General features: G+C 36.9%; 4 protein-coding genes across 4 annotated transcripts; 1 reads left to right on the top strand and 3 right to left on the bottom strand.

Moving 5' to 3' along the window:
- Window positions 1-10,488: 10,488 nt before the first annotated feature.
- On the bottom strand, window positions 10,489-12,063 carry LOC128871724 (abasic site processing protein HMCES). The gene is made up of 3 exons (XM_054113709.1): window positions 11,905-12,063; window positions 11,113-11,839; window positions 10,489-11,049 (listed from the first exon to the last, which is right to left on the bottom strand). Exons 1-3 carry the CDS (start codon window positions 11,922-11,924, stop codon window positions 10,603-10,605), a joined length of 1,194 nt encoding a protein of 397 aa, XP_053969684.1. The 5' UTR covers window positions 11,925-12,063; the 3' UTR covers window positions 10,489-10,602.
- Window positions 12,064-14,937: 2,874 nt separating this feature from the next.
- LOC128871723 (splicing factor 3B subunit 5) lies at window positions 14,938-15,595 on the top strand. The gene is made up of 2 exons (XM_054113708.1): window positions 14,938-15,307; window positions 15,388-15,595. The coding sequence occupies exon 1, from the start codon at window positions 15,050-15,052 to the stop codon at window positions 15,305-15,307; it is 258 nt and encodes an 85-aa protein (XP_053969683.1). The 5' UTR covers window positions 14,938-15,049; the 3' UTR covers window positions 15,388-15,595.
- A 602-nt stretch (window positions 15,596-16,197) lies between these two features.
- LOC128871722 (aryl hydrocarbon receptor nuclear translocator homolog) lies at window positions 16,198-20,565 on the bottom strand. Its single transcript, XM_054113707.1, has 2 exons — window positions 17,919-20,565; window positions 16,198-17,836 (listed from the first exon to the last, which is right to left on the bottom strand). The coding sequence occupies exon 1, from the start codon at window positions 19,989-19,991 to the stop codon at window positions 18,033-18,035; it is 1,959 nt and encodes a 652-aa protein (XP_053969682.1). The 5' UTR covers window positions 19,992-20,565; the 3' UTR covers window positions 16,198-17,836; window positions 17,919-18,032.
- Window positions 20,566-29,827: 9,262 nt separating this feature from the next.
- Window positions 29,828-38,889, bottom strand: LOC128857925 (phenoloxidase-activating factor 1-like). The gene is made up of 4 exons (XM_054093776.1): window positions 38,674-38,889; window positions 30,990-31,187; window positions 30,719-30,920; window positions 29,828-30,580 (listed from the first exon to the last, which is right to left on the bottom strand). Exons 1-4 carry the CDS (start codon window positions 38,741-38,743, stop codon window positions 29,986-29,988), a joined length of 1,065 nt encoding a protein of 354 aa, XP_053949751.1. The 5' UTR covers window positions 38,744-38,889; the 3' UTR covers window positions 29,828-29,985.
- Between the last annotated feature and the right edge of the window lie 27,458 nt (window positions 38,890-66,347).

The raw sequence follows: 66,347 nt of genomic DNA, 5'->3' as shown, positions 1-66,347 counted from the left end.
CAAATATCCTTTATAAATACTAATTTAAATGTATAGAAAACAAATTTATAAATTAAATCACCCATATGTAAGTCATAATTTTATTTTTCAAGTAGATCAAGAAATTAATTTTTTTTTAAATCCTTATGCACTGAAAGAGTGCATTTTTTTAATATTCCCCCCAAGATGTAGAGCAATGTATAACATTTACATTTCAAGAAAACTTTTTCTAAGAAGTTTGCAACTGTAGGTAGGAAAATATGTAATTTATTCAACTAGATTCATTTATTTTTTTGCAAATCAGAAAAACATTTGGGTGATTCTCTTAGATTTGCAGAGCCCTTGTACGGTGCAAGGATTGCACTGATTGTGAATTTTTGTACCCCATGTAGACACAAAATGCAAGCGAAAAATTATTTGCAATATCCGGAAAATATTCTACAGAGGAGTCCATGTACATTTTTAAGCCGTTTAGCATCACTAGTTCAACACTATGGCAGTTGTTATTTTTGATTTTTAAGGCGGCGTACAATGTGAATATTTTCACACCTTTGCATTCGTCAGTATAGATGTTTTGTATTTCATGTTAATCCAAAACCGTGGCAGACGTTGTGCTCTCATCATCATCACTTAAGGGGGGGGTAGGGTTTAGCGCTAAAAAAAAAACACTTTTTTTTTTAATTTTTTACAGAAATATGGCTTAAGATACTTTAATAAAATCAGTTGCATGTTATTGTACATCTTTTCAATAAGTTTTTAAAAAATATTAATAATAAAATATTGACAAATAAGCCCATGACAGAGTTTTTTTGGAGATATGTTTTTCGAGAGGTGCTCTGCGGTGCCAATCGGCATTCGTCGTAGAATCATCTGAAACTAAAAAAGTCGAATTTTTCAGTTAAAGTATGACGTAATGCTACCCCCTACATTAATAAAATTTTTTTTTTTTCATTTTTGTAGTTTTGGAGGCAAAAAAACGTAAAACGAGCATTTTTGGCGAAAAATTTCGCCATATTTGTAAGTGAAAAACAACCTTAAAAAAAAAAGAATAAAAAAAAACAGTGTAGGGGGGAGGTATTTTTGATTTAGAAAACGTGTGCCAAATTTGAAAAGAATCGGTTGAATAGTTTCGGAGTTGTGATTGGCACCGACTTTTAAGAAGTCGTTTCGGGAAAAACGCGTTTGAAAAAATGACTCTGAGAAATTATCGATGCTTCGCATTCGAGGTAGAGTGCCTACAAAGGCTATAACTTTGAGAGTTCTGCTCCGATCCACTTAAAATTTTGACACAACATTCTTGAAATGATTTACTATAAGATGAGTGAAGAAAAAAAATTTCGATTTTGTGACCCTACCCCCCCCCCTTAATTGTTTTGCTTTCTCTTCGCGACGCTTCCATGTATTCAGCCAACCCATGACATAGATGACTAAATGTGAAACCCATTCATTTTGAGAGAGAGCGCGTCCATGAGCTCGTTTCAAAACTTGGCAGCATTCACACATTATGGGATTTTGAACTGCTAATAGGCGAAATGGCGTTTTTGCTTAATGGAAAAATGACGCGATTAAATATTTGTAATTATGTGCCTTAAAATTAATTCGATTGAAACGTAATAATTTAAATTCAAGGGAGTTTTAAAATTTTCCAAAGCCTCTTATATCCTTTTCGACTTCTACTTTTAATTAGTCTTATGTGCATAATGTAATTTTATTGAAAACTGTGTTGGTTTATGTAAATTTGTATGTAAATATTCTATGGTTGAAAAGCGTAGGCAAGGGAATTGAATTTGAGTTTGAGATATTTTACAAAGATTAAAGGTAATCTGCTTTAACTTATTCTGTTCTTTGTTTGATAATTTTTTTTTTTTTTTGTTACCCACTTTCTGTGTTATATTAAAAAATCGCAATATGTCATGTATTAAGTTATAACTTATGTTTTTCGTGTTCATTACTTTATTTACATATACATTTTTAAATTTGTTGCTTATTTATGTACATATTTAATACGAATTGTGCCTAGTACATGTAGGTGTATACGAGTCATATAAGGCTATTGGGCTACCGCACACTAAATACTAACCTCAATGGTGGTGTGGAAACTAAAAATTCCCAATTTTTGTTTAAAAAATACCCAATTCATGTTTCTACCGGTGTGGCAATATTGGAGAATGTTATAAAAAATGCACATTTTTCAGCGCTCTCACGAGAAAAAGAGTTTCACATCTATGGTCCCGTTACTTTGCGCTCAGCAAATTTGACAATGAGTTAAATGGTTTTAGCACAAGTATGACCAGATTACCACTTTCGTAACTTGATTTAGGTTTTTTTTGGTATTTAGTCTCGGAGTTTTAGTTTTTTCTTCATGACATTTTTCTAGATTGTTCTAATTAAAATGTAATGTTTATAATTTTGTAAAATATACATTTTTTAATAATTAGTTAAATAATTCAATGTTTTATTTAGCTTTACTTTTTTTAACATCTGGTGGCATTGCCCGCGATTGCAATTGTTGTTCTTCTGCTTTCGGCAGTCAAATCTCTCTCTCGCTATTGCAGTGCTGCCTAGCTTTGGATATAAAAACGCACTAAAATGCCCATTTAAAGAAAATAAAACACCAAATTTTTATTGAATTACTTAAAGAACTTTATATGCTTAACAAATTGCTTTCAAAATATGCGCTTTTTTAAATAAATGTGTTATGCTTATGTACAATTTAATTTATGAGTTTTTTTTATTAAGCGAAACTCTTTTGATAAGGGAACAACTGTTTTGCTATATTTGAGGTTATGTAACTAGATAAGGTACTCTTTTTGCATCCTTATGACATTTTATTTTGGTTTCTTTAGTATTTTCTGGTATTTTATTGCTTATTTTTGCAATGAATACACCTTTTGATGCCCTATGTCCCACTAAGAATTGATGACCGGAAGAAAAGATTACACCTCTATGGTTTTCATCCGCACTCAGTAAGTTCAAACGCTTTTTAAAATGTGTAAAAAAGTTTCCAATCTTAAGAGTTGAGAGAAGAAGATTTAATATTCTTGCATAGCCTTAAAAGAAAAAAAATTAAATTTGCAAGTTTTATAAGAATCAACAAATTTTCATTAACACTAAAATCTTCTCAGAGTGACGTTTTTTAACCTTCTTTTGTTTAATAATATAGTTTTTTTTTTAACTTACAGTTTCGGTAGCTTTGAATTAAAAAAAGAAACAAACTCGAAACTTAAAAATTTACGCATTTTGGGTATAAAAAGCACGAAATTTATTGCGAAAAGCAAATGGTTGGCAGCACTCTTGATGGGCGCAATCTTGTTTCTATCATTGCAGCCAACCCATTAATGTTTTATTTTTATGCTGAAAACAGTGAACACCGTACGCAGTCCCTTACCGTGCACAAAAACTCACCCCCGAGAACAACTGCGTTCTTTTAATTACATATTTACACAATACATCGGTTTGTGTGTATGTGTCTGTGGTTGTATCTACTCAATGTTGCCATTGATATTTTTGCTTACACACTTTTTCACACATCCGCGTTATCAGTTACAATTTTTCATTGTTTAATAAACCAAAGCCAAAAACCAACAAATGCAAATAGTTCATTTATCTATAATTAACATTATTGAACAGTATTTTTAAGCTATTTTAACAAAAATTACCATTTTTCTAACTTTTCTTGGTAAATGATTTCGAAATGTACTGCTTGGCAACACTGTGTGGCGAGAGAGAAATCAACTGGGTCGGTATTACGGGATTTTTTAAAAACCGTGAAATAAAATCTACGGTACTACGATACGGAAGGAAGGACCTTTTCATTTACATGGGGTTATCATTAGTTTGATCGAAACAGCTGAGAGGGGATTGCGTTTACGGTGTTCACTGTTTTCAGCATTAGCAATGAGAACCCCATGTAAATGAAAAATTCCTTCCTTCCGTACCGTAGTATCGTAGATTTTATTTCACGATTTTTAAAAATTCCCGTAAATCCTTTTAGCTGATTGCTCTCTCACCACACAGTGTTGCCAAGCAGTACATTTCGAAATCATTTACAAAATAAAGTTAGAAAAATTATAATTTTTGTTAAAATAGCTTAAAAATACTGTTGAATAATGTTAATTATAGATGAACGAACTATTTGCATTTGTTGGTTTTTGGCTTTGGTTTATTAAACAATGAAAAATTGTAACTGATAACGCGGATGTGTGAAAAAGTGTGTAAGCAAAAATATCAATGGCAACATTGAGTAGATACAACCACAGACACACACACACAAACCGATGTATTGTGTAAATATGTAATTAAAAGAACGCAGTTGTTCTCTACGGGATGAGTTTTTGTGCTCGTTAGGGGCTGCGTTAAGGGCCTGCGTACGGTTGTCACTGTTTTCAGCATTAATATTGTTTTCTTTCGACGCTGTAGTTTTTTGTGTCAACTCTATTGGCCTCTGGTGACGGTCAAGCATTGTTTGACAAGAACTTTATATGTCTGCGTGTCGGGTGCTTGACGCTAATATCTAAAATTTTTGATTTTTACCGGCAACAAGTATGTGTGACACGACGCCACCCGACTGCACTAACCCATACAAAGCTCAGTCAAGCATGCTGTATCGTCACCAGAGGCCATATAGGCTGATGGCACTGTTCAGATTTATTATGTGAGGGGTTACCAAACTTTGAAAAAAGAGAACAATATAATTTGCTGACGGGACGCAGCATCGCTAAGGCTTCATCGTCGGTGATACGCCAGTCCTTAAATAGAAAATTATTAAAGTAGGGAATATGTTCACATACATATGTAAAATTAATACATTCACTTGCTGCTCTGTTTCTAGTATTGCAGGTATCCGATCGCGTAGCAATGACATTAACGTCAAAACCTCAACCGTTATGATACTGTAACTCAGGGCCGTAGAGAGCATATCCGGGCCCGGGGGAAAATCCGGGCCCCGGGGGAAAATTGCAAATGCGGGCCCTTTCAAATGATGTCTAATTCATATAAACACGTATAATCTCGAGTCCGGGCCCCTCTGAAAACTCCGGGCCCGGGGGGAAAAGTACCCGATCCCGCCCCCTCTCGTCGGGCCTGCTGTAACTAAACATTTTGTCTCCATTCTCATTATCTCACATGTCAAAAAGTCCTGCCATTTTCAGAAGTTGAATGTTTGCCATCCATGTAGTCTATGTGGTTTTATCATACATCTTGCGCCGCACGTTCTGAAGGTTTAGCTGATTTTGTTGTCTGCCACTCATAAAAACCTTCACAGCACTACGCATCGCAGATCTCATCGAAATGGGCCTCGATATAACTTAGTCGCGTTTGTGCCAAAATGGAATCATTCCCCACATTATAGGTACAACCACTTTCGATTGCGGGTTATATCTCTCGCTATCACCATTGGCACAGAAATTATCAGTTGATATAATCACAGGTGTAATATCAGTGGGAGTTATATTATACGACGGCTGGTATTTACGGCCGCAATTCAACTCATCACGCCACTTAGGTATTTGAAAGGTACTATCCAGAGTTGAGGTGGTTTCTTTTTGGTCTCCATTTCTAGAAGCATGGCGGCTTGCCTTTTCAAACTTATTAAGTTTTCTGATGAAGTAGATTTTATTGGCTTATATCTACACCCATAAAGAACTTCTGGAGGCTCCAATGTGCTAGAGGAGCACGAAAAGGAAAACTTTAGAGGACAGCAAAAATTTCAATATTATTTTTACACTTATAGCCGGAGAACTCGTTATAGATTAATACAGTTGGAACTAACCAACAGCTACATATATTATTCTCATTCTGTTGAAATTTTCCAATAAGCCGAAACAGCCGTTAAGTTGTTAAAGAAGGGTAACGAACAAGAACAATAATGATAGAATACATGGTCGCCTTCCAAATTCGCTGTGACGTCAGAGGGGCATAGAGGGGTGTATCCCCCTCTTAAATCTTGAAACTGCACCCTCCGGAGGTTTGTAGTTTTTAAGTAATTTATTGTTACGGATTTATATCCAGCCAAGGACTGTTACTCAAAGCAGCATTCCCCGTATGTAAGCATGGGGAATGTTTATGATGCTACAACAACAACAACGGTTTATAAGTACATTTTATTGCTTCGATCAGCTTTACAAAGGGGTCCTCGTGGTTTTTTCATAGAACTACTATCCGCGTGGGTTTAAAAAAAATAACCGTCATTAGTTTAGCTCCGGCTACGCAATCCACAGTATTTTTGTAAAGAACTCTTTTCCGCTTCATAAAAATAACCTTCATCAGTCTAGCTCCGGCTACGCAATCCACAGTATTCTTGCGTAGAACTCCTTTCCACGTTAAAACCATTGAACCCAAAATTAAAACGTAATATGCGTCATCATCACCACTGAACTGAAATACTTCATTTTTGTTCATATTATTATTCTCATTTGCAGGCAATAAGCATAAGCTATATAACTATACTGATGTCAATTCCAATGAATTGTTATTCTGGTTTAAAATTGGAAAGTGATGATACAGGTTAATTCTCGTTGAAATATTTCAAATACAAGTATAAAAAAAAGTAAAAAAACGCATGTGAGTGTATATTTAGTGAATTTTAGTGAAGTGTAGAAAAATATATATGTACATATATATTATAATGTGCCAAACTATAGTCCGCCGTAGCCGAATGGGTTGGTGCGTGACTACCATTCGGAATGCACAGAGAGAACGTAGGTTCGAATCTCGCTGAAACACCAAAATTAAGAAAAATATTTTCCTAATAGCAATCGCCCCCGGCAGGCAATGGTACACCTCCGATTGTATTTCTGCCATGAAAAAGCTCCTCAGAAAAATATCTGCCGTTCGGAGTCGGCTTGAAACTGTAGGTCCCTCCATTTGTGGCACAACATCAAGACGCACACCACAAATAGGAGGAGGAGCTCGGCCAAACACCCAAAAAGGGTGTATGCGCCAAATATATATATATATATATATAAACTATAGTGAAGTTCCCGAGGGTACTTTGAAGGCAAATAATTACAAGGTTGTTCCTGAACCACACCCTAATATCTCCACCAATTTTCTAAAAATGCCAATGGTATCCGACCCCAAACTGCCTCATCAAACCTACTCACCTAGCACGCCTTTCGTTCTGGACGCAACCTGACGAAACAGCAGTTTCCTGAGCCTACCTTTTCCAGACGAAGACGACCGATAGCTAATAACCAAACACCAAGAATGATAGAGAAATAAAGGGTTTTTCAATAAGGGCGGGTAGATGTTGAAATGGAATAAAATGGCGTTTGCTGTGTGGCACGTACCGCCGTCCTGCTGGAACCACATGTCGTCTAGGTCCATATGGTTCAATATGGGCCATAAGAAATTGGAAGGGCCACTACGTCTACCGAAAAATGGGCGCAATGCGCGCAACGTTTGCGTTAATGAACACTCATTTTGATAATAAAGTTTTATCATTTGAACGTGCTGTTCAATCGTGTAACTTGCCATGGTGATTTGGCATAAACAACTGAATGACAAACAAAAGATTTGACAGATGTCACCAAAACAAAATGGCTGCCACAGGGCGCCAAAATCGACCCGCGCCAATTGAAAAACCCTTTAGATTGCGCCTTCCGAATCTGCGGTGTCGTAAGAGCCCATCTATAAACAAACAAAAGGAAGGGGAATCACTTGTTTGTGAAGAAGAAGAGTAAACGAAAGCAAGCCAAACACAAGAAATTATACGCACATACCCATACTTTCTAGCCACGGCGTCTTTCACATGAAAACGCAAACAAACTGCATTTGAACGCTTTATATATATTAGCGTGTGCTTTAAAAATTTAATACACATCACTTCATTTTCATTAGTTTGATTAGTTTAAATCTCACTTAATAACTCTTATAAAAATAAAAAAATAAATAATTGGCGCGTACACTTCTGTTAGGTGTTTGGCCGAGCTCCTCCTCCTATTTGTGGTGTGCGTCTTGATGTTGTTCCACAAATGGAGGGACCTACAGTTTCAAGCCGACTCCGAACGGCAGATATTTTTATGAGGAGCTTTTTCATGGCAGAAATACACTCGGAGGTTTGCCATTGCCTGCCGAGGGGCGACCGCTATTAGAAAAATGTTTTTATTAATTTTGCCTTCACCGAGATTCGAACTAACGACCTCTCGGTGAATTCCGAATGGTAATCACGCACCAACCCATTCGGCTACGGCGGCCGCCTACTTAATAACTCTTACTTACTCCTTAATAACATAATCAATCTTAATAAATGGAATTTAAATTAACTTAGTCAATCCAAAGACACTCTTATCTTTTCGATAAAAGTTTGAAAGAGTGTAAAAAAGGCCAAGCTTAACTAAGTTGTCCTGAAAAATGAATATGACTCTTGATCTCCAAGCTATCGTCGCAACCACTGTTTACGACTACCATAAATTCCGATGGCAGCCGATTGTACGTTACCGGAATGACTCGGGTTTTTTGCGACCAAGGGCTGGCGCCCCAGTAAACTAGCCCTGTCTAGTGAAACCGTACCTTACCCTCTACCTATCGTCACAGGAGTAATCCTACGCAGCAAGTCTGCTCAAAATACTTCTCTTCAGGGCTGGTATCGAATCTAACCCTGGACCAGAGGTATTCTACTGCTGCATCTTCCACAAACGGGTCCACCCGAATTCCATATTAAGACCTGTTCACGCCTTAAGACACATAGAGAGTGGTTAACACGGTATGTGGCCACGTGTTGCTCTCGCCATCAGGCGGCCAATGCCTTAACGGCTAATTCCTTGAATGTGCAGGCAATGCAAACTGCCACCACAAATCAAACCTTAACGATTAGGAGCTCATCGGTGCAACACAACTCCCTTAACTTAGGCCAACAACCTTCTTGAGGGCCTTGTTGCGGTTTTGGACTTTACTAGCAATTGCGGTTGTGTGCACAGAGAAGGAGAGCAAACTGTCGAAGAGTTATCGGCTTATAAGAATCCCCTTGGCTGGCGTGTTTCCCAGGTTTCAATAGTGGGACCACTCTCCCTAATATCCACTTACCTGGAATTATGAGAGTGGCCATGGACATATTGAAAACCTTTGTGAGGTACTCCACTCCCAGTGGACCCAGCTTTTTCAGCATCAGCATGTTTAGTCCGTCAGAGCCGATGGTCTTAGACGAGTGTATTTTGTTGATGACACCCTGAACCTTATCACTTGAGAAAGAAAGTGGAGCACTGTTTTTCGTAAGTTTGTGCAGCCGTCTTTTGGCACGACGCTTGGATCTGTCGGCTGAAGGATGTAGTGTGAATAGCTCGCGCATCTCTTCGGGTCCAAAAAGTGCAACCGTTAAAGGTGATGGCCACCTTGTCGTTGTGCTTCGTCAGGTTCGACAGGGACCTTGCGGTGGACGAGAGCTTACTCACACAAGAGGTGAAGTTGCAGGTCTTCAAATGCTCTTTCCATTTTGTTTTATGTTGGATGACCAGTTGCCGGATCTCCAAATTGAGATCCTTTATGTGAGGATCCCCGGGATCGTCGTGGCGTAGGTGGTCACGCACGTAGGTGGCCACGCGCGACTGCTTCAGCTGGGAAATTGGGGCGTATGTCCTACAGCAGCTGTGAGCACCTTGCGGAATGCGCGTTCGCCTACGCGCACAGTGCTAGCAATTGTTGTCAGGCGAACTGCTGCAATTGCCCATTACCCTGATGGGGGGAGTCGTTGTTTACTATGCTAACTGTCGAGTCGTCTATCTGCTCCGCCAAATGCTGTCCCCTACGATAGTTTGATGCGCAGGCTAGAGCACCTCCGAAAGTGGCACCAGCCATTAAAAGAATTGCACTAGACTGATGTCAGGGTCCGAGGAACCCTGGTCTGACATACGGAGCAGACTGTACGGGGGACCAAGAACGGCTGGTTTGCCCCCGTACTGGGATTAGAGGAGAGTTGTGGGTCAGAGAGGGATTTGTGTCGCACTCGGCTCCTAACCGTTGACATTTGTTTTGTGGGGACAGTTTGAAGTGCCGCCACATTAGGCGATGAAGCCGTTGAGGTTGGGGCCGCCTGGTGGCGGGAGCAACATCTGGCCATATACCGTGTGGACTACTCCCTATCAGTCGTAAGGCCTGAGCAGGTCTAAGATCGCACCACTCCTTTCACTTATTGCATTTAACCGAGGTGGAGTCGTTTGTGGCTGATCCTGGGTTGGGTTCGATACGAGCCCTGAAGAGGAGTATTTGGAGCAAACTTACTGTGTGGGATTGCTCCGGTTACGATAGATTGGGGGTGAGGTACGTTACACCAAACAGGGCTAATTTACTGGGGCGGCAGTCCTTGGTCGTGAAAAACCCGAGTCATTCCAATAACGTAGAACCGGCTGCCAAGGGAATGACGTCACGCCAGTTAAATGCGTTGCCACAAATGACCGGTTATGACAGCCCTATAGAGTACAACCGAATTCGGCGAACAGTGTTAATATTCTCGCACTTTGGCATACGCCAGTATAGATTTTTTGTTTTCCATGCTAATGCAAAACGTGTTAGACGTAAAGAATCTCCCTAATATGTTTTTCTTTTTTTTAATCCAGGAAACTTATTTTTAGTTACAATGAAATATGATAATGAAAAACTTGACAGAGGCGTGAATTTACATTCAGGAAATTAGCTTTCATCGCAAGTTTGTGGCTTTTCGCTTGCACTATCTGTCGATGCGGCACCATTGAGTAAAGCCGCCTCTCTTACAGCTCTTTTGTAATCACGAAAACGGGGTCGTTTTGGAAGATTTTCAACCTCACTTTCACTTGCCGTACTTCCTCCTCCGCTCCCACCCCCAAACCCAGTTGTGCTCTCGTCATCATCACTTAATTGTTTTGCTTGCTCTTCGCGACGCTTTCGTACATTCAACCAAGTCATTAATGTTTTATTCTTAATATTGTTTTCTTTCGACGCTGTCGATTTTTGCTGCAAATCTATAGGCTGATTACACTTTTCAGATTTGTTACGTGAATTGTTAACGAGATTTGAAACACGATACCATTGCAATTTGCTGGCGGGACGTAGCGTCGTTAAGGCTTCATCGTCGGTGACGCGCTTAAAGTCAAGCCAATCCTTAAATAAATACAAATTTTAAGTAGGCATATATATATATAGGTACATATGTAAAATTAATACATTCACTTGCTGCTCTGTTTCTAGTATTGCAGGCATCCGATGATGTAGCCATGACATTATAGCCGAAGACTCAAACGTTATGATACTGTAACTAAACATTTTGTCTCCATTCTCATCATCCCACATGTCAAAAAGTCCTGCCATTTTCAGAAGTTGAATGTTTGCAGGAGTCCATGTAGTTTTATCATACATCTTTACGCCTTCTGATTGGGGCATATACAAAAGATGCGCAGCGCGTTCTGAAGGTTTAGCTGATTTTGTTGTCTGCCACTCATAAAAACCTTCACACAGCACTACGCATCGCTGGCCTCTTCGAAATGGGCCTCGATATAACTTTGACTCCAGCATATGCTCTAATCGGCAGTTGTTAGTAGAGAGTCCATGACGACGATAGTCGCCTTTGTGCCAAAATGGAATCATTCCCCACATCATAGGTACAACCACTCTCGATTGCGGGTTACATCCCTCGCTATCACCATTGTCACAGAAATGATCAGTTGATATAATCACAGGTGTAATATCAGTGGGAGTTATATTATACGACGGCTGGTATTTACGGCCGCAGTTAAACTCTGGACGCCACTCAGGTGTTACAAAGGTACTATCCTGAGTCGAGGTGGTTTCTTTTTGGCCTCCATTTTTAGAAGAATGGCATCTTGAGTATTCAGACTTTAAATTTTCAGACGAATATCTGCAGGCACAAAGAACCTCTTGAGGCTCCAATGTACTAGAGGAGCACGTAAAGGAAAATTTTAGAGAACAAGAAAAAATCAATATTATTTTTACACTTACAGGCAAGTTCTCCCACACATTATGTATTCATTGAGCTGCAACTAATCAAAAGTTATATTACTTCTCATTCTATTAAAATTTGCCATTAAGCCGAAACCGCCGATAAGTTCTTAAAGTTTGGTAGCGATGTGCTGAATTTTCGATACCCAATGCTTCAAAAAAAGTTTGAGTATTCAATACATCCCGTTAAGGCGAATTTCATTTTTATTTATTTCAAATATGTCCACAAAAGACAAGTTAGAGTCAAATTGAGTATCTAAGGTGGCGCCATTAAAAAACAGTTACTTGATTTTTCGCGATTTCGACAAGTCTTTAGCGCCACCTATAATACTTAATTCGCTTGGAGAATGATAGTCAAGCAATGGCTGTGGGCCGCCGTAGCCGAATGGTTGGTGCGTGATTACCACCAAAATTAAGAAAAACATTTTTCTTCCATGAAAAAGCTCCTCATAAAAATATCTGCCGTTCGGAGTCGGCATACTCCAATATCGAGCGGACATTAGTCGAATACAATAACGTTAGAATATATGGATCTGAAAAAAAATGATCTGTTTCGTTGTACGAAAGGAAGCATTGCAAAATATTTACAAAAAGCTTAATTAATGTGTGTTACAAAATTAAGTTTTGAGTCAAACTATATAAGTATACCCCTAGGTATTTAATTTCATTTACCATATCTGAAAATGTAAACGAAATAGTACAATGTTATTTACGGATTGGGTTATGAAGTTTAGAAAAATTGTTTGGTGACATTTTTTTATGCTATGAGGCAATCGATTTCTTAAGCACCATAGATATTATCAAGTTCAGCCTGAATTATACACGCGTTCTAATCATCGAGTAAATTTTTAAGCCATCAGTATACCTTAGAGTACGTTCACATATGCACTAATTACCAATAAATTCACAAAATTAATCTCTCCGTTCATATATGACAGCTTACCTGCAAAATTGACAATCAGCTGTCAGTACTGTTGTGAAAGGTTTTTCTTCATAGAAATTGCTTTGGTGGAATATTTTGGAGTTTTTGGTTTGTTTAATTATTATTACCGATATGAAGACTAGTAATAACCAGTTGGAGGAAATCCATAAACGACGTCTACTGAGGTTTCAAAAAATGATGGCGGCAATACGCATGCGAAATTCGATATTCCATTTTATACTATTGTAAGTAATAAGAGGACAAAGCGTTTCTGGGCACACGCTTTTTTCTGTTATATGAATTCATAGTTAATAATACCTAACAACAATTTTATTAAAATTATGTCTACAAACCTGTTTTCTCTGCCGGCATCCATTTTATTTAGTTTTTACTTAGACGTTTCTCTTTACATTCATAAAAATAATTACACAGAAAACACTGGGTTGTGTGAAATAAAATATGGTTTTAATCTAGTATTGTTTTATAATCTAAGATTTTGGGAGAGAAATTGTGTATGGGTAATCTCGCTTTTTAATTTCAGATTGGAAGTTAAGCACGAAAAAGTAGATAATCTACTTATATGTGAACGTATTTTTAGAAGCTTAGCTGACGAGAAGCAAGAACTTATATCAAACAAATATGATAAAAAGCAATTTTCCTAATATGTTACCCTGAAAAGTTTAATCCAAGCAATTTTATGAGAGTTCCTGTCAAAGGCCTTTGAGAAATCCACATAGATAGTATCAATTTGATAATCCATTTGAGAAACAATAAAGCAATCATCGGAAAAAATAGCGAGACTATTTATATATAGTAGATCGTCCAGTTACAAAAAATGCTGATTTATACCAATCCAATAAATGTAAAGAGCTGATCTCACTAGAACAGCTGAGATTCTAGTCTCGGTACATAGTCTATTACTAAAAACTGTTCTGTGTATGTGGCATGTGCATAGTAAATAAACAGTTTGTTACTTTGGAGCTTAAATTAAATATTAAATATTTACTACATATTAATAATGTTTTACTGGAGTAATTATTGTTCGAAAATGTTTTATTTTAATAGCTATAATTATGTCACTTACTTCGATCAAACAAACTCGAATGCATTTGAAAACATATGTATATGCAGGAAAATAAAAAATTGTATTTGGACATAAAATTATATAACGAATGACAAAATAAAATACCGCTACTTTTACAGATACAAAATACATTTAAATGTTGTTGTTGCACAGAAACTATTTTGTAGTCGATACCGATTTACTAATTTAGCTTTCAAAGTAATATGGTTGCTGATGTACATGGTCATTCATTTTAAATATAGAAAAACTGATTTCATTGACTGTCGCTTTAAAAACACAACTTGTACTAGCAAGACCACTCTTATTCCGATTCTAGTTTGGGAGCAAATAAAATTGAACTTAAACACTAACATATCGTAAAGTTGAGACGCTCGCGTTTTATCGTTAAAGCTGATCCTCCAACTGAACTGATCAACCCAATAGACAGAAGCGTACCGGATGTTTTTATTGTCCCAGTTAACGTAGGTGCTCTGTCTGCAATGTCGTGGTGGAGAACAGCGGGAAGCGTAAATACTTTCTGCTCAAGAAGTTGCACCCAAAATTATATTCCTCTCGTTGATTAATAAAGACAATTTGTTGATTATCACTTTCTGGTCGTTTTCGTATTCGCATGCACCTCTTTTTATATGCATTGTAATACCTATCGTAATTTCTAGAAATGGCAGTTCGCATCTTCTGGCGAGTTCTGTCTCGCCATCTGCTCTCAAGGCGAATGCCTGTTTAGTTTTACACGATTAAACTAATGAGAGCCCCATGTAAGTGAATTTTCACCACGGTTCCGTTCCGTATTATCGTAGATGGTTCTTTCATCGTGTTAGCTACGTTCTTCGTTTTTCCGAATGGTAGTCACGCCCCAAATGACTACGGCGGCTGACGTGTGAGTATAACCATTACTTAAATTAATACGTTTTCCCAGCTTTTTTGCAGTGCTATGGTTACGATGGCGATGCGGTAAGGCTTGGTGAATACCCCTAAAATTGTTTATACATTTGGCTAGGAAACTTTTATTCTGGCAATACTTGTTATAGTTTATCGTTTTACTTTAGCACATATCTATTGCGTTTGTTAATGTTTTGGTGATTTTCTTTTTGTTAAAAGTTTTGTGAAGAACATTTTTAGTAATAAACAGTAATACGATAATGGGTGAAAGATATAATATTCATAGCCAGTTGGAACATTTGCAAAGTAAATACATTGGCACAGGGCATGCAGACACAACAAAATTTGAATGGCTCACCAATCAACATCGTGACTCTCTTGCCAGTTATATGGGGCACTACGATATGTTGAACTATTTCGCGATTGCAGAAAATGAGTCTAAAGCCAGAATACGATTTAATTTAATGGAACGCATGTTACAGCCATGTGGACCACCACCGGAGAAAGCAGAGGATTAGGTCGGTTACTAGATACTGGGCATTTTTATAAATAAAAATTAACGCGTATTGAACTAAAATTTTTTTTGTTGATTTTGCAGGTCATCACTTAGAGGTCTAGTGGATTAAAATCCAAAATTTCCAATGAAAATGACTCCATGTTTTATAAGAATGTTTTGTTTCATATATTTTCATTAAATATGCATAAACATAAAGTATATAACAAAGAAATCCGTAATTCTAAATTGAATGAATATTGGGAAGAAAATACATACGTTCAAGATACATAAGATATTAAAAAAAGAACAATTTTTATTACTGATACAACTGCAGAAACAAACTGCTATAATTATACCACTATTTTTAAGTAAGTATAACATGCCTTATCCGTTTCACATAAAGAGCTACTTGCTGAGAGATGAGACGAGTTTTTGACAGAGAGGTTGTTAACTACATTCATGGACTCTTGTCTTCTGGTGACGGTGTCCAACCAACGAAGCAGACGAAGAGCTTCAGCTGCCTTGTAAGATGTCGGTTACCTTGCAATTGCGTTTTGGATATTGTAGCAGGACATACTTACATATGGTGTGTCCACTTAAATTTTCCCATCTAACACTTTCTTCCCTTTGGTCATACCCTGTTGTTGTTGTTGCAGCAGCATAAACATTCCCCGTGCATATACGAGGAATGCTGCTGAAGTAACAGTCCTTGGCCGAATATAAATCCGGGTCGTTCCGGTTACGTAGAACCGACTGTCGTGGGAACGACACACACCCAGTCGAATCAACTTCTTTCCTGTACCTTCCTGATGTAACTTTGATTCCGATTTGTAGTATACGAAATTTGTACAATACTTTTTTGTTGATGAAATTGATAAACTTTATTTGTAATAAAATAAAATACATTGTCGCTTTGAAAATTGCGATTATATTTTACAATTAATTAATACGCAAAATTATTTAAATGGTGCCTGTAGGTAGTTAGCGGATTACTTCATTATCTTAAAGGTGTAATTATATTTATCGTTATTCAAATTCCCCAACATTTTCAAGGAGAAACCTTGAAGCTTTATTAATATTCTACTTACATACAAACATATAAATTTAGTGCATGCTAATGCAGTTATCAAAAAGCTTAAACCTGACTAAATGAATTTTGTTCGTTTATTTCTTCAGCTATCTTAAACTTTTCATCTTGTACAATTTAGCTAAATGTTTTTGCTTACGCTTAATCGGGTTTTTTGAAATTATCTGTTTCTGTGGCAAATATAACACAATATCATGTGACGCTTTTTCACCAATGGAAATAGAAAAATTAATAAATGCAAAGATGCATTCTCATAGATAATATCATATATATGTATATGTATGAGTACATACGCAGCAATAATTAGGTTTAAAAGTGTAGCAATGATGACCAATTTCATACAATTATTAGATTATAATCAATTGTTGCCATCTCAAAGCTTTCTAATTGTTTTACGGTAAATATATATAGCTGATTAAGGTCCCAGATCACTTCCATATATACATTATTGTGACATATTGCAAGTAAACCATTACTTTTCGTTAGCAAAGCAGAACGGTAAAATTTATTTTGTATACAATTTTGCGCAAGGAATATTTTTTGCTAGTTCTGTATTTTTTAAATTAAGTATAAAATAACCTAAGCCAAACATTTTTTCTTGGTATTCCGTGCCTATCGCCCTAAGGATTTTTCCTAATGCACGTAATACGGAGTTAACAGAATAAAAAGGAATAAACCCAAGGCCTTGGTAGTCTAGTGCGTTAAGAAATCTAGAAAGCCTAGTATGCGAGCAGATTTTTTTTTTAATATTAGGCTGAAAAAAACAAGCCAACTTCTAAATACAATGATCTAATCACATACTATATAGATTGTCTGCGCCTTCTTTGGCGATCATTTCAACATAGCTACTCCGATTTTGTTGTGGTAACAAAAAAAAAAAAAAGAAAATACATTTTCCAAAACTTTAAGTTAATATAATAGATATACTTTAGCCGGACCCGAATATCGAAGTGATATGGCTGCTCACACACTGTCTATTTTAACCGCTGTATCTATTGACAGTTTGTCTCAAAAGTTTCAAACAGTCTAAAATTTTAAATTAATATCTTTATTTTTGACTTTTCCTATTTAGGGAACTTAATCCATTTCATTATTTTGCCATAAGCGTTGTGAAGAATATTTAGATTCTCATTCCATACAGATAGATTCGAACCAAGGCATTTGCTTCTTTCTAGGAAAATATATTTAAAATGAGAAAATTGTTAAATGGCGCTACACCAGCATTCGAGTCGTTGTTTAAATCAGCTACTGATGTTTGTTCACCTCGACCTTACAACAAAGTTTAACAAAAAAAAAAAAAAGGTAGAATGAAACGTGACGAGCTCAGGGTTTTTGTTCTTAAACGTGTTATATCTACAATACTATTGAGTTGCTATGTTATTTAATTTTTTTTTGTTTAGAAGGTATTGAGAATGCAACCTAATTGTTGACTTGGTGTTTTTTTGTTGCTTTAAACATGTTTTCCTGTGAAATGTAAAGTAGTACATATTAGCTTATTTTGTTTCAAAATTAATTCAGTACTAAAATATTTGCTTATATTATTTACTTTTAACTTATCTTTTTCACATGACTTATTGCCTCAGAAGCCTATACGCATCGTTTTTTTTGCAAAGTGTTGAACTTTTGTTGCATTTTGAGATCCCAAAACCACCACTACTACCTATTCAAATTGTGTGTTGAACATATTTATATTTAAATCTTCGAATGTAGTTGTGCCGCTTTGGTCTAACATTTGCAACATATCAGAGAACTCTTGACCCTGTGGTTGACCAGCTTGGACATGCGCTCCATGGACGGCATGGGGTCCGTGATTGGCATGAGGAGCTGCGTGTGGCGCGTGCGGGTGATGTGCTTGAGTAGGGTTTTGCCAGTCGCCCCACATGCCGGGTGCATTGGTAGGTGGTGGGGGAGCTGCTTGTGCGCCACTACCGGGATGGTAAGTTGCTTGACGTGCATTGCCTGCACTTAGTTGTGTATAAGTAGGACCACTAGGTGAACGTGCCGGACTTGTTTGATTGTATTGATAGCCTTCAGACACCGCCTGTTGCTGCTGCTGTTGCTGACGTAGGGTGGTCCAGGTCGTCGCAGCGGGTGTTGGTGAGCTGTTGGCTTTTGGAATTTTCGCCATATGTGCAGTGTTTGGTGATGGACCACCCGCAGTAGGTGGATAACCCCCCAACGGCGAATGTGTTGCATCGTAATTATAAGCTACAGGATTCTGTGCTGAGCCGGGTCGCGCCACATTGCTAGCCTGTTGTGCTGCCAGAGCACTTTGTGGTGGGATGTGTGCACCGATCATACCATGTGCGGTGTACATGCCTTCAGCAGCAGCTGTAGAGGATGTAACATCCCGACGAGCTTGCAATGTGTAATCGGCGCCGGGCGCTACGTAAATGTGTTCGGCGTTTGGTTGGTCTGGAGTGTTGGTGTCGTGCGCAACGCTGGAATGTAGCGTTTTTGCTGAACTATTGGTACATACGATATATTCCACCTCCTCAGTGTAAGGATTCAAAAACGCGTTAGCATGTGTCCTTATCCAAACGTATTCACCACTTTTAGCACGGCTGCGATACATCAATGAGAAATTTCCTTTCTGTTTTAGTACTTGATCAAAACTGTCTTTTACGTTCATCTGATCCTCTGCGTGACAAAAGTCATAACAGATCTTTCCAAGTAAATCAGTTGGTGTATAACCAAGCACATTCATGACGCGCTGATCGACAAAAGTAAATTTTCCATCCATTGCATGTCGTGTTATAAATTCAGATTGATTATTCGAGTTGGTCATGTCATTAGAGGCAGTTGAGGTCACTTGCAGCCGGCCAATAGCTACCAGACAGCAGTGCGAAGCGTGCATATCGTCATCTACAGGGCGTTCCATATGCACACCAGGAAACATATCGGTTGGTGGCCAATTTTTTATGTATCCAGTACAGTGAACTACTGCATAGTTAGTTCCATCGCGAGACGGGCCCAGTGAATTTCTTTGTTTCAACCGATTTAAATGTCCAGCCACCATTGTTTCCGGGTTTACATTGCCCACACGCATGCGACAGATGAAACCACGACGTGCCCCCATATTAAGACGCATTGACGATTGGTGACCCTCCTTCTTCACTGTACCTGTTTTAAGATCGAGTATTCGACCAGTATTTTGAGACTCTTGGGTCGACAATTGTTCGCGTATTTTTTCACGATCATCAGGATGAATGTGTTCGTACAAACTGGTGCCGTACCAGTCACTCTGTGTGTAATTTAATACAGGAGTCACTGAATCTGACACATAAATAACTCGACCTGAGTCGCATGAAACTACAAACAAAAATCCATCGGCTGCTTCTAATATTAAATGCTTTAATTCTTGGTCGGTTAGAAAAGAGGGTTTGTATGTGCCATCACTGCTGGTATTTCCAGTGCCACGCAGAGCCTTCATATGTGCCACAGCCATGCGTAGTATGGTCAACTTGTCAGGTTTACGGGCTAGTGCACTGCAAGTTGGAACCATATCCGAGAGCTCAGTAATGTAGGCCGTCATTTTGTTGCGTCGCCTTCTCTCGATCTCACAATGATTCTCTCGACTCGCGAACCGTTCTTTATCCTGCATATTCGCTTCGTCCATGACTTGAATATTTAATGAGTTCACCGTGGGTTTACTTCTTCGATAGGTAACGCGTTATTGCTTTTTTCTTATTTGGGTTGATTGCTTCCGTTGTGGCAGCGTTCGTTGCCTTACACTTTTTTACTGATACTCGTTCTTCTTTTGTTGTGCTGCGGACCAGATTGAGGGTGTAAGCATTTTGTCTACGTAGTAAAAAAATTCAACAGATTTTCTTGGAAATCACTGCGTTTAGTGTGAAGTACAAAATATTTCGAACAATCACAACGTGGGTGAACATAATCAACGATGATAACCGTTTTCACATGTTTTTAATATATTTTTCAATTAATTAGGAAATTTATTGTACCGATTTACACAGAAATTTCTATAAGAAATATGTACAAATGTTTACAGCAAACCTGACTGTACACGGTAGACTTCCAAAATGCTGCCACAACGTTAAACTGTATTGTGTGTAGTTACTAGACAGTTTGCCATTGCGAAATGCTATGTTGAATGTATGTTTTTAAAAGATTTTTTCTGGCAATTAATTTTGACATACTTTTACTTTGTGGCTAATATATGGTTACAGCATAAATGTAATAAAGTTTTCAGCATTAAGCAAAGTATATAATTTATAATTTTATTAGTGACAGCTGGTAGCATACATAGTTTACATAGTTTCCACAATCCTCCACATCCCACAGTATATCCAAATTCAAAGTCAAAGGCAGTAATTGTTACCAGATTATACACTTTGGCACAATGCCACTGAGAAAAGTACAGTTGGATTTAAAGTCTTGGTATTATCTTTGTAGGCAATGGTAAATCTCCAGTGTCTTTCTGCCATAAAAAAGCTCTTCAGAAGATCATCAGAGTTGCAATTTAGAACTAGAGTTTTACCACAAATATGTATTTACAAATGTGTTATATATAATACGTTCACATATAAGTAGAAGATCTACTTTTTCGTGCTTAACTCCCAATCCGCAATTAAAAAGCGACATTTTCCATACAAAATTTCTCTCCCAAAATCTGAGATTATGAAATATTCCTAGATAATAACCATACTTTTGAAGTGAAACTTCTTAGGCGTCGATGGATGATTGAGAATGAAGAGTAAAATTTCAAGGCCACGCAACGTTTTGGGCATTTTCGTTCCGCGAGAGAGAAAAAAGATATAACCCCTTTTCGGGTGTTTGGCCGAGCTCCTCCTCCTATTTGTGGTGTGCGTTTTGATGTTGTTCCACAAATGGAGGGACCTACAGTTTCAAGCCGACTCCGAACGGCAGATATTTTTATGAGTAGCTTTTTCATGGCAGAAATACACTCGGAGGTTTGCCATTGCCTGCCGAGGGGCGACTGCTATTAGACAAAATGTTTTTCTTAATTTCAAAATATGTTTCACCGAGCTGCGAACCTACGTTTTCTCTGTGAATTCCGAATGGTAATCACGCACCAACCTATTCGGCTACGGCGGCCGAATAGAGCTATACCTTATATACAAATATTTTAGATACACTTTAGGCTTTTTTTCCTGGGTTTTTCCTTGTGGTTGCTAATTTCTAGTGAGAAATAACACTGCCTACTTTTTGGCGCTTGTTTGTTGGTGCAAACTTGTAGGAAATATATTTTTGGTGGATACTTTTTGGGTTATATTTCCTTGGTGCCTACTGTTCGGGGCGTTTTTTGGTCCCAATTTTTTTGGTGCCTACTTTTTGGCGCTTATTTCCGTTTCCTGGCTAGTACTTGTGCGTACTATAAAGTGTTATCTATTCCGGCGTCGGATTTATTGGTATTGTCTTGGGGTAATTTGTGCCGTTGCTGCGGTCCTGGAACCGTAGTAGAGTAGTGCGCATTTTTGCCACGGTTTGTGTCCGGCGTTTACCTACACCGCTCGATCCTCCTCCGTTTTTTGTAAATTTTGTCTACATATTTGTATTCTCTGCAAAATGTTGTGAATTTATTTAGATATATCGTCCCCTTAGTATTAAAATAGCCTATAAATTTTTTGATGTTTTGAGAAAATGAATTTCAAACTTTTTGTCGAAAGTAGCTCTCACTCAAATCTCGTTATGTCTGTAAATATTTATTATTTTTTGACTGACGTTTTGACCCACTTTGTGGAACTAGAATTTGACAAAATTTTGACCACATATAAAATCGACGATGGAGAATCCAAAAATTCAATAAAAAAATAATAGCCTATGAGCACATAGGCTATTGTTATACTAAGGGGACGATATATTCTTTCTCTCTCTCTCATTCTCTCTCGGGTCTCTCCCTCTTTCTTTGTCTGCCTTGCAAGCTTCACTTCTGTTATGTGTACTACGCAACACGCACTTTTTGTGACTTTGTTATCGATAATTAGTATTACGAATGCAAAGAGAAACATCAAAATAAAAACTAAATGAAATGAATGCCGGCAAAGAAAAGAGGTCTGTAAACATAATTCTAATAAAATTAATGTTAAATACATATTATTCATTATGAATTCTTTTTACAGAAAAAAGCGCGTGTTGATAAATATTTTATCCTCTTATTACTTATTATAAAATGTAATATAGAATCTCCCATGCGTATTGCTGCCATAATTTTTTGCAACCTCAGTAAACGTCGTTTACGGATTTCTCCAACTGTTTATTATTAGCAGCCAATTGCGCTATTAAATTAGCTATTCCCTCTCCTTCTCTGAAATATTCCACCAAAAAATAATTCCTATGAAGAAAAACCTTTCACAACAGTATTGACAGCTGATTGTCAATTTTGCAGGTAATCTGCCATATGTGAACGGCTAGATTAATTTTTTGGATTTATTGGTAATTAATGTATATGTGAACGTACTTATAGATTATAAATATAATCAATAATTCATCCTCAACTGCATGTCAGACGTTCAATATATACTGACAGTAGCATGGAATAGTTGAGGGTTGGTGATCCATAATGCAAAATTTCCAAAAATTTTGAGATCAATCAATACGGATCGCAATATCATATATTATGATATATATCATTTGTATGTACATATGGTACATATGTATGTACATACATATTCCTAATATAGGAATATTTCTACTTCAGAGTTTTATTTGATTTTTTTATTTAGAAGAACAGAACAGTTTGTTAGTGTGGTAATCAAATTAAAACCAAGAACGCCCACAAACTAATTCGCTCGCATTTTTTTCATTCGCCTGTAGTGAATACACGGAATGTAAATTGAAAACTGAACGAGATCAGGCCAAAATGAAACTCATCAGACTGAGTACATCGTTTATAAAAAATGCCAAAATTAAAAAAAAAAATTGTTTCGATCCTCAACACGTCAAAAGTTAAATCTGTCATCAAAATTAATTATAAATCATTTCCCCGTACTTTGTTCCCTTTCACCTCCACAATATAACCTTATTAAATATATAAAAAGAAATGCCAAGCTTTGTGTCTGAATAATTTATTCTTGCTCCAATACCGGTTGTTCTAAATGTTAGATGATTCGTTGTAATATTTACAAAAGTTATCTCTAATGTTTTTAGCATTTTTTGTTGGGTTACGTGCAATATAAGGTTGTATATCCGACAATACGAAATTAGCTGCAGTATAGCTTGACGCAGTGTATGCGTGTTCTTTTTTTATTAAAAAGTTGTGCAAGTAACAATAATATCCTTTTGGAAAACGCCAAATTTAGTTGCAATAATGCCAAAAGAACGCTCCACTACAGATCTAGCTGTGATAACCGACGATTGTATAGCTGCTCCTCTTTTATAGCTGTTTTTGTGGGTGAAGTTTTATTACATTTGTATTTAAAGTTAAGGCGTTGTCTCCTATAAACACATATGGGAGTTCTTCTAACACACCATCTAGCACACGTCCATTGCATCCAATGCCAATCATAATGAACTCTTTTTTATCGTTGACGATTGCCATAAGGACGATACTAAAAGCTTCCTTATTATTAAAGTATATATAAAGATCCGGTACCAGGTGGGTGGCTTATTTTAATGTACTTCCCATTAATCGCTCCGAGACAGTTGTAAAATTCGTACATACTTTTGAATCCATCAGTAACAGTTTCCCATTCATCCGTTGTAATTGGCAACTGAAAAAATAAAAGGTTGGATTGCTAGATTATTTATATATACATACTAGCTTTAACCCGCGGCCCCCCTCGCGTAGGAGTAGTTTTGAGGGATTTAGGATATGTATATAAACGAATTACAAACAATAATTTCATAGAAAATAATTTTTTATTAATAACCATAATATTACAATACCCGGCAACCGTTGCTATGCCTCGTTGAATAAAATCAAAACAACCAATCAGAATAATATCAAGCTAAATTATTTTTATTAATTTTCTATCTCAAACCGTTTTTGAACTTTGCATTTGGGTCATAGTTGAACAACTTATGCGGATTATGAAGTCTAGAGTGTGTTATAAATAGTGGGAAATAGGAAAAACTAAGATTTTTTAGATTAGATTTAAGCAAATATTCGATTATTAGTGACGAATGAGAGTGGTGGCGCGGCCTGGGGGCTGTGGGAAGGGAGTTCCATCATAAAAACGTGCCTATAACCTTCATTGGGTGAAAATATGAATGTATAAAAATTTTTACGTCATTTGGTGTTGTCGTTTCGTAGTGATGCGCGGACAACGTACAGACATTCACCTTTATAGTATAGAGATGTATATAATAATATACATAATATATATATAATAAATAACAGCAATTTGCTCGAAATAATTTCATACAAAAACAAATTCAAGTAGCGCGAGACCAAAGGACAATGTGGAGAATTATTAAACATCTAGTTCTAATCGAGGAAAAGAGCGAGTTATCCAAAGTGTCGATGAATGGCGAGGTGCTAACAAAAAAGCACGAAATAGCAAACGAAATGAATGTATTTTTTATAGAAAGTGTAGAAAAAATTAACAAAAGCATACCAATAGGAGAGTATAAAGAGGATATTTAGCAAAGCGATGTTCAGTTCCAATTCACGCCATTAAAATTACACGATTTAGAAAGAATGATTAAAATTATGAACAACAAAAAAGACTTAAATTTGATATCTACGAAAATGATATTGGAAGATTGCTTCCTAAATATCATAAACCACTCGCTGAAAATCGGGGAGTTCCCCGATAAGTAGAAAGTCTCAACAGTCATACCCGTAGAAAAAAGTAAAAACACAGATAAGCAAGAGGAATTTCATCCAATTAACATGCCGATGACTGAAAGTAAAATTCTTGAGAAGGTTGTACATAAATAATTAGAAGCACATTTGGAAAATAATCGATTACTATTGGAAAATCAATCGGGGTTTAGACAACACCACAGCTGTGAGTCAACGCTAAATTTAGTGATCACGAGATTGATAACAGAAGTAGCTGAACGCAAATGTATAGTGGCAGTCTTCCTAGACTTTAAGAGATCATTCGAAACAATCGGCAGAAGCATTATAATAAAAAAAATGACAAAGTACGGAATAAGAGGAGTTGAACGAAAATGGTTCGAAAGCTACTTAAGCAACAGAAGGCCGCGCACAAGGATATCGGATTGGAAGTCTGGCCAGAAATCCATTGCGTTGGGAGTACCTCAAGGACCGTTGCTGGGAACACTTCTATTTCTTATATACATCAATGATATGGAAAAAGTGTTATGGGGAGTCGAGGTCTGCCAAATTGCTGATGACACGCTATTGTACACAACTGATAGTTTAATAAATGAATGCATTGAAAGAATAAACTCCAATTTAAAAACAAAAAAACAAATTGAAACTTAATGTTAGCAAAACTAAGACTCAATTTTTTCGTAGACTTAGAAAAAGATTGTCAATTGATAGCGCATTAAGATTATATAATGTTATGTTCAAGCCACATTTTGAGTATTGCTCTACAATTTTGGTCTTGTGTTCAACAGAAATGAGAAAGAGGCTGCAAGAATTACAAAATAAGGGTATGCGTTGTATTCTATTGTGCAATATTTTAACCTCAATACTCGATACTTTAAAATGGCTTAACACCAACCGTATAATTTAAGGAATAACGGCGATTTTAGAATTAATTTGTACAAAACTAGTAGGTCACAAAACACTCTATTGTATAAAGGATTAAAATTATTTAATGAATTGCCAAACACTGTTAAAACCGAAAGAAATATTATTATATATAGGAGATTATTGACCGATTATATTAAAGAAAATATTGTATAAATAATCCAGCATTAGGCAAAACAAAAATGCAAATTACAAATTACAATAATTTTTATATTTTCAGAGCGTTGTTTCTGAATCACTCAGATTTGGTGACGAATCAAGTGAGAAATCGTTCTGTGGAAGATCTACAGGGCGCTTCATTTTCATCAATTACAACTATATTTCCACTGAAATTACTTTTACATTCTTACTTTAACATAATATAATCCCTAAGAATGTAAGTTAAAGCTTCACAAGTGATCAGGACAGCTTCGCTTATTGTTTGTCGTGATATAATGGCTGTAAACCTCTCATTTTTAAAGTCCCTGAAATGGTAAATTAAAGGAAAAATAATAATAGGGAAATACAGGGTGAACGATATGAAGTGTTACCTATTCAAAACACCATAACTTTTTTGTGTGAAATTAGCTTTTATTGATTTCAAGGATAAAACTGTTCAAAAATGATTATCATTTTAATATATATTCACTTGAGCTCGATATGACCACCTTTTGCCTAGACTATAGCCTTCAAACGGTCAAAAAATGAGTTGCATGCTGCACGAATGTGATCTTGAGGTATTTTGGCCCATTCTCGTATAATCGCTTTTTCAGCGCATCCATACTGGCATATTTTTTAGTCCTCACCTAGCTCTCCAAAATGGACCAGATGGAATAGTCCATCGGATTTGCGTCTGGTGAATTCGAAAGCCATTGTATGGCCGAAATGAAGTGTGTAACATGATTTTTTAACCATTCTTGATTCACAAGAGCTTTATGAGACGGTGCCGAGTCCTGTTGGAACGCCCATGGTCTACGACCGAAATGTTTGCGTGTCCACGGCTCTAAAGCAGCTTCTAAAACATTTCCCGATAATAAGTCGCATTCACTTTGACACCAGGCACGATAAAAACGATTGGAGAGCGTCCATCAGCGGTCACTGCGGCCCAAACCATTACTTGCGATGGGAAATTGCTTCGAGTGGCCATACGTAGGCTCAACTTCTCGTTTGAGCGTTCGGTCAAGTAAACACGGTCGTTTTGAGTGTTTATGAACTGCTAAATTAGGACATTTTTTTCATCAGAAAACAAAATGTTAGGAAATTCGCCACGTTCGTGCAAGCACAACAACTTCTTTGCTCTTTCGCACCGAACCTTTTTTTGATGGGGTGAAAGATCGTGTGCTTTTTGGAACTTGAAAGCCATGCCCTTGAGCTCATTTTTCAATATGCGTCGAATGCTGTTTTGCGATATTTTCAGTTCTTTGGCCATTTTTCTTCCACTTCGACGTGGATTTCGATCAAGTCGAGCCTTCACTTTCCTAACCATTTCTGGCGTTGTTGGGGTTTTTTTTGGTCCACCTCCATAGCGTTTTGCAATGCTACCAGTATCATTGTAACGTTTTATAGTGCGATACACAAACATTTTATTCACTTTGATGTGACTGAGCTCACGAACAATGGCTGGTTGTAATTTTCCAGCCAAATATTTATATCGCAATCACACTATTACGTTTGAATTCCATCATAGAAAAAAAAAATTCAACAAAACTGAGACGCAAATGCTTTTGATGGCTAATAAACAATGTATTGAACTGTCATTAGAACAATTTTGACGTTGATGTCATGACATGTTTTACAGATACAAGCAGTGTGAAGTTGGTAACACTTCATATCGTTCACCCCGTATGTGTAATACTTTCCAGTTGCGAAATGATGCAGCGTAATTGTTAATTTTTCCCTCGCCAACACCGTATCTTGTTTTGTTAAAAATGGGGTGACTAACTGCAATATACTATACCTGTACGACATACTATACCTGGACATCAGAATTCGTTTTAGAGGTATGGTTCCTTTGGCAAAGTTTCTTATTTTGATCCCTAGAATATGATTTTCATAGAGCAAAGGGCGATTTTTTTGCCTCCCCACAAATCGACCCGGCCTACTGTACGTACATATAGGTATACAAAATTGTTCTTGGACATACGGAAATAATTTTCGTAGTCGTCCAGTTCTTTATGAAGAGCAATTGCGACCAGCAGGTTTACACGGGTATATTTTTCCAGTCTTGGTATAATTTTTTACTCGAACATCTCTTCGCATTTTGCTTTAAAGAAAAGGCCGGCAAAATGGCTAAACATGCTTTCCTTTTATTTTCTTGCGAAAGTTTTTAATGGCTCACCATAGTTTACTCACAGTAAGATACTCTTGTAAATACTGTCAATAAATGTTGAGCATGTAGCATACACTTACACATACCATTAACATGGATCGCGATCGAAATATCACAATATATACTGAACTCCTGACATGCCCCTTGAGAGGCAGAGTTTGAAGTGTCTATCGCGATAATCAGATTAATAGTAGAAACTGAAATGCGTTTTAGTTCTTTTCACCCTTTACTATTTATGATAATAGGTTCCTTAAATTGTGCACACGTTGTAAATATTTGTCCGAGGTGTGAGATTTCTTTTTCTTGATTGGCGCATGACCTAGCCAATGTAGCCGCTGGATCTTTATTTGCTGCGCTATGTCTATGTCGTTGTAAAGCTCATACAACTCATTGTTCCGTCGCCTGCGATATTCGCCGTCGCCAACGTGCAAAGGTCTAAACATCATCCACAGAATCTTTCTCTCAAACACTCCAAGTGACGCCTCATCGGATATAGTCATCATCCAAGCTTTCGCGTCAAACGTTGGGACGGGCATGATGATAGCCTTACCATTCAATTGCCTACTTTTTCCAAAGTAGCACTTGTTGGCAAGAGAGATTCTCCGTTGGATTTCAAGTCTGCTTTGTTATGGTGGTTCTTAGATAAACGAAGGCTTTTACAAATCGTAACTGTCAGCAGAGACGTAGTTTTTTTCGGGATGACGCCCGCGAAGAGGTAACTATTATCAGTCCTGCTATACCGGCATAGCAATACGTACGATTTGTAGCCTCACAGCTACACCTACGTACTAAACACCTCTCAATCTACCACAATCTACCACTCTCCACGTGGAACTGCCAAAAAGGTATTACCTCACGGCGCTGGTTAGCTCATAGTTCAGATTTTGGGAGCATAGAGTAGGCATTAGAACAAGGTGTAATTAGCGTCTTTTTCCCTCCCCCAGTATGGTTTCCCTCTCCGAGACAGTTTGGAGAACTGTCATGACTGAAGCTATGGAGGTATTTTCGAAATACCCCGTGCTTTGAAAGGAATCGGATTAGGCGGCCTAAGATATAACAACTCCAATAGCATTATCCTAACATATATAGGAATGTAAAAACAACATACATATATAGAAATTTAATTAGGTCTAGCCAAGGAGCAGCCAGATATTTGGTGGCTTCTAAAACACTCAGGCTAAAAAGCGTATTGTATTAAGGGCTCTGGAAAGAGGGTAGATAGTCAAGGAGGGAAAGAGAAGAGTATCAGAGAAAGAGATAGGAAAGAATAGAGACAGAGACAGAGGTAGTTAGTCCTGTGAGAATTTTCCAGATTTTTTGGCAATCTTTAAATATACTCCAGTTTTACAGAACCAATATTACTCATTCTCACGACTTCGGAACCCAAAACTGGTAGCCCAGCTCTAGCAACGGCAGGACACTTACAGACATACCCATATACTTTTATACATATTTATTTTAGAAAGCCAGAAAGAATTGATTTTTTTCAACTTAATATATTTTAAGAAAATAAGAGGAGATGCTATAAACGTTATGCTTATTATGAATATATAGTTTTTAAGTTGCCACATACAACACAACGTAGTACATAAAGTTGTAAGCAATTTTAAACCGTCGAGATCTGGAAAATCTTTATTTCCCGATTTTATTCTTTCAAAAAGGTGTTGTTGTATTCCACACCACATTCTCAATCCAGTCTAAATACAAATTGACCTTCGTATTTATGCTCGGAATACCAGCTGTGCCACACACCACATAACCAAATGAAGTTATCGCGGCCACTTGCAGCATGCATGGATAACTTGGATGCGGCACATATAATGGCCCGCCGGAGTCACCGTTGCACGTGTCAAAGCCACTCTGATGACTGCCAGCACAGATTTGCGTACGCTCCCTAACACCCCACTCTAATTCGGACTGTGCTGTTTCAGATGCAGTGCAATCATTACCTGCGAATACATTTAATTGCACTTTGAGTAAATGCGGTGATGATATCTTGTGTTCGGTTTCACCCCAACCCACAGCTGTGAAACTTTTATATTCGGTGTTCTTAGATGGCAAGCAAGCGGGAAGGACATACTCATTAAGTGTCGCGTCTCGAGCCAATTCGATTAATGCGATATCATTGTAACGCTCCAAATTATACATTGGATGCACAACGGCATTGCGTACATCGAAATCTTGCGTTTGAGTGGCATCACTTTCAGTGCTGTAGTCCAATTCGCCGAGTCGTACGAAATTGATATCTCTGCAAGGCGGGTGAGGAGAGTCCATAGTGAATAATATTTATTTTATTATGTTTGTTTAAATTTGTAAAAAAGGAGAGTCCATAGTGAATAATATTTATTTTATTATGTTTGTTTAAATTTGTAAATCAAGTACTCACCGTCGCCAACAATGTGCTGCCGTGATGACAAAACGTTTGCTTATCAAAGTACCGCCGCAGTACCATTCTATAAGTCCACTGCTCTTATCCTTTGATCCTAGCAGCGCAATCGATGGAAACTCTTTTGGCGCCGCTTTTTCACCGCCATAGATTAGGGGTTGTGGACAAGAGGTGGGCGCGAGTTTCTGATACTCGAAGCAAGCTGGAAATGAAAAATTTCTTAAGTATATAAAAGTATTTATAATGAAATTTAATTTGCACCCGTTTTTACCTTTTTCAGCATACGTGGTTGGTTCAATGCTGCCGAAACGTGTATCTAATACAATATCTGATCGAGGACAGCAAACAATGCCCAATAACTTGTTGCAAAATGGTATGGCGCTGAAATCGATCGTTGAGAGGCTAGTGAATATATCCGGACAATATTGAAGCTCCTTACATTCATTCCGAGCATTGTTGCAGTCTTTATCTGCACGTGATGGTGGATTAAAGTAATGAATAGAAATAAAAAAAGAAAGTCAGTAACAGAAAATTCTAGCAGAAGAAAAAGTTTATTAAAGAAACTGTCGAAATTTCCAAAAAGTATTATTTTTTCCTTTCGCTTGCCTAATCACTGTAATGGCTCTTAAAGAAGATAACCCTAACTACGAGGGACGTATATATCCACTCAGATAGTCAGGCAGCTCTGAAATCATTACAGTCACTAAAACAGTCGTCAAAATCGGTTGTTGAATGCCACAAATTATTATGCGAACTATCGCAATATTTTAAAATAAACCTGATCTGGGTGTCAGGCCATCGAAATATATAATTAGAAGGTAATTGTACAACAGGAAAGGTACTTATGTGTTGTATATATATATTACATTGGCCCAGATAATGTACTAATACTCGTACAAATTCCCTTCGCTACGTGCAAACTATTATTACATAGACACTCTATCAATCTTAAAATACCCTTTTTGTTAAATAGGTAGGAAAACTTGGCCGCACAAAATCGCTACTGAATGTTAGGAGACAGGATATGAGAAGCCACGATAGGAGTACTAACAGGGCATTGTCTAATTGGAAGGCATGCAAATAGACTGGGGGTACCATATATTGACGCATGCTCTATCAAACCCTCTCATCTAACGCCCCTCTCCCTCTGGACCCAATCTGTCGAAACAGCAAGTTTTCTGGGCCTTCCGTTAGATAAGTTAGACGAAGACGACCGGTAATTTACACTATACTGACAGGGTAAACTATACTGCTATAACAACAACAATTTAATTGACAAAAAAAAAAAATTCAAAATACTAGGCTTAATTTTAGACTCTAGGTATCACTTTATTCAGCATTGCAAATATATGTTCCTGTAAGAATTCACTACAGTTAAGACTAAATATTGTAAAATACATATCTTTCCGCGAAACATTTCCTCGTTCACATAAATACGCTTATCAACATTGTCAGAGCATTTTTACTTTCCGGAAATTGCTCCAAGCCCAACATTAAAATTTTCGATGTGCCAGACCACAGTGCGATTCGGTGAAATCTCAGATCTTTTCCGATTTCTCCCAACGGAGTTATTTTGCCCGAATCTGGATCGTCCAGCATAGCGCAAAAATAATTCTTTGCTGCCTAAGATAATTGAATACACAAATCCAATACTAGCCAAAGTTATCAGCAACGCAGCGAAGGGAATTAGCCATAACAAATTATACTCGTATGTACATAGTTCGCGAAAGAAAATGGTATTCCATTACATACGAGAGCGAAGGCTATTGAACGTCGCCTACAAGGTTGATCAGCAACAATTGTCTGAAAGGCAATTTACTAGTGATATCCAAGAGAAATACCCCAATGACGTCTTTCAGAAAACTTTTTTCGAATTGGCAAGCAAAAGACTGGAAGTTTTTTCTTTTTTACGGCTCCAAGCCTGCAGAGTTCAGTTCGTTCGTCGGGGTTACCGACGATGGATAATCAGTTTGCAATTGGCTTATTAATCCAATGTGCTGTGTTTTCTGCCTACACCTCTAGGATGCTCCAAAGGAACTAGAGGCTAGCATCTCTTTTTCTAATTTGGGTAAAGAAGTGAAGCGAATGGATTGCAGGTAAACTAAGGACGAGCCATAATATCTCCTAGCGCCGTCTCGGCGAATACATCCCTGTTGGAATTAAATGCCAGTTTAGAAATCAAGTAGAGTTTTTCTCTTGCCAGCAAATGTCTCTCTGGTTTAAATTAGGGGAATAACAAACACATTTTACAAGTGTCTCATCGTACTCTTCCCATTGAATGGCGCGAAAGCTTGGACGATAACAGCACCCGATGAAGCGACCCTTGGAATGTTTGAGGGAAAGACTTAGTGAATGGTTTATGAATCTGTAAGCGTTAGGGACGATGAATAATGCAAGGAATGAAACGATTAGTTGGATGAGCTTTACATAGACATAGCATAGCGTAACGAATAGAGGTCAAGCGGCGCCATTGGATAGGTCAGGTAGTACCAATGTGTAGGCCCCGCCATTTGTGGAACAACATCAAGACGCACACCACAAATAGGAGGATAAGCTCGGTCAAGCACCCAAAAAAGGTGTAAGCGCCAATTATAGGTATATACATATAAATACTGGTGGTGGCATCCAAAGAGGAAGGGCTTCTTTGCGCTAGAAAGTCTAAACGAATAAGGACTTGGCTTCGCACACCTGTAATGCTCCCATTAATAGCGCTATTCTTGAATTATGATAAGGAATTGATGAAGCAACTGGTTTAAATATACATATCTTGGCAGCACTGGAATAGAGCTGCCTTAAATTCCATTTGTTTGTAAAATAGTGAGTTATACCAATTTTTTGAGGTATAACCATACTCGCTAGTGGCGAATCTTGCTCGATAACTTTGTTGTTGCTTTCACATGCTTTCTGCCGAGCAGAGAGATAGCGAGCAGAGAAGTGGCGATTAGAAGAGGCCTCAAGACACGACGGCGCCCTCTGTTGGATTCGGCTAAAATCGCCAAGGGGGTTACTGCGCCAATAAAGAAGACTACTGCATTCCATGAGATAAGGTACTGCGTGCATGAACGCGAGTACGGGTTTGTTGTGAGGCTAAAATGACGTCACTCAAATTTCAACCTAAATAATTTAGCAAATTCTAATTTTTCTAAATAAACAATTTACGTGTGAAGTAAGTGTAGGGATTCCCCTTTATGCGTGGATGTATGTATGTAGGTAAACTTGTATTTCAATATTTAAGTGAATTTTGTAGCAACTACACGTCTCTAGGCGCATAGATACATTTTAATGGCACAATATACATAAATGTACTCTTATGTGCAATACTTAGGTATAGTAAATCAGTATTCAAGCATGTATGAATGTATTTATATATTTATATTAAGGCAAATATTTGATTATTTGCAATTTTATAGTTTTCATTTGAATCTTCATCAGTTGACGCCCCAAATATAATGCAACGCCGTCGATAAGTGCAATCATTTACTTTGAAATTCATTGCCAATAAACATTTCTTTTGTAATAAGTGTTTTTTTAAATATGTGTAAATTAATACGTTTTATAAACAAAATTATTTAGAATTATAATATCTCTCTGGAAATGATATTTTTGGTTTTCGCATTTCCTAATCATTTTTAATGATTATGTATACGAATACATATGAGAAGTAAAGAAATGTGTTTGTTCGAAAGAAAGTAAACTTTCAAACGGTTAATTATTTTTAAATGATTTTTTTACAAGAAAGTGTAAACCTTACGCTTTGCGAGTAAGTTTTCAATATTTTGAAAAGTTGGTCAAGCGTAAAGAGAACCGCGAAATAGCTGTAGGTGATCAAGTAGCATGTGACCTACCCTTTACATATTAAAGGTGGCTGTTGGCTGCAGTAAACTCGTGGTCAGACAATATTAAATGCAATAGGTGTACAAATTTCTTTTAATTTGATAAGGCAGATTTTGAAAAATACCAAGTAGTTTTTCGAAAAGCGGGTTGCGAAGATTCACCCTAATAGTTTTTTTAATTTTCACATACTCGTACTCGTGTATAACGTTTGCGTAATGTTTTTTTGTTGCTTGCTGAGACATAGAAGGTGGCTATATAGCAATGATAGGCTTTTGTATTGTTATAAATTCTTCTTCTTCTTAATTGGCGCGATAACCGCTTACGCGGTTTTGGCCGAGTTTAACAAAGCGCGCCAGTCGTTTCTTTCTCGTGCTAACCGGCGCCAATTGGACACACCAAGTGAAACCAAGTTCTTCTCCACCTGATCTTTCCAACGCAGAGGAGGCCTTCCTCTACTACCACCAGCTAGGTACCGCATCGAATACTTTCAGAGCCGGGGCGTTTGTATCCATTCGGACGACATGTCCCAGCCAACGTCGCCGCTGGATCTTTATTCGCTGCGCCATCGTTCCATCGTCTGCGATATTCGCCGTTGCCAACGTGCAAAGGTCCAAAAATCTTACGCAGAATCTTTCTCTCAAACACTTCAAGCGTCGCTTCATCGGATGTTGTTATCGTCCACGCTTCTGCGCCATACGTTATAAATTAGCAGCTGTAAAAGCTACAAATGATATCCAGCTGTCAAATTATTCTGTAAGAATTGCCATTTTATCGTGCATCATTTCAAATTTGTCGAAGGTGTGAAAGTTATTCCAAAATGAAGTCTAAAATACAAAATTTATAGGGGTTTCCAGAGATGATTAACGATTTTTTATGGCTGGAATTGGACGGTATTGATCTGGACAACGTTTATTTTCAACAAGACGGCGCTACGTGTCACACAAGCAACGAAACCATTAATCTTTTACGGAAAACGTTTCCGGACCGTGTTATCTCTCGAAGAGGGGACTTGTGACTTTTTTCTTTGAGGCCACGTGAAAGAGAAGGTTTACGCCAACAGCCCAGGGTCGATTCAAGACCTCAAAGATGGAATTCGTGCAGCTATCGAGGACATAGGGCAGCCTCTTTGCAATTCGGTTATGGAAAATTTCATGAAAAGGATATTGTCCTGTAAGTATGATTTTGGTGGTCATTTGCCTGATGTTATTTTCTTCTTTATAATGAAATAAACATCCGATCATTTATATTAAAAAATAGCATTTTTCTTTGAATCTCAAAATAACACCTCTTATTGGAAAACCCTATAGTTTTTAAAGGCCGTTGGGAGCTAATATGAGCATAAACTACTACAGATAGTTTAATAAAAAAATAGGAAAAGAGTTTAGAAATGTATAAATATCATTCTTTGATACTAAAAAGTCAAGTAGAGTAGAACTTGCGATCTCATTGAATTCTCTTAGAGCGATTTCTCCTTTAATAACACGAAAACCAAAAGACAGTGAGAGTATTGACCTTCACTCTCTTCTCTAGAGAATGTTAATTAAAATCAAACCGTAATGATAGGAAGGCATAGGATTTGAAAATTTAACTACCTGGGCGCATATCTAGGGAACATCTTCTGTACACGTTCAACTCTATCAATTGCAAATTGGTGGCAAGGCCTCCAGATAAATATTGCATAATCTAATTTAGAGAAAGACCAAAATGAAGAAAAAGTTTTTTCTAGTAGCGGTCGCCTCTCGGCATGCAATGGCAAACCTCCGAGTGTATTTCTGCCATGAAAAAGCTCTTCATAAAAAATATCTGCCGTTCGGAGTTTGCTTGAAACTGTAGGCCCCTCCATTTGTGGAACAACATCAAGACGCACGCCACAAAAAAAGGACGAGGAAACCAAACACCCAAAAAGGGTGTACGCGCCAATTATATACATACATACGGATTTGAAAACCTTCAGAAAAAGTTGAAAAACGATATTCACCAAAAGCAGCTAGGTTGAAAGCTGGAAACCTACCAACGATAAATCCATTCTGAAGCTACATTATATCCTTAGCCTATGCTAACAAACAAACCACATTAGACGGGCTCGAGGCTAACATAGCGGAGCAAATTTTGGACCGAGTCATCAAAAATTGGATCCAATACTTGAAGCACTGTCAGTGAAGCCGAAGCAGAGGTGAATGTAGCCAGAATCAAACTCATATATTATGCTGTTGCTGCTTTATATAAATTTCTTATCCTAATTTGTTATCTGATATAGTTAATTATAATTAATTTCTTGCGATTTAAGGAATGTCGCCGCTTGAAAAAATAGTGTGGCCAATTTTGGAAATTTTAATAAGAATCAGCTTTATCAAACTTGCGGGTTTCCGGTCCAATGAACTTGGATGAATTTACTTCGGACGGTTGTGCGTCTATAACAAATTTTCGCCGATTTTATAATATTAATATTTTTTAATGCACAAACTTTATTCTTTGTCTATACATTTGTAAACTTTTTCGTATGTAAAATTACTGTATTATTAATGAAACTCTGCTCTAAGTGGATATTTACAATACAACGCACAATTCGATTTAAATAGTACGAGGAGTCTCTGTTAAAGTTATGCAAAACACTGAAAATTCATAATTCTTTAAAGTAGGCGTTGGTGAACTTGGGACAATGGGTTAGGTTAGGTAGTGATGGTTGCCCAGAGAGTGGGCCCACTTGGACGAAAGAAGTTTGGTTCATCCTTTGTGATACCATTGCAAGCGGGGGGAAAGAGGTGAAGGACCAGGACGATAGGACGAAAAGGAAAGGGGTGCGGAGGGTGAAGTGTTTGTGGACTATGGACGGTGACTAGTCTGCGGTTGTGTTAGCCTCTTTATGCTTCTGAAGAGGTTCATCCGATTTTTGTTATCAATAGCTGCTATATCAGCAGGCGCAGAAAAGAAGTGAGAACGAAGATGCTTAGGGCAGAGGCTGAGATGATTCCACATCATCCTCCATGCCGCTGACGCAAAAAGGACTCTAAGTAATTCCGAGTCTCACGGAGCTTTCGAGAGCCGTATAACAAGCTGAAGTGAAGATCTCCACCAGGTCATCGATCGCCCCCTCCGAGAGATCTAAATTTCCCTTTGGTGCTTCGGGGAGAAGGTTCAGCAGATTCCTGCCGCATGTATCCCAGTCCGTTCTCCACTAGAAAAACCAACGTGTAATGTTTACCATAATGAGTATTTAACATAAACCAAATTATAGGGCATCTAATGGTAGATGGTTTGGTGTGGAGTTTGACTAAAAGAAAAAATATAGGAAAACTCCACAGATACTGGGACTCCAAAGATCATTTTAGAAACATTGCACACTTAAAAAATCTCCCTCTTCACTTGTACTCGCCACTTTAACATCACAATGGAAAATAAATATACTTTCCCTCAGACTTCACAACAAATATGAAAATAAATAAATAAATAGCTAAATGCAAAAGAAAAAAAAATGCTCTAAGACACATTTCAGTTACTTGGGAGGTAGGCGTATTTAATGTCCAATTTCATTTATTTTTAGATCATGCCTTAAAAGAGGCTAAACACCCATTGTGGTGTTTGAAATTTTTTTGATATTTTTCTTATACCAAACTTTAGGTGTTTTCCTTCAATAGTTGCAGATATATCCAATATTGTTTTTGAATACCTTTTTAGCTAAATAAAACAAATGATTTTGAGTGCTCAAACAATCTTTATTTTGACCTTTACGTGCTCCATTGCTTGTCTGTTTATGATTGACGTACGACGCCATTTGTAAAAATTATATAATTCGAGGCTCAAAGCAATAGTTAACGGTGACTTAAATTTTTTTATAATATTTTAATAATTATTGACTGGGTTTTATTTATTTTTTGTTTATACAAATTATAGCTCTGTTGCAAATACAACGCAGCAAATTGTTTTACACTTCTCAAGAAATGCTAAGTCACTCACACAAAAGTGCTCTAGTTACTAGTTGTTTTTCCCACATGTCAATACTTTTTTCTTGTATCTAAAACCTCAAAAACCAGCAAATCTCGTCGCTGAATACGCTTTTTGTTTTGATCACTTTCAACTTGTATTTACATATATTTATGTTCTATACACGTGCGAATGCTTACCGCTAACTTGTCCATTCATGACTGCTAGCAAAGTAAACCCGATTACACATAAAGTCGATATAAAATACATTAATGTGCGAGTTTTCAATGTGAACTGTTTTTATGTACGAACGTTTTGTTATTACTTATAAACAACGTAGTCACCTATTTTTGGTCGGATTCACAAAATCACAACACTCCGATAAATTTATTGTAGATGCTACGCCGTTCGGTGCGATTCTGTTATGAGCGCCTACAAAGAGCTAGCAAATAATTTATTCAGATCTTTCTTTGATGCAATAAGCACCTTGCGCTCAGTGATTTGCTCCCTCGTTGAGTATTATCAATATAAATATATAATATGTTTAAGTATGAGTGAGTTTATTGCACTAGAATATTGATTACTCTTCGACCGGCTTCTAAAACCTGATTATTCATTATGCATATGGCGAATTATCATTCATTATTTTCTTCCTTCTTTAACATCATTAAATGACGTTTGAGGAATTTATTGTTGATTTCGAAAATTTGTCAAGGTAAGCGCCTCATTGTTATTGTTTATCCGGGCAACAGTAGCAGTGTACAGTTTGTCAAAAAAATCTTTGCATATGAAAATAAAAAAAATAAAAAATCAAATCAAATAACAACTTTTTTTTTTCAATAATGTTTTACAAAAACATGTTTTCCAATATATTGAATAAAAAAACTTGTAAGGCGATAATAATATGTATATGAAACAGTTCAATTTCTCTGCTGTCGAAAAAGTGTTTGCACGGTTGGTTGAAAAACAAGTTTGGTGCAATTTTTGGTCTTTTGGGGTTAATATTTTGTATGTCCTCCGTGGGTATCAATTACCGCATGAAGACGAATACGCATTGACTTAATTAGTTTCGGAATATCATATTCCAATGGCATTTTTTTCCCACTCTTCTCTGATGAATCTTATTAATTCAGTTTTATTAGTTGGCGATCTTTTTCCTACTTTTCTTTTTAAATGAACCCACAAATTTTCGATTGGGTTAATGTCGGGACTTTGGGCGGGATTATCAATAACTTTGGTGCAGTTGTAGAGTAACCAGGACCTGCATAAATAGGATTTATGTTTGAGATTATTATTATTATTATTATTTAGTGACTGGTATGAATACCAGAACTAAAATTATGTTTGAGCATTGGCTGCAGAGGCCATCAGCTCTGTGTCGTCTGTAGGTGTCTGGATTATTTGTTATATTGTCATTTCGATAGTTTTAATAAATTTTCTTATTTTTTCGATGTTTGAGTGACTGGGAATGGCGAGGATGTCGCTTATTTGTTCTGAGTTTAGTATTTCTTTTCTCGCGTTGGCGTGATTTGGACCATATATGACTAGATGTGAAACTCTTTTTCTCGTGAGAGCGCTGAAAAATGTGCATTTTTTATAACATTTTCCAATATTGCCACATCGGTAGAAACATGAATTGGGTATTTTTGAACCAAAGGTCTGGAATTTTTAGTTTCCACACCGCCATTGAGGTTAGTATTTAGTGTGCGGTTGCCCAATAGCCTTATATCACTTCTAAACACCTACATACACTAAAAATAAGCACAATCCGTATGAAATATGTACATAAATAAGCAAAAAATTTAAAAATTTATATGTAAATGAAATTATTTAAACCTGAAATACAAAAGTAATGTAATAATAATAAAGTAATGAACGCGAAAAACATAAGTTGTAAATAAAAACATGACTTATTGCGACTTTTTATTGTAATATAACACAGAAATTGGGTAAAAAAAAAAAATCTCAAACAACGAACAGAATAAGTTAAAGCAGATTACCTTTAATTTTTGTAAAATATCTCAAACACAAATTCAGTTCCCTTACCTACGCTTTTCAACCATAGAATATTGACGTATATACAAATTTACATAAACCAACACACAGTTTTCCATAAAATTACATTATGCACATAAGACTAATTAAAAGTAGAAGTCGAAAAGGATATAACGAGCTTTGGATTCTACAAACTCACTTAAATTCAAATTATTACATTTCAATTGAATTAATTTTAAGACAAATAATTATAAGCATTTCAACACGTCATTTCTCCATTAAGCAAAAACGAACTGTTTTCGTCTGTTATTTTTGGCGCGTTTCTTCTGGCAGTCTGCCATTTCGCCTATCAGCTGTTCAAAATCCCATAATGTGTGAGTGCTGGCAAGTTTTGAAACGTCCTCATGGGCGCGCTCTCTCTCAAAATGAATAAGTTTCACATCTAGTTATCTATGATTTGGACATTTGTTGAGGATGTGGTCCAATGTTTGGTTTGTGTTGCGGTTGTACAGATAGGGTGATTTTCTTTTTTTAAGATATGTTCATGGTACCCTTGGTATAAATTGAACAATTTCGTACAACGACTGATGACACATACAGTTTAGGACGCCCCTCTGAGAAATTCATTAAATCAAGCTAGAAGACAGAAGATTGAAAGTCATTGAGATTATTGGCATGCCAACAAACGTTTATGCAATATTTTAGCTCGACATTTGAGCATAAATTAGCTCCTCTGTGCTAGGTGGGTGCTTCGATTGCTAATAATCAATAAAAAATTGCATCCAAATTTCTGCAGTTGTGCTGACTGAAATGGACGATTTCAAATTCGAATTGTTCCCTACCTAGCATGCCCAACATATTTAGTTTCAAGCACCTATTTGTTCACTAACTTCAAAAAATTATTCGGAATCTGAAATATGTGCTTCTTCTTCTTTCATAGCGTTACAACGCGGGGTGCGTCAAAGCTTCCTTCAAAATGCTCCTCCAAAGCGGTCTATCTTGAGCTGTTGCTTCGTAGTTACGTATGCCCAGCTTCTTAAGATCATGTTCCACTGCGTCCAACGGTTCCTCGGTCTGCCTTTGGCTTTCACGCCCATTAGCTTTCCTGTCAAGGCTTTCTTCAAAGCACAGTCAACAGGCATACGGATCACATGACCTAGCCATCTTATGCGCTGCGCTTTAACAAAACGCACAGCTGTCTCGTTCTGAGTTAGATCGTTCAGTTCCGAGTTCAATCGGATTCTATAGGTACCATCATCCATTCTTATTGGGCCAAAGATCTTTTTTAAAATTTTTCTTTCCATGCGAGCCATCTGAGCACAATCATCAACCTTAAGAGTCCATACCTCACAACCAAATGTTAGGATTGGTCGAATAAGAGTCTCTTACATAGTGAACTTTGTAGCTTTAGACAAAAGTCGGGACTTGAACAAGTTAAGGTGGGCGTAATAAGCTTTGTTGGCGGCGTTGATGCGATCCCTGACGGCGGAAGTTGAATCACCGCTACATGCGAACATAACTCCTAGGTACTTAAAATGCTGCACTGTTTCAAAAGTATAGGCTCCCACATGGAAATTTGGCATCTGTGCAGGCCCCTCGATTTCAACAGATATTTGGTTTTACCCTCGTTTACAAAAAGGCCAATATCGTTCGCAGTTTTGTTAATTTTCAAGAAAGTTTCTTTTAAGTCTTTCCTATTTCTTGAGAGAATAGCGATGTCATTTGCATAAGCACTTATTTGGGTTGTTTTAGTAATCAAAGTACCACCTTTGTTGGATTCCCTTACGACAAAGTGCAGCATCAAATTGAATATGACTGTTGATAAGGCATCACCTTGTTTTACACCTGTTTCAATAGGGAATGACTCTGTGAGCTTCCCTTGAATGATCACTTTTGCTTGTGTATTTGTGAGCCTTATTAGTTTGGCAGGTATTCCAAGAATAAGCAATATGTGCTGGATCCTATCTCTTTTAACACTGTCGAAGACTTGTTTCAAATCAATGAACAGGCAGTGAACATCTAGCCCGTATTCATAGTGTTTCTCGAACATTTGGCTAAGCACAAAACATTGGTCGATTGTAGGCTTGCCTCTACGAAATCCGCACTGGTAGTCTTCAATTGAAATATGTGCTACAAACCATAAAAGTGTATTACAGCACTTGAATACCTTAATGAAAATTCTAGCCTTGTTGGATATTATATTGAAAAACAAAAACAGAAAAGAACTTAAAAAAAAGTGCGTGTTGCGTAGTACACATAACAGAAGTGAACCTTGCAAGGCAGAAAAAGAAAGAGGGAGAGACCCGAGAGAGAATGAGAGAGAGAGAGAGAGAGAGAGAGAGAGAGAGAGAGATCTAAATAAATTCACAAAATTTGTAGAGATTACAAATATGTAGACAAAATTTACAAAAAACGGAGAAGGGTCGAGCGGTGTAGGTAAACGCCGGACACAAACCGTGGCAAGAACGCGCATTACTCCGAGCGTTTATCACCCGCACAAACGCAGTGGTTCCAGGACCGCAGCAACGGCACAAATTACCGCAAGACAATACCAATAAATCTGACTCCGGAAGGGATAGCACTTTATAGTACTTACAAGTACTAGCCAGGAACCGGAAATAAGCGCCAAAAAGAAGGCACCAAGGAAATATAACGGCAAAAAGTAGGCACCAAAAATATATTTCCTACAAGTTTGCACCAACAAACAAGCGCCAAAAAGTAGGCAGTGTTATTTCTCACTAGAAATTATCAACCACAAGGAAAAACTCAGGGAAAAAAGCCTCTCTCTCCTTTTCCTCTACGTTATATCGTTTTTCTCTCTCGCGGAACGAAAATGTCTACAACGTTGCATGGCTTTGAAATTTGACTCTCCATTCTCGCTTGTCCATCGAAGCCTAAGAAGTTTCACTTCAAAAGGTTTTTTCTTCTTCTTAATCTGAATCTGCAAATTATTACCAAAAACGGACGCTAGGTTACGCTTCTGTATAAACGATACGAAAATTTCTACGTTTTAATGGTTTTTCAGCTAAGCAGGTCATAAAATCAGATCTAGTATACGAAATATTCAGTTTTGTATTCTTTTCTCCAAGCAAAAAAGATAATTCTTTTCGGTGGTAAAAATATTTGCATTTAAATAAATTTTGTCCGAAAATGTCTACAATGTTGCGTGACCTTGAAATTTTACTCTCCATTCTCGCTCGTCCATCGAAACCTAAGAAAGTTCACTTCAAAAGGTTTTTTCTTCTGCTTAATCTGAATCTGCAAATTATTACCAAAAACGGACGCTAGGTTGCGCTTCTGTTTAAACGATATGAAAATTTCTACATTTTAATGGTTTTTCAGTTAAGCAGGTCATAAAATCAGATCTAGTATACGAAATATTCAGTTTTGTATTCTTTTCTCCAAGCAAAAACGATAATTCTTTTCGGTGGTAAAAATATTTGCATTTAAATAAATTTTGTCCGAAAATGTCTACAATGTTGCGTGACCTTGAAATTTTACTCTCCATTCTCGCTCGTCCATCGAAACCTAAGAAAGTTCACTTCAAAAGGTTTTTTTATAACATTAGATGGTAGGATATATTATATGTAGAGATCGGATTTTTATGCAAATTGAATATTTTATTATGATGAGTTTCTACCTAGGTGCGAACTTCATGTGATGTTAAACAAAAATATGCACTTGCATAAGAATCCGATGTTTAATTATATGTTTTTGTTTTCTTGTTTTTACCGTTTAGTAGTTGGCTAATGCTTTGCATTTATATTTAATTGATTTCCTTTTCTCTTAAACTGCGGGCCTGAAAGTATGCTTTTTATTTCCAGCATTTCACTTGCAAAAGGGTGAATCTAATTCATAAATAATTTTGTTAACGGTCAGCCATTTTTTTAATTTTTTTATTTTATTCATCTACATTAAAGTTGGGTGAGTAAAAGACCTCTCACAATGGTCCTGTCAATGGGCTTGTCACGTTGCGTCCGTTTCGGCAACGCATTTGATTGTCGTGAAAGCAAATATTATATTTCGTTTTGTATAAACAAGATTTTGTTGGTTTTGCAATCTATTATAAAAGTAATGTTTATTGAAGTGAATAAGGTTTTTAATAGAATTTATGGTAGTCGTAGACAGTGGCAGCGGCCACAACTTTAGAGTGGGGGGCACATTCACCCAAGGAGGATCTGAATTGACTCAATTAATTTAAATTCCATTTATTTTTTGTAATATATTTAAATTGATATAATAAAAAAAACACCCATAAAAATTTAGGTGATTCAAAATTGTTCTTATTTAAACAGTTGTCATCTGCGTGGGACTGGTGCACCGCACGTACAGTGAGTCAAAAAAGTTTGAGTACACTTAAGTTTTGTTCAAAAATTTACTAAAATAATTTTTATTTTTAAATATAAACATAAACTTTTGGCATGTAGTGTAAAAAGAGAATATTGTTAACTTAGTTTCACTCCTTTCACCTCTCTCACTGTTGTGAGTTGAAGAATAATTGTCGTAAAGGAGAGAGACAGAGCTAAAACAGCCAAAAAAAGTTTACGTACGTTGTTATTTTTTTGTTGTTTCTTTTTCCAAAACTTACGGTTTTTCTCCGTTATTTCTTATTATCGCTCAAATGATCATAGTTTATAGTATTTTGATGCAAATGGTATGTACAACTATTAATAGTTTTGTGTTTATGGTGACAGTTAACGTATATGATGGGTCGCGGGTGTGAAATATCAGTCGATTTGCGTAAAGTGATTATAAAATTATATTTAGAAAAAAAATCTTTGCGTGAAATCGGTAAAATTATCGGTAAATCACATTCCAGCGTGCAAGGAGTAATTAATTCTTATATAAACTCTGGAAATATTCGGCCAAAGCCGCGATCCGGTCGGCCAAAAAAACTCTCACAGAGAGACGAGCGCCGAATCTTAGATTCAATAAGGTCTAATCCCAGAAAATCTGCTGTGGAAATACAGGAAGAGGTGCAGCAAAGCGTTGGAATAAGCGTCCACCCACAAACTGTTCGAAATGTACTCCATAAGGCTGGGTACAATGGTCGAACACCGCGTAAAAAGCCTTTTATATCTAAAGTAAATAAAAAAAAGAGGATAACCTTCGCTAAAGACTATTTGAACAAACCCGAATCATTTTGGAGCAACGTAATTTTTAGTGATGAGTCTAAATATAATTGGTTTGGTCCAGATGGAGTCGTAAAAGTTTGGAAAAAACCAAATGAGCAGATGAAAGTGAAAAATTTGGTACCCACAGTCAAACACGGTGGCGGTAACATTATGGTTTGGGGCTATATGGCAGAAGCTGGTGTTGGAAAGCTTGTGTTTGTTGACAATGTAATGGATAAGCACATCTACCTAAAAATCCTGAGAGAAAATCTTGAGACGATTGCGACACAATTGGGGTTTGAAAAAAATGGGTTCTTGTTTCAGCAAGACAATGACCCGAAACACACGCCATATTTGGTCAGAGAGTGGCTTCTATATAACTGCAAGCAACTACATACACCACCGCAGTCCCCGGATCTAAATCCTATCGAGCACATCTGGGATCTGCTGGGAAAACGAATACGTAAACACACAATTACTTCGAAGGAATCCGTAAAGAAGGCTTTATCGACTGAGTGGATGAAAATAACCCAAAATGATACCGGAAACTTAGTGAAGAGCATGCGGCGGCGCTAACAAGCAGTTATCGATGCCGGGGGAGGGCCAACGAAATACTAATAACACTTAACCTATAAGAATTTTCAAATGTTTTTTAATATTTTCGGTTAAGTGTACGAAAACTTATTTGACGTGCGCTCAGGACTTTTCTTTCATTTTTGTGTAGCTATTTCTATGTTTTAAGTTCGTAACCCATGAAAAGGCTTATTTCGTGTTCTTTAACCTTTAAATATATCTATTTCGAAGAATAAATTTTATTTTTAGATTGTATGATGGAGTTTTTATTGATAATTTTCTAAAATTTCAGGTGTACTTAAACTTTTTTGGCTCACTGTATAGTTTTTGGGGCCTTCGACCCAAACCCACATAATCTATTTGGCGGTCAGTTAAATTCGTTGCCGGAACGGCCCTACAAGTTTAAGCAATCCAATTTTAACGAACAATTAATGTTTACAAATTTTTACCATATCGTGTTATTGGAGACCATTCAAAAAACCATTGTTATAAATATACTTTTTTAAAGCAATTAGCAGTACACGTTTAATAATTAATTCGCTATCTTGTGGTATGATTAAAAATATAAAGATGACCTTTTATCTCATGGAAACAATCACCGGTGTAATCCATACCAACAAAATTTTCAAAGACATCTAAAAGAGCTAATGGAATACTCTAGACGAGAGCTCCAACATTTGGTTCCCTCTGCCTTTCTCTTCTACAAGATTACAAGGCAATGCTTTTTTTTATTAATACAATTTTTCTAATAGCGGTAGCCCCTCGGCAGGCAATGGCAAAGTGTATTTCTGCCACGAAAAAGCCCCTCATAAAAAATATATGCCGTTCGGAATCGGCTTAAAACTGTAGTTCCCTCCATTTGTGGAACAACATCAAGAGGCACACCACAAATAGGAGGAGGAACTCGACCAAACACCCAATTATATATATATATAATAACTGGATTTGTAACAACATTTGTGCCTAGGAAGAATTAAGTACAAGAATTGAGTAATATCGGTCGTGTACTTGATCGTAAAAAGACTAATCCTAACTTTCCGACTCAATTCTGACAAAAAGCTTCGCACAATCTTGGTAAGCCGCCGCCTAATATACATATATTGCAATATATTGTTTATAGGTTGTGACATCAACAACTTCCACTACAGGACACCTAATCAGCATTTTATAATGTCACGCCGTTGAATGTTAATATTAAATTTTTAGTCCATCTGACCGGTGATACAGACATGTAAAGCTATGCACTTAAACTTTTCGCCGATTAAATGGAGAAAATACTTAAACCAACCGCTGGGTATGCACTTATATAATATATACATAACATATTCGGAATAATTATAGCAGACATTATCAATATCAAGCTCCAATAACCCTTGGATATTGTGAAGTCTATCACGCATGCTTTGTGAAGCTTGCTATAAGATTTAGGGAGACTTTTAGGAGACACGGAGACTTACTATGAAATCGAAAGAAAGTTTGTGGTGTCTCACCTCCTCTCATTTAACTCATAACTGTCTGCGCATAGACCCTGCTGTCCGATATATTTTTTTTTATTCAAATAGAAGATTATATTTATAGGCCATTGAAGTTGCCTTACGAAATTTTAGGTTTTCTGAGATCTACAAGAGATATTTAAACACCAAATAGGCTGCTCCGAGTTCTTATTGAATGAGAAATTTGTTATCAACGATAATCTTTTATTCGCCGTAAGCGACAGTTCAAATCCGCTGTTTCACGAAGTGAAAGCAAACAAAATTACAAAATAACTTGTGCTGACGTTTTATAAAAAATGGCTTAGTAGTTGAGAAAATATTAAAAACAAAGAAACTAGACAATACATTGTTTGACTTTTGACGAATTGCAAGAAGAAGTGGATAGTTGGAATGACGAGGAGGGTATAGGCAAGTTTGTGGACAAAATGAATGTTATTACTTCGCCATCAGACATTGCTGATGACGTGACGTCAGCACAGAAACAAAACAAGCGAAAAGAAGAGTAAGAATAAGTGAAAGTAAGTGGAAAACAATTTATTTCTTTCTCGATTCCTAAGTGTTTTAACATTCTACACAAATTTTCAAATATATTTTAAGGTTTTTGGAGATATCTGTGGGACTCACTCTGGTTCGTAGTTCATTGGGACCATAGTAGATCATAGTCCACCAGTCTTGGAAGCCCCGAAATGCCCGCTAGGATCTTGCCGTGGCCGTAACCGTGCTTGAACTTAAAGTGTTCAACCTTATTGTCGCATAGGGTGCATTATATCATGCCTGCCGATCTATCGGAAAGAGGTTTAATGCGAGCCTTTGAACACGTAATAGTCCAAATTTCCTCTTACCTTCTACGGTAATAAAAAAGAATCAATATCACTTAACATTTCCACATGAACATATAATATTTCCCGCAAACGTTGTTTTATGTGTATTTATGTACCTACTCATCAGACAGTAATGGATAAATTTATTTTTCTTTGTAGAAGAGGAAAGAAGTAAACAAGTGTTTAAGAGGCCTGAGCTTACACTATACACTAAGGAACGCATTGAAGAAACCTTGGCTACTAGAGCTGAGCTTTATCTTCTCTAATGGACTGAGGTAATTTGACCCTCGTAAATGCAGTATATGGTGGCTGGTTCTAGCTAAAGAAGATTCGAGAATAATAGGTTGCGCCAACTCAGGACCGTTGCGTCGGTACAGAAAATATACAAAAGAAAAGAAGAGGAAGAATAAGAGAAAATACGTGGGAAGTTAGGAATATGGCAATACATCGTGTTTTTTAGCTGCATGAGAGCTATCGATAGCGAGAGCTATAGTTTGACAGCTGAGAACGGGAAACTGTGTTGATATTTCTATTCAGTAAGCTTCGGAAATTCATCATGAATCGCTTAACGTCGAAACAACGCTTCCAAATTGTGGAAAATTACTTAAAAATTTAGATCTGTTCGTGAAGTTCATAGAACTCTGGCAGTATATCGGCCGAAATTTCTTTTGAAATGAGGAAGAACCTGCGTTAGGGTGAATGGGCGAACGCTATCGAGCCATGCTGACTGAATTATTGCTTCGAAAAACTAATCAGCTAAACATCGACGCCAATAGACGTCAAAAATTGCCATGCAGCGCGCTTAACAATCGATTTATTGCCATATTTAAGCTAGCATTAATGCCATATAGCCAGATTTATTAGAAAATGTAGTCGAAAATTGGATTGATCGAATGGCCGCAGCAAACATATGCCGAATGTCATATTCTTATCTACCAGATTATAATAAAAAAAACATTCCCACAATAGTTCTGTTTTGTATTATCATTTTAACTTATCAGGGTTTGTTTATTTTCTGTATTGATGCCACTCAATTGTCAAATTTTCCCAGAACAAAGCCGCGGTTTGTGGATGGCGCCACTTTGTATTTTGTATACCTTGTGAGAAGATGGAGAAGGACTACTTAAATGTCATCTGACTGAAAGACGAAGAAAGGCATGCTTCCGGTGATGTGCACACTATCCAAGCACGTAACACTGACCCGTAGAATTATTGTTTTGTAGCCGAGATGCGTATATTTGTGCAAAAAAAAAAATCTAGTGTTCAGCGACATTACGAGAGTAAAAGATTAAAAAGCTGAAGAGGCCAACATACTGACTATAATTCTACTACTGAGTTTGCTCTGCTATTCAAACAAAATTTAAATAAATGTCTATTTTCGCGAGTAATTCCCATGAGACAAACTCTTAGAAAGCAATTTGACAACAAAGGAAGAATATAGTATTTAGGAGCACGGAAATTTCTTGGAAGCTTCAACTAGGAAGCTCCATACATCTATACTAATATTATAAAGAGGAAAACTTTGTTTGTTTGTTTGTTTGTTTGTTTGTTTGTAACGAATAGGCTCAAAAACTACTGGACCGATTTTAAAAATTCTTTCACCATTAGAAAACTACATTATCCAAGAGTAACATGGATTACATTTTATTTTGGAAAAAAATAGGGTTCCGTAAGATATTTGGATTTTTCGGACCCAAACTGAAAAAAATCTTATATATAAAATAAAGTCAACTTTTTGTGTGTGTTCGCTAACCGGCCGTGTCTGCACCGAATTAAACCAAACTTACACACATTGTTAAGAAGATATTGAAGATGGTTTCCGTATAGTTTGGATACCTATTGGTGGATAGGGCTCGAGATATAGGTCAAAACGTGGACCCGGGTAACCTTCGGATGTGTATGTACAATATGGGTATCAAATTGAAGCTGTTGGTGAATGCTTTGGTACAGAGTATTTTTCATGCCGCTCCGTGACTGGGGTCTCGAGATATAGGTCAAAACGTGGAGCCTAGAATGTGTATGTACAATATGGATATCAAATTGAAGCTGTTGGTGAATGCCTTAGTACAGAGTATTTTTCATGCCGCTCCGTGACTGGGGTCTCGAGATATAGGTCAAAACGTGGACCCGGGTAACCTTTGGTTGTGTATGTACAATATGGATATCAAATGAAAGCTGTTGATAAGTGCTTTAATACGGGGTAATTTTCATACCTATTGATGACTAGGGTCTCGAAATATATGCCAAAATGTGGACCCGCCGTGTCTTTGCACCGAATTAAACCAAACTTACGCACATTGTTAAGTAAGTAATGAAAATGGGTTTCGTAAAGTTTGGTTGTAATTCGGAGCAGTGGCAACGGGTACAGCGTTCTTTTGAACCAGCCATAATGTCGCTTACTTTTTTAACGCTTGGGGCGGAACTGAACTGTCAAATTGACAGTGTGAGTTATAATGGGTCTATATTTCTTTCTGATTTGGATGCCATAAGGAAAAAACGTAAGTGCAACATGTAAAAATTGTTTGTGAATTTTTTTGGAGTGGATTTTGGAACAGTGAATAATTTCTTATGAAATTAGAGAATTTAATGTGAAATCCGAATGAAATTATGTGTTCGTGAAAAAAAATTTTTTTTCGTTTTTTTTTTTTGAAAAATAAAAATGGATAATGGTTAAAAAAGCTCCAATGCTTAATAAAACATATAAATTGAAACGAAAAATTCATGGATGATCAGGAAAAAAAACGATTGTTTATTCATATGCGTTGATTTGAAATTTAAAAACAATCTTCTTTTTTCCTGATTTTCAATTAATATTTTATATTTACTCAAAAACAAATAGAAAAACAAAAAATATTGTTTATGCCAAAGCGCTTGAATAAAGAATAAAGAAATAAATATTATGAAAATCATATATTTTCTGTTCTAAACCATATCTATTCTATTTTAGTGTGCCCAGCGAAGGGGGCCGGGTTTGCTAGTTTTCTATATTTTGGCTGATGGAAATAATGCCCGAGGACTTAACTGGAAAGTTTATCTTATAAGATCTTTGTGTTGTTTTTTGTGTTATTTTAGTTATTATATTGTTTTTGGCCGCATTTAAATGTCGTTCGTTCCGGTAAAGTAGAAACTGATTGCAGAGGGAACTAAGGATGTCGTGTAATAACTGCTGGGGGTAGGGCTGATAGTGGCACAGATAATTGTGGCCGTTTGAAAAGTTTGACGTAACGCACAACTCAATATATTTGAATGTAACGGATTCAAACCCATGAATAGTCGTTTTCATCCCACTTGTCTATAAATTTCACCCCGGGCTATCGCTACCAATCAGACACTATGGTTGGAAGCCTATATAGATCACTTGTTAACTACAGATTATTATGCTGATAGGCAAGTGCGTATATACATACCTATACATATATATATGTATATATGCATATGTGTGTATGTGTATGGCGAGAAATTCTGTGCAAAGATTACGACGGCCACATTACTTAGTAAAATATATTGTGACGCTTACCTTATTTCATACAAACACATACACACATGTCTTCGCACTCATAAGCCCATTAAGATTCAGCCATTGGTTGCTGGCAAAATGTATGTCAGTGGTATCGCTTTCGTTTATTATATAGAGAACAAAAAAAACCAGCTCCGTGCCACGAAATCCACTTTTGGACCCACTTCATTAGACATTACACAAACGCAAAGAACAGAGAAAAAGGGTCGGCGAAAGAAGAGTGTCTAAAAGCGCGGTAAATTTAGCAATAGCGGAAGCTAACGAAAGTGTGTGAGTGCCGTAAAGAGACGGTGGCCAAATATTATACGACAAAAATAAAGCAAATTACGAGCAACAAAACAAAAAACAAGAAGTTATAAATTGATTCTTATTCACTTTCACGCATTATAAACTTGGATAATAAAAAAAAACGGTACATAACGAAACGTACAAAGGCAAGCAAAATTAAAAAAAATATATATAGAAGAAAAGTAAAAAGTACAAAAACTGGCCATCACGCATGCGCGTAGTCAAACGATTTTTTGTTATGTTTTTATTAATTACTACGACACTTCTATGCATTCATTTACTTATACAAACATGCATCTGTGCATATAAATGAAATTCGTGTGTTCGTTTGTGAACATGGATTTTGTATAAAATTTGAGTTTTTTACGATTTTTCGTGAATGAATATCAATCAATTGAATTTAGGCCTTTTCACTCAAACACTTTTGACGTGATCTGACTATCATTTTCGAAAAAGTAACAATAAAGAATCGCGAGGGGAAGGTACGTGCATAGTAATTGGTAGAATTGTGTAATCTTGCAATGCAGTAGTAGAGTTCAAGCAGGGCAAAAGGAGATTCGAATACAACCCTGTTACCACATATATTGTATTATATATATGTATATATATATATGTATATATATATATATATAATTGGTGCTTACACCCTTTGTTGGTTGTTTGGTCGAACTCCTCCTCCTCCAATCTGTGGTGTGCGTCTTGATGTTTCTTCAGTTTTAAGCAACCTGCTAACCTGGTGCTAACCGGCGCCAATTGGACACACCAAGTGAAGCCAAATCCTTCTCCACCTGATCTTTCCTACGCAGAGGAGGCTTTCCTCTTCCTCTGCTATCACCAGATGGTACCGCATCGAATACTTTCAGGGCCGGAGTGTTTGTATCCATTCGGACGACATGACCCAGCCAGCGTAGCCTCTGGATCTTTATTCTCTGCGCTATGTCTATGTCGTCGTAAAGCTCATACAGCTCATCGTTCCATCGCCTGCGATATTCGCCGTTGCCAACATGCTAAGGTCCAAAAATCTTGCGCAGAATCTTTCTCTTGTCATCGTCCACGCTTCTGCGGCACACGTTAGGACGGGCATGATGAAAGCATTGTAGAGTGTTAGTTTTGTTCGTCGAGAGAGGACTTTACTACTCAATTGCCTACTTATAGAACTATAGAAAATTACTGGTGACCAAATTTTGGTAATTTGGTACACAATTTGCTCGAAAAAGTATTTCCTTTCAGCAAAGTGTTCTGAACATTATTTTATTTGCACATTTATTGTTTTTGTTATAATTATTTCAGAAAATTGCATATTTAAAAACGTCTTGTTGAATTCTAAAAACAAACCACCAACACTGCTGCAGTTTTTTTTAAATTACTTTGCTAAATGTTTCATAAATGGGTTATTATTTGACCATATTTTGTGCACACTACCGTTAGATAAGCTTAAAAACTTGCGAAAATGCTATCAGCCAACGTTGGGATGAATGGGTTAAGTAATTAGATTAGGTTAATTTAACTTCCTAAACGAGCAATGATCTCACATAGACCAAAACTGGTTCCAGGTGCTCTCAAAGAAAGTGTATGGAGGCGTAGCCCCCTTAATGCACCGTTTCGCTATATAAAAACAAATTATTATTTGTTATAAAGCAAAATACAAATGAAAATGGCTACCATTCCCATGAAGTTAGAGTTGGATCCAGCTTTTAAGGCCTTAAATCCTCCGATACCGATAACAAAACACGCAGTATATTTGAAAATGTCCAATGTTTTCAATTTCTAGGCAGACTACTGTACGCATACATATCTATTTTAACTGTTTATTACTTGAAAATATATATTTAATACTTTTCACTGTTTCTAATTTTTCGACATTTCCAAAAAAGATATATTTCATAAGAACCCCCTTTTTGTTCGTGACGAAGCCTCAGACCAACGACGTCTGTTGATTATTGATCATTTACAATTTGTAAAAGCAAACGAAAGCAATAACAAAACTCTAAAAAGTAAAAATTAGCAAATCATTTGACTTGCTTAACCGTTATACTTTATATACGTACATGTATGGATGTGTAAATGCGCAAGCTTAGGTAGTTTTTTCTCCATTCTACTATTTGAATATTCTGCAGGCGATTCTATAACAGAATTGTGTTTTTATTGTAGTGACTACTAAATATTTTATTGTTGTTTTATTTCGCATTTGAGTTGTGAATTTTTAATTTGCGGCAATTTTGTATGAAAAAAGAACATCAGAGCAGCCAGCGTTGACCTACTTTTTTGCAAAGCGCGCTCGCAGACACAAATGTACACAAATATACACGACATATACACATATATAATACTTATATGTTTAATATATACACATTTGAACTTGGTCACTTTTATTTGTTTTTGTACTTTTTTGTCGTTCTGTGTATCTTGCACGCTAATTAACGGAATTATCTTATTTGTGAAAAAATGAGTTTTATTAGCAGTTGCGTGAGTGAGTGGGTGTGGCCAGGGATGGGGGAATTTACCAAGGAAACGCTTCTCGATTTCGGTTTTAGTTTTAAAATCGAATCTTTTGATTCCTAGTCCCTCTTTCTTCTCTTTCCCATATTTCTGAACCGGTGGCATTGAGAGTTACAACTATGAATATATGACTCCTTAAAAGAAGTGTGAAGTAGGTATTTTGGGGAAAACCGGAAAACCGCTGTGCTGAAAATGTATTGGACATTTAACGGCTAGAGAAATTTAGTCTTCCATCGACTGGGGCTCCTAATTATTATTCTCGACCAACACTCTTTGTACAAGAAGGGATGATGGGATAGTGGAGGTATTCATGGACCAGGTCTAGATTTAAGGTGCAAACTATCTCAACCAGCGTTACATAAATTTTGAGAATGGTTTGAAGGACGTATTTATTATTATTTTTCAGCGAGTCAAATAGCTATCAAGATCCTACCAGGTCAAAAGTGCTACGACACCAAGAGCATGATTTTCCAAAAAATCATCTTCAGTGATGAAGCTCACTTTTGGCTCAATGGCTTTGTCAACAAGCAAAATATGCGTTACTGGGCAGAAAGCCATCCACACGTGATTCATGAGGCACCGTTGCATCCCGAAAAAATCACTGTTTGGTGCGGTTTACATGCCGGCGGCGTAATTGGTCCATATTTTTTCGTTGACGAGAACGATCGCCACGTTACTGTGAATGGAAATCGATACCGCGACCTGATAAACGATTATTTTTGGCCGCAATTGAATGGTATGGACTTAGACGACATGTGGTTTCAACAGGACGGGGCCACAAGCCACACAGCACACGCTACAATTGATTTGTTGAAGAGTAAGTTCGATGAGCGCATTATTTCCAGAAGTGGACTGGTCGAATGGCCGCTGCGCTCGTGTGATTTGACGCCTCTAGACTATTTTCTTTGGGGTTATGTGAAGTCATTGGTCTACAGTAATAAGCCGGCGACGATTTGTGAGCTCAGAGCCAATATTGAACGCGAAATTGCTGGAATTTCGACCGATTTATGCAAAAGAGTGGTCGAAAATTGGGTTCAACGATTGGACTTCGTAAAACGTGCACGTGGTGGTCATGCAAAAGAAATCGAATTTCATACTTAAATGTATATGTTCAAACTCGATAATAAAAAAAAAATTAGTTAAACAAATCAAACCGTTTGTGTTTTATTCAAAAAAAAAGTTGAAGCGCTCTTACTGAAAAACGCTTTATATATATAATGTTACCCTTGAGCTCTCTTTATTTAATCTTTGCCTCTATTCTTATCCATATCTTATCTTTATCTTACTTTTTTCTTATTTTATCTTATCTTCACCTTATACATGTATAATCTTATCTTCTCTCAAGTTATCTTAATCCTATCTTAATCTTTATCTTATCTTAACTTATCTCATCTTTATGAAATTTTATGTTATTTTTTCTTATCTTTATCTTATCTTATCTTAACCTATATTTATCTTATTTTTCTTTTCCATTTATCTTCTTTTATTTATCTTATCTTATCTAATCTAGTCTTACCTTATCTCATCTTATCTTGTCTTTATCTTATCTTATCTCCCCTCATATCTTCTTATTTTTATTTTATCTTATCTAAGCTTACTTTATATTATTTTTTCTTATCTAACCTAATCTAACCTAACCTCACCTTTTCTCATGTTTTCTAATGTTAGCTTTTCTTGCCTTTATATTTTGTTATTTTCTCTTATCTTAACTTATCCTGTTTTGTATTTTGTTGTCTTATCTTTTCTGGGCTTGGCTTACCCTGTCTTATATTTGCTTATCTTTTCCTTTCTTATCTTATCTTCTCTTATCTTTCATCATCTTATGTTATGTTAATTTATCTCATCTCATCTATTTTGTTTTATATGCACGTTTTTGTTGTTTTTGCTGCATTTTGTTCTTCACTGTTTGACCACTGCTTGAATCTTGATCGATCTATCCAAGTTCGTCTATCACCGATGGCCCACACATCAGCACAGTACTTGAAGCGATTTTACGGCTTACATACGCACTCAAGCACATACATTTTAGCCCATATACACATACACGAACACTTATGACCATTAACTTCGAGCAATAGGATCGACTACCGATCCACCATACGTGGGGCATGGGAGAATCCAGAATTACATTGTGCCGGTTTTTCTTCTTTCACATTTCACAATTCCTTTAATTTCTCGCATTTTTTTATTCTTTTATCATCTTCACTACCGCTTTTACATTTTTTATTATGGCATAGGTATTACTAATTTTCTGGTGAAAAGGCAACTTTTGCTATAAAAAGTAAAATTTTATTATGATTTAAATCATCCCAGAATTGCGGTCCCTCGACAAGTATTCGACGTTTCTGTGGTGGTTTTGGTGACTGCTGTTAATGCTTCGGTATTTTGTTGTTGGCTTGCGGTTATGTTAAATAACCGCTTTGTTTGTCTGTTTATTTTGTTCTACACTTCGCTTAACTTCTCGGCATATTGAACGTCATTGCCAGTTTCTTCTTCTTTTGGCCCAAATTTTCATTTTCACTGTGGGAATACCTTCCGCAATGGATATGAAGCAGTGTTGGCGCAAACTCGTATGTATATATAAGTATAATACATATAAATGTGCAAGTATGTGTGCTTATATGAGTGTACTTATTAATCTTCACCCAACCCCTCCTTCACTTGCCGTGTTATTCTGAGTGGGGATGTATTATTAAGTTGGTCTGCCTGTTATTTGGCAATGCGGTTGGTCACGCTGTGCTGCCTCCACTGTTATGCTGCTGCAAGCTCCCTTCAGCCCCTTTTAAGAGCTCCTTTCACTCACGGTGTCTTCATGTGTTGACATTGCCGCGCCAATACCATTTATTTATCCAACAATTTCGAATGAAATGGAAAAGCATTCATATTTTCTTTCTTTGTTGCTGCTGCTGCCTTTGCTGTAGACCTAAATAAGCAGCGAAATTCTTAATTTACCGTTTGCGGTGGGTGGACGTATATACATATATTTTTTGGTAAGTAGAAGCAGTACTGGTAACGAGCTGATTTCGTAATATTTCGTAAGTGAATAAAAATGTTAATGACGGAGAAAAGAAGGCAGAAGATGTGAGTAGAGTGGAAAGAATCTGGGTCAACCGCCTTAATATATTTTTTCAACAAGAGGCAGTAAGTGTGATCATTGATCAGTGAGCAGAATTTGTATATTTACCTTACTGATTTTGTCATCCATTCGGAATGATGTCATAGAAATCTCATTGAAATAAGCAAAATACAATGATTTATTTAGCTAAGAAAGTTTGTTACTTAAGTCTTTTGTTTTTCATAGGACTGTGGGTTTCCTTTTTAGATCTTAAGCCTAGAGCACAATTAAGCCCTAGTATTGTACCTACTGGTAAACAAACGCTGCATACTCCTGCCTAATATGTAGGAGCGGCTCCAAGAAGGTTCTTCGCTTGCGACATTAGTTAGCTTGCTTTCGAACGGGAGTTTGCTTGCGACCCAGAAAAGTTGAAGCCGGCGGCCAAAAGAGTTTGTACTGTTTATGGGCCAAATTAAGTATCTATCGAATGCAGGAGCAAAGCTGTAATTCCAACGAATCATTTTGGTAGACCAATAAAATAAAAATGGTAGGACAACCAAATGATCGGGCCAGCTTGCGATCGAAAAGATAATTATGACTATGTTAAGCTTCAGCTTTTTACTTCATTTAATATAATGATGAGACAAAAGCAGGGGAAAATTTAAGTACTAAAAAAATTCAGTACGTATAAAACTCAACAGTTGGCAATGAAATAGATGAGAACACTGAAAATCTACGAACAAAACAATTTAGGCCTCAAATATTTTTTGTGCAGCTTTTAGAAAAATCATTCTTTCCGACATTAAGACCGTGACAGCGTGCCTAACGCCCAACCTTTGCACTGCATGCATATCTGTTGCGCGGGTGTTGATTTTGCCATGTATGTGTTAAAGCATAATTATTGACCTAACACCTAATTTTTTAGGGCGTTGAGGTGAATAGAAAAAATCCCTGAATGTAGTCTATTTGTTTGCATTTGGTTTGTGCGTAGCGACTTATGTATTGGCCAATCTCTTTGCGTTTTGGTTATCTTTGTTGGCCAAAAGTATGTAATTTTGCATTCAAATAATTTTTTGAAAGAATTTCATAATTCACTTTTAATGAATAATAATAAAATTTGGGGCAAGTGAGCGTATATAACAAAGTGCAGTCGAGAGAAAAGCTCTTTCATGTGGTAGTTTAGAAATATTGTAAAATTGCTCATTTCAATGTGAATCACACAAATATTTATTAGTTTATTTATTAGTAAATCTAGAATTATATGTGTTTCGAGTAATATGAAAATATCAAAAGTCTTGACACATTGAAAAAAATCAGGTTGCAATGATTTGTTTTCTAAACCATGTACGTTATAAGAGAGTACATTTAGATTAGTCTTGAGCTCTTCACTTCTTTTGGTATATTTTTCATTAATTATGGCTTTACATTTGTTTTTGTTTTCACAAGTATTTCTCGTTTGATTATTTAATTTTTGTGTTTTACAATTTCTTAGTTTTTTGAGTTTCCTTTATGTTCTTTCATTTTCAATACTAAATTATTAAAATTAAGATTTGTATCGTCAAATTTATTACCATAGATATTATTCAATACTTTTGTTGCTTTCTCTTCGCCACTCACCAATATTTTGAGCTTAAAGCATTTATTTTCTATTTTCATCCTGTTCCCCAATACTTGAATTTTACGCGTTGCATCCATGTTACGAATTTCTCTTTTAAGTTGAAGTAGTACCTGTTTTTCTTCTCGCTTGTCTACGCTTAGGTCGTTCTCAACTGAAATAGTAGAGCCCCCCAGCTTTTTGATATTCCTAAAACCGCTGCTTCTGTTGAGAATTCCACCTTAAGTGCCATCTTATTGCCTCGTTCATATAGAAGTTTAATAATTCGGTGTATGAAAAGTTAAGGAAATGTTGTGATGTGGAAGAAATTTTTACAAAAAAAAAATAAATACTTTAATGGCAAATGTATAGGTGGGGTCGTTCCGCGTCAAGTGAGCTAACCCTTTGCCTATAACAGGTTATAATAAAAAAATTTCTACATATTTCGCTTACGTATTTGCAAAAAACGCTTACATATTTCAAATAACACATAGGGTGAAAAGTCCCGGCCTAACACAGAGATGGCACTAGTTTTATTGCATTTACCTCTTTTTCAGTTAGTATATTTAACTATATATATATTGGGCTCATACACCCTTTTTGGGTGTTTGGCCAAGCTCCACCTCCTATTTATGGTGTGCGTCTTGATGTTGTTCCACAAATGGAGATATCTACAGTTTTAAGCCGACTCCGAACGGCAGATATTTTTATTAGGAGCTTTTTCATGGCAGAAAGACATTCGGAGGTTTGCCATTGCCTGCCGAGGGGCGACCGCTATTGGGAAAATGTTTGTCTTTAGTACTTCCTTTTCAGTTAGTACTAACCTTAAAAAGCCAGCTGTTAAAATTTCATGATTTTATATTCATATTTTCAAAACGATGTATCAAAAAGAATTTCGTGCTTCGTTCAAAGTAATGGCTTGAAAAGTGTTATGAAGACTCCGCTTCATCAGAAACGACAATAAAACGATGGTTTGCTGACTTCAAACGAGGTCGTAGAGACACCGATGATGTACAACGCAGTGGATGCCCAAATGAGACGGTAACACCAGAAAACATTAAAAAAATCCACAAAGTCGTTTTGAATAATTGAAAAGTGAAGTTGCGTAAACTAGCTGACAACGTAAAGATACAAAAAGAACGTGTGGGCTTTATATTGCCTGAGCATTTGACTATGAGAAAGCTCTGTTCAAAGTGGGTGCTGCGTTTGCTCACTGTTGACCAAAAACAAGAACGTGTTGATGAATCAAAACAATGGCGAAACTTCATAAATTGAACTTCGAATTGCTACATCTACCGTATTCACAAGATTTGGTTCCCAGTGACTACTGGCTATTCACAGACCTAAAAAAAATGCTCGCAGGTAAAAAAATTCGCTCGAATGAAGAGGTTATCGCTGAAACTGAGGCCTATTTTGAGGCAAAAGATAAATCATTTTAAAAAATGGGTATTGGAATGCTAGAGCCTCGCTGAAATGATTACGTTCTTCTTGTCGGAAATTACGTTGCTAAATAATGCTAATTTTGAACAAAAAAAATATTTTCTTTGTTAGGTCCGGGACTTTTCAGCCCATGTGTTATGTTGTTAATAGGTGCGCTTGGGGGCGTCTGATAAGTTCACGGCCTAAGGCACTTACTTACATAATGAATATGTACTACTGAAAAAATATCATATTCTTTAGATTTCTCTTCCAAACTTCTTTTCTTGTATGGCCGCCTTCATTTTACTGTCGACCGAAACGTAAAAGTCACTGGGAGTCAATGCATTACAAGGCCGCAACTTGCGGGGTGTGAAGGGGTAAGTTATGATATAGAAACAGCACTGCGCACGCCAAATTGCCACGTTCCTTCTGTATGACTGCCCAACTTGGCTGACCCAATGAATTAGCATAGTGTACTAGCCCTTTCTTTTAGTCTCTTTGGGCAAGCAACTAATTAATAAAATGCACTCGCCAGTAATGCACTGCTCCCAGAAAATGGTAGAAATATTCTTTTACGACGACTTTTTCACTTTGGGTCTCGTTGATGGTTTTCTCCCGTTTCTATCCCCTTCATCGACTTTTGCTTGGACTCTAGACCCTATTGAGGTGTTCAGGTTTTATCAACCGACACACTGCGGTAGCACATTTCGTCTAAATCACTCTGGCCCAACTGCAAAATATCTGGACGCTGCTTGTCCACCGATGCGAGCATTTGCTGTACTGATATACAAATTTTTATGTAACATCTCGTTAACTCGATCTCTACCAACCTGCTTGCTCTCTATCCAATTCACTTCTATGATTGGCCAGCATTAATTTTTCGACTTTTATTCGGTTACTACCGTCATTGAGCGACTGAGTGAAAGGCGTCCACGCAGGTCTCTCTTTCTTGTAGAAATACCCGTGCCCATTTGTTTTACCTTGTATAAAAAGCTGCAGAATCCACAGGAACCGATGACATTTTTGCAATAAATTGTCTCGGCGTATTTCTTTTCTTGCCAAGGAGTTTAATCACAATTGAGAGGTAACTGTATTATAGTATTTATACTAACGAGATGATGAGTTATCGCTAAGTACCTTAAGTCGTAGTATTATCAGACGCCCCTCGTTTGTATGGATGTATGTACCCACGCACTTTCTGCTAAAACCCAATTTTTCATTAATTTGGCAGCGGCCTTTACAGCTATTCTTAGTAGTCGGTGTATATTTTTTGTGCCAGTGTCGTTGCTTTTGCTGTTGCACACGCGCATGTGTATGGAAATTTAATTGCAAAGCTGTCGTGAAGTGGGTCAGCATAACTGCAGTACATTTACGCACGCACACATACAAATACGTATTTTGAACTGTAAAATATTTACAACAACTGCCTCAGGCAGGCTATCGATCGCTATTGTTTTTTATTTTTTATTCCTAACCCCCACGTCAGACCCTGGCAGATCCTTCTGCGTTGCTTCACCAACACATATACATACATATATGCATATGTATGTGTTGGAACAAGCACAAATCAGTATTCGTTTTTTTCCGACTTATTGCTGCTGATGATAGCCATTGACAATGCGGCAACATATTCAGAATATGTCTACTTGACAGAAGGGTGGCACATTCACTTACAAACTTGATGAAAAGCAAACATACATACATACGTTGCAAGTTTGGAAAGTATGCGAACGTCCATCTTATTGCGTTTGTGGTTAGGGTGCGTCGGTAAAGGGGCAGGAACAGTGGCATGGCTTCAGGTCGCCTCCTTAGCGCTTTCTAAAATGGAACAGCGAAAAATGCGTTTAAATGCGTAACAGGTTCGACGCAAACAAAATCGAATAACAAAATTTATGTACTACTTTTATCAATAACTTCTTTTATGCTTTGGTTTTTTTCTTATGTTGTTATTCTGTTGTAACTGGCAACCTGTTGCACGCTCCAGTGCGAACACGCGCGCCACAGTATAACGCATGTATGCGTGTGTGTGATTATATGTGTAAGCACTATACTTGTGCCTGTTGCATTTCAATTTATTAGAGCAACATGCGTATCACATTGTTTATTGTTGTTGTTTGGCAAGTATATTGGCGCAAAGCAAATATACACATGTTTACACGCACAAGTGAAGTGTGGACTATAAAAGTCAGAGAAGCAACCAATCAAAGAAATATTCGACTGTACATATGTATGCACGTTGCTAACGGTAACAATTGTAGCGTCGTAAACTTACTCAGAAGCTAGTCTGTGCTCCTGTGACCATGACTTGGGACAGACATTAAAATGATCTAACTTTTCGGGATGAGGAACTAGGAAAAGGTGAAAAACTCCAATAAATACTTATTATGATAGGAGATAGCTAGTCAGAGCTTCTGAGAGTACATTTATGTCGGAGCTGCGATAAAAGCGTAATGACACCGAAGAAGAAATGTTGGTCCTGTTGGCAAGTACAATTTATCATTTACCGAAAATTTTCTACACATTTTATTAATGAAAAAAGGCAAAAATTCGGTTAGTTTCCTAATACGAGTATGCGCGAAACGTTAAATCCTGTATCCCATAAAATTCTCAAACGAGACGTTTGTTTGCGTTTTATTAAAAATTGAAGGGAAACTTAAAAAATCATGATCCCGTGGACACATTTCACCTAAAAAGCGTTAATTATAACTAAAAAGTAAGTTAAAAATTATTAATATAAATTTGGGAATTCAAAAGTAGCGAAATTCAAAAATGATAAAGAATCTGTCAAATGTTTTTTTTTATTCTAGTACGGAACATAGCTACAGTCATACTGATTAATAATTTTGAGATAGGTAATTTTGTGTTTCAGATAAATAGAAGAGCCAAAATGAACAACACCGTCCACGTCCCTTTTTTCGGGAGGGTTAACTTCAGCGCCATTTTTTAAATTAAAAAAAAAAATTTTTTGTTTGTATGTAAAAGAAGTCAAATAAAAAGCTTAAAAAATTTAAATATCGTTTTTCATTTTTTCTTTGTAAAAAAAGTTCCTGAAAATACTCTAAACTTTCGAGCTCTAGGCCACCGGGACCGCTTAACCACACCCTAATAAGTATTGATAAGCATTAACTTTGATAGCTAAAGGCCTAAGGGAATGAGCGTTACAACTGGATTCTGACCAATCCTCGCATTGGCGAGTGACTCTTTCAAGCTCCCTGGCCCCGATGGCATTGTACCTGCTCAACTGCAGGAATCTGTGTCTGTATCTGTATCCCTTAAGTGTTCCAGGCCAATCAGTTTGACATCGTTCTCGCTGAAGGCCCTTAAGAGACTGATTGATCTGTACGTAAGGTGCGAAATTCCTCGGGGGCGCTTATCGCACGCCCAACTATTGTTAAGGATATTGAAGTATCCCTTGCTCAGAAAGAAGTCAGGGCCTTCCTCGACATTGAGGGGACTTTTAACAATGCCCTGTCGGAGGCAAACACCGGGTCTCTGGATAAACTGGGGGTTGGAACTTGGGGGCGTCACCCATCTCTGCCGGCAGATTCACTCTGCAAGGCGATGGTTGTGTTTAACCACTTGCATGAGGAGCTGGATGTAAAGTGGTTGCCTATACAGATGATGTGGCACTTATTTTTAGGGGGAAGTTTTTAGATACTCTGATGGAATTGATGTATGGTTATCTAAATCTAGTTGGCAAACGGACTCCAGATTGCGGTCTCTGGGTAAACTACTTGCGGATACAAATTTATTACATATATATTTAATGTGATAATCCACAAAGAATATTTTCCCATCCAGTGGAAAGTAGCACAAATTATACTCACACCAAAATCAGGATATGGTTTCTTTATACAGGCCAATTACTGCCTATTCTATCGAAAGTATTCGAATGGCTATTTTTGAAAAGGTTAACCCCCATAATTGTTGAGGAAAATTTAATCCCAACTCCCCAGTTTGGTTTTCGTAAACATCATTCTACCATAGAGCAAGTCAACTCTGTATATGAATTCGCTAAAGTAGCGCTGAAAAAGAAAGAATACTGCGTGGCAGCGTTCTTAGATATAACGCAAGCCTTTGATAAGGTCTGGCATGAGGGGCTACTATACAAACTGAAAAAGAAATTACCTTACAATTATTTTATGTTGTTAAAATCGTATTTGAATAATAGACACTTTTTGGTCAAAATAAATGACGCAGATCTCCAGGAGCTCCTCAAGGTTGTGTTTTAGGACCGGTTCTTTATACGCTATTTACTGCCGATCTACCAACAACTGAGGATGCATATACAGCTACATACGCGGATGATACTGTCATAATGGCCAAAAATATACAAGATCCCGTAGCTCCTAAGCATTTACAAACATTGACAAGATTTGCACTTGGCTAAACAGATGGCAAATAAAAGCTAACGAGACAAAATCAATGCAAATCACGTTCACACTCTGCAGAGACTCTTGCCCTTCAGTAACACTAAATCCTTGCCAAATACTTAGGTGTTCTTTTTGATCGTCGACTTATGTGTCACTCCCACATATTTCTAAAACGGAAGCAACTTGGGTTAAGACTTCGTTCACTATATTGGCTACTAGCTCCAAGTTAAGCAGTTTCACTGGAGAATAACATTCTTCTATATATATGGAATCCAAATAAGGGATTTAGCTTCAAACTCAAATCTTGAAATCTTGCAAAGATTTTAGTCGAAAGTGCTACGCATGTGTGCCAATGCAGCTTGGTTTCTCAACAATGAAATTTTACACCGTGACCTAAGGGTTCCAACTGTACGTGAGGAAATCAATTTTATTAGTCTCACATACAACAGTCGGCCTGCTACTCATCAAAATCTACGCGGATCCAACTTACACAACGACAACACTTACTTATCGACCTGCCACAAAGACTTTAATTATACATAAATGTAATGTAATTTAATAATTAAAATAATGTTTTTTAATGTTTTGTTTTGTATTGTTTTTAATGTAATGGAATGATCTCCGAAGGGAGTTCTTACTCATGCTATTTTCTTAGACTGTATAATCATATATAATACTGAATGTTGTGGATTGACAGGTAGTATTTAATAAATGAAGATAAGCAAAAAAAAAGTTATAAAATGCTTACACTGTGTGCAGTAATGCCAGTGCGTTACTACGATCCCTCAGATGCCTCCTTATTATTTTGTCATATTCTTCGCTATTACTTGCACTTAAATAGAAATACAAAGTCGTTTGCAATCGTATGCCATCACCTCATTTAGATAAGATGTTTAACGTATCATGTAATTCTTTTTCGTACGTTCATCGATTTTTGTTTTTTTTTGGTCTTTGTGTTTTGTTTTTTTACTACTGACAACATATACTTTTAGATGATATTTTTAAGAAAAACTAAAGAAGTACTATAAGAAAAACATCTCTCTGCCCATATTATCGTGAAACGATTGCCCATACGTTCGCGATTTGTTGAGGGGCATACCTGGGTTTCGGGTTATTTCTCTTCAAAGAGGTAA

Source organism: Anastrepha ludens, chromosome 2, assembly GCF_028408465.1.
Source record: "Anastrepha ludens isolate Willacy chromosome 2, idAnaLude1.1, whole genome shotgun sequence".
In the NCBI taxonomy this organism is placed as follows: domain Eukaryota; kingdom Metazoa; phylum Arthropoda; class Insecta; order Diptera; family Tephritidae; genus Anastrepha; species Anastrepha ludens.
The sequence above is the reverse complement of the archived record's forward strand: the minus strand, read 5'-3'. Positions and strand labels throughout refer to the sequence as shown.

Excerpts from the sequence above, each read along its gene's own strand:
- LOC128871724 (XM_054113709.1), bottom strand. The coding sequence starts at position 11,924 with ATGTGTGGGAGAACTTGCCT. Across the intron at positions 11,840-11,904 it reads ATGTGTGGGAGAACTTGCCT|TACATTGGAGCCTCAAGAGG; the intron begins GTAAGTGTAAAA and ends GTGCTCCTCTAG. Across the intron at positions 11,050-11,112 it reads AAACAGAGCAGCAAGTGAAT|GATTGGCTTGACTTTAAGCG; the intron begins GTATTAATTTTA and ends TATTTATTTAAG.
- LOC128871723 (XM_054113708.1), top strand. The coding sequence starts at position 15,050 with ATGGGTGAAAGATATAATATTCATAGCCAGTTGGAACATTTGCAAAGT.
- LOC128871722 (XM_054113707.1), bottom strand. The coding sequence starts at position 19,991 with ATGGACGAAGCGAATATGCAGGATAAAGAACGGTTCGCGAGTCGAGAG.
- LOC128857925 (XM_054093776.1), bottom strand. The coding sequence starts at position 38,743 with ATGTATTTTATATCGACTTTATGTGTAATCGGGTTTACTTTGCTAGCA. Across the intron at positions 30,921-30,989 it reads AACCACGTATGCTGAAAAAG|CTTGCTTCGAGTATCAGAAA; the intron begins GTAAAAACGGGT and ends TTTCATTTCCAG. Across the intron at positions 30,581-30,718 it reads GCAGCACATTGTTGGCGACG|AGATATCAATTTCGTACGAC; the intron begins GTGAGTACTTGA and ends CCCGCCTTGCAG.